This window comes from Vulpes lagopus, chromosome 19, assembly GCF_018345385.1.
Source record: "Vulpes lagopus strain Blue_001 chromosome 19, ASM1834538v1, whole genome shotgun sequence".
In the NCBI taxonomy this organism is placed as follows: Eukaryota; Metazoa; Chordata; class Mammalia; order Carnivora; family Canidae; genus Vulpes; species Vulpes lagopus.
Genome location: NC_054842.1, coordinates 46,225,677 through 46,297,765, shown reverse-complemented (window position 1 = coordinate 46,297,765; position 72,089 = coordinate 46,225,677). Strand labels below are relative to the sequence as shown.

The 72,089-nt window shown below is 44.8% G+C and overlaps 1 protein-coding gene across 1 annotated transcript; it reads left to right on the top strand.

Moving 5' to 3' along the window:
• Positions 1 to 23,409: 23,409 nt before the first annotated feature.
• CLRN1 (clarin 1) lies at positions 23,410 to 59,846 on the top strand. Its single transcript, XM_041734492.1, has 4 exons — positions 23,410 to 23,475; positions 23,593 to 23,860; positions 46,226 to 46,405; positions 59,482 to 59,846. The coding sequence occupies exons 2-4, from the start codon at positions 23,608 to 23,610 to the stop codon at positions 59,745 to 59,747; spliced, it is 699 nt and encodes a 232-aa protein (XP_041590426.1). The 5' UTR covers positions 23,410 to 23,475; positions 23,593 to 23,607; the 3' UTR covers positions 59,748 to 59,846.
• The last annotated feature ends 12,243 nt before the right edge of the window (positions 59,847 to 72,089 follow it).

Sequence of the window (72,089 nt, the reverse complement as noted above, 5' to 3'; positions counted from 1 at the left end):
TGGAGATCTCACCTGCAGCTGTAGGAGGGAGAAGACATAAGAATGTTCTATATCTGCTCATTCCCTGCCCCCCACCTTCTCCTAATAAAGATAAACACGGTGCTGGTGTTTTTCCTGTGTTCCTCCCCACTCTCAGAAACATTTCTAATGTCCAGATTAAGTATTTCCTAAGGGTAGAAAACACTATATTCGCTTTGAAAAACAGCCATCTGTGCAGCCTTGGCGAAACCCTAAAGGACTCATGAATGGAAAGGGATCTCTGGACTGAAAATCAGTTCTCCCTTAATGTCTTCTCTGGCTATTGCTCTGGCAGTCGAACGGGGTCAGGTTTTCATCTTATGTAATATGATGGGACAATTCAACCTCCAATGAGTGCAGCAAATTTCCCTAGAGCTACATAGGACAGAGCTAAGTGGTTACATAAACACATATGGAAACTTTAAAGAGAGGCTAAATACTCCGAGGGACGTGTCACCCCCAGGGGAAATTCACAGCAGGGTCAACAAGCAGAGCTCTTTTGCAAGGGACACAGCAAGCCCATACAGGTTTATGACCGCGCTATGAGCTACGGGAGGAGTGAAGGACTTTAAGTACAGTTTTTGTGACTCACTCTGTGAAGAAAATAAGCAACACCTATGTCAGGGCACCAGGGGGAAAGAGAAAGCAATACAGCCACACACGACCATAGGCCATAGTATTTGGGGTCAGAACAAGGTATCCATCCGTTGGGAATCCAGCAGGAAACAGACACCCAGAAGGACTGGCTCAAAGGATTTTGTGAAAGGCCTGGTTATGGACGTGTGAACAGGTTAAAGAAACCAACAGGGGAGAGTGAGCCTAAAAAGGAGCCAACGGCAGGAGGGAGTTGGTACCTCCTCTGCGGCCTGATGAGAGCAGAGGGTGGAAGTGGCATCATGGTGCCCAGCAAGCTCTGCAGCCTGAGGAAGGAGCTGTAGGTGTATGCAGACAGGGTCAGCACCAGAAGAAAACTGGGGGTGGGGTGGGGTGATAGGAATCCCAGGCTGTCCTTCTTCTTACCAAACTCCTGCCAATGGCTTGTGCTGGCCGAAGCCACCAGGAAGCCAGGGCAAGGAAGTGTGTGTGTAAGGACAGAACACAGGGGTCAGCTTCGTGGGTGTGGAGCAAGTCAGAGAAGGGTGGAGAAGGTGTGGGTGAGTCGGAGAGGGCATGTGGACAGGAGTCAGCACAGGTGTCTCTACCACCTGCCTTGCAACTCAACCGCCAACAGCGGTTATCATTGGTTGGATGGGTGAGGCACGGTCTTTTGTCCTCTGCGGGAAGAACAGCATGCAATACTTGCCATTTACCACGAAAATAATCAGCTCGAAGCTTCAGGGCCTTTTACCTGCACAGACATCTTTCAAGTTCTTTAGCAGGAACCATCCAAAACTCATACTTTTGAAAAAATGTGCAAATGTTAAGATATATTGACCTTTATTTAGATTAGTATCTCTTTCCATTCAAAGTTCCTTACCATCACGTTTCCCCTCTTATCAGGGGGCACTAGTGATCGGTGGGAATTTTCTGGATCTGGCTAATAAGAAGCTGAGTTGGGATCACACTTAATTTGGAGCCAGTGGGATATTTTTGGGTGGCTTACAATCATCCCGGTGTAGGAAAGGCTTCCGGGAACGCCCCTTCTATCCACTGTGCTGATTGATCACGAACAAATCTTCAGGGATGGGGATCAGATCATGATGCGACACTGACCTATAACACATCATACTGGAGATGTGGCCGTTGGGGAGAAGCAAGGGTTGAAAGAAACGGAGCCGAGGCTAGTTTCTGGAAAATTCTTCCAGTCGTCATATGTGTAAGATTGTAAGGGGAGGATTGAATTCTCAGCGATGCCTAGACACAATGGAAGAGGCAAGAATATAGTGTGTAATTCATTGGATTCAATTGTACCATCATTATACTTTCCCCCTCTTTTTTGATGGGAATTGTGTGAAGCGGAATAGTAAAATTTTGTTCCTGTGGGGCATAAAACAGTATCAGCTCTGCTTACACGCAAGTGATTACAAATCCAATATATTTAAATGTATTTTGTAAGCCACCTCGGCAAAAACTAGAGAAAAATATACATGTAAATATATTCCAAAATATGTAATAACATTTCACATTTATGAGCATGTACCATGCATTCTGGTACTGCGCTGAGCATTAATAGATAATTTCTTTAGTCTTTACAGCAACTTTTTGAGGTAGGCATCACTCATCTTTTCTGACCATTATTTGTAAAAGCCTAAACCCTTTGTCGAGACCAAAATTTGAGGTGAGAGAGGACTACTTTCCTGGGAAGCATGATTAAAGAAGGACTTTGCTTAGAATAAAGGCCCCAGGCACTGGAGCAGACCTCAGTGGCGGGGCCCCAACCTTCAGCCATGGTGTGCCAAGGGGCAGCAAGGCCAAAGCACGGTGTGGAAATAGCTGCATGCGTCCCTGGGGGACACACTTGGCCTGGGATGCGAGCACTTCAACAGAAATTAGCAGAATGCCTATCAGGATGGAGGCTTAACATAGGATTAAGTTGATGTATAGAAGTGATCGGACCTCTGAGTTTGAGGACTAAGATTTCTATCTGTATCTAAATGTGACTCTGTGAAAATTGAATCAAAGGAATTATACGCCTTGGCTTCACTGCCTTCAAAACCTGGGTTAACCACCAGAAGGAATATTGGCATTGGAGCCAGAAATAACTGGCTTTTTATCAGCCAAGCGCCCTTGAAAAATGTACAAAAATCATCACGAGTCTCTGTTTCCTCAACTGTAAAATGGGTATTGCCGTGGGAATTAACATAGGATGGTCTATCTGAAACTCTTAGCCTATTATCACATAACAGACAGTTAGTATCAGTCCTCTTTTCAAATGAAAATAAAACCCGAACATTTTAAAACCTAAAACCTGAACATAAAATAAAACCTAAAACATTTTCTGGAAGAAAGTCTTGCAGAAGCACAAATTACAGTCATGTTCCAACGCCGCCGAGCTAATGTGTCCTATGAACAAACCCAACCATAATTTTAAAAATTTACAACTCGTCCAACATTTTGCCCCCGGCTTTCTGAAAACTGGAAAGCAAGCAGGTAATGTGCACCCATCTGTGCACCCACACTCTGCTGAATATGAAACTGATATAAAAGCTTTCTCGGTCTGTTTATACAGGCCTCGTTGGCTTTGAGGCAGATAGAGCTGCTTCAATTATAGAACCTAATCCTGCTCACCTCATACTTGTAATGCTCTCACTAAAACCAGTGAGAAAGAAAAACAATAGTCCATTTAATTAAATTATGCTAAAGTCTGGATTTAATCCATCGGTGAATTAAGAAGTAAGATTTTGAATATTGATTACTGTTGTCTGCACAAAAACTCCATTCCCTGCTCCCTACTCTCATCCCAATAAAAACGGTTTCTTCTTCCCTAACCCTCACCCCAGCAGTTTTTATGCTATTTAAAAACAAATGAAATAGGTCCAGTTTGGGACAAAAAGGAATTACATTGTCTCCCCTTTCCCATCCTGAAGCTTTCTGTTTCTGGCTTCTGGGACTTTCTGTGCCACCCTAACCACCCCATCACAGTGGCCACTTTTCTCCTGCTGCCCACTCTGGCTTCCATTCTAGGGGCAGCACTCTGGGCTACCACCGTCTCTTTCTCTCCTCCTGCTCTCTTCCTTCTGCTAATAACCCCTAAAGGAAAGCCTGCTCTTGCCTGAGATCTCTTTTGAAGCTACAGCAGGCATTTCCTATTTTGGCTCCCCTAGAAGTTACACAAAGGGTTGTGTATGGAAACCGGAGGTGACTAATGCCCCACGTCTCATCTACGGGGATGACTTGGTGGCCCTTCTAGAATTGGCATCCCAGGCCAGCTCTGAATGAAGGTGCTCAGCAAATTTCTGACTCCATACTACTCTGCGTGGAAGGGTGAAGCCTACCCACCGCAGTAACTGGCTAAAGAGGAAGAATTGGGCTGACAGATTAGATTCAAGATTAGAGAATAGGGCAGCTACTTGGCAAACCCGACTGTACCATCAAATCATCCAGGGAGTCCTTACATAATATTGAAGTCCTATCCCCACCCTACCTGATTTAATTAATCCAATATGGGACTCAGGATAGGTACTTTTAAAAACTGTGGTAGAAAACACAATTTACCGTCAAAGCCATTTCTAAATGTACAGTTTCAGTGGTGGTAAGTATATTCACATTGTTGTGAATCAGACCTCCAGAACTTTTTCATCTTGCAAAACCAAAACTCTATACCCATTAAACAACTTCCTTTCCCCCCTCCTCCCAGATTCTGGTAGGTAATCGCTCTACTATTTTCTGTCTCTACGAATTTGACTGCTTCGGAAATATTATGTCCGTGAAATCATGCAATATTTGGTTTTTGTGATTGGCTTATTTCACCTAGCAGAATGTCCTCCAGGTTCACCCATAGGATAGCATGTGACAGGATTTACTTCCTTTTTGACACTGAATAATATTCCATTGTATGCATAGACCACATTTTGCTTATTCATTCATTTTTGGATGGACATTTGGTTTGCTTCCATCTCTTAGCTATCGGGGATCATGCTGCTGCTATAAATTTGGGTGTGCAAACACCTCTTCAGAACTCTGCTTTGGATTTTTTGGGGGGTATATATCCAGAAGTGGGATTGCTGGATCATATATATTATCATATATTTTATTTTTAATTTTTGGAGAAAACTCCGTATCAGTTTCCACAGTGGCTGCACCATTTTACTTTCCCATCAACAGGACCCAAGACTTCCAGTTTCTTCATGTTCTTGACAACGCTTGCTATTTTCTAGATAGTTTTGTTTTTTTGCTTCTGTTTTTGTTGTTGTTGTTTTTAATAGTAGAAATCCTAATGGGTGTGAGGAATTATAGAGATATCTCATTGTGGTTTTGATGTGAATTTCTCTGATGATTAGTGACATTGAGCATCTTTTCATATGCCTGTTGGCCATTATATGTCATCTTTGAAGAACTATCTATTCTAGTCTTTGGCTATTTTTAAATCAGGTTATTTGATTTTGTGATTATTGTTGAGTTGTCAGTTCTTTATATATTCTGAATATTAAATTCTTATCAGATGTATGATTTCCAAATATTTTCTCCCATTCCCTATGTTGCTTTTTTACTCTGTTGATTAAATCCATTTTGAGTTAATTTTGTATAGGGTGTAAAATAAGGGTCCAACTCCATTTTTTAAAACACAGATATCCGATTGTCCTAATACCATTTGTTGAAGAGACTTCCTTTCTCTATTGTGTGGTCTTGGTACCCTTGTCAAAGATCAGCTGACCAAAAGCAAGGGCTTATTTTTGAGCTCTCTGTTCTGTTTCACTGGTCTATATGTCTGCCTTTATGCCAGTTTCACACTATTTGGATGACTATAGCTTCATAATATGTTTTAAGATCAGGAAGTGTAAGTCCTCCAAATATGTTGTTCTTTTTCAAAATTCTTTTGGCTATTCAAGGTCCCTTGAGATTCCACATACATTTTAGGATGAAATTTTTTATTTCTGAAAAAAATGCCTTTGAGATTTTCATAGGAATTACATTAAACCTGTAAATCACTTTGAACAGTGTCAACATCTTAATAATATTAAGTCTTCCACTCCATGAACACAGGATGTCTTTCCATTTATTTGTGGACCACAGAGTTTGTATTTCCCCTGGGCACAGCAATTTCTTCAGAGATGGGCACATTGACTGGTTTGAGCCAATGAGACACAAGGAGAAATTTTTTTGAGATTTCTGAAGCAAATGTGAGCTCCATTCCCATGTCCCTTGAACCTGAGGGGATGTCTGAGAGACTGAAGCGATTGGCATCATGTAGCCATGAAGCCTGAGATGGAGGTCAACACGGTAAAAGGCTGAGACAAGGGATGGAGTGAAACTGAGCCGGGATGAGTTCCTCTGAACCCTGAAGCCATCGCTATTCCTGATCTTTCCACTTATATGAGCCCAAACAATTCCCTTGATGCCTAAGCCAGTGTTTGATTGGCATTTCCGTCACTTGCAACTAAGATCCTTGATGATCTGGAAAATAAGACAGCTGGTCAGAGAGTAGGTGGCTAGGCTGTCACAACCCAGACAAGCAGTCCTGGGCATGAGCCTTCAGCAACCATAATAATGTTGTCCCTGAGCAGAACGCTGGTTGAGGCCAGTCTGCAATTTAAAAAGTTGGCCCAGTTTGCAGCCTTGCAAAAAGTGCTGCATTCTCTGAATTGTCACATCTGACAATTCCTTGCAGGCCACTCTTCTCTTCTGCCTCTGTCCCATAGGCCCCCAGCACCAACATTCTGCCCATCGTCACTGCTTTCAGGAGAAGATGTAGTTAAGTCACTCATTCTAAGGTTTACGTGACTTGTATGTTTCTAGTTGTTAGAACATCTAACATTTCGAAGGGACAAAGTATTCCAATAATGATAACATTTCTAGTGATGGAATTTTTTTAGACATATGAGCATAGTCACTTAACATTTTAATTTGCCTTGGTTCACTGTACTGCTTTTGAAACCTAACTCATTGCAGACGATTGAATTTGTCTATGCTTATAAACCTCTATATTGATCATGTAACACAATGATGCAGTACTTTATTAATCTTTATAGAATATAGCAATTCACAGTAGGCCTCATAATTTACCCTCCTCCTATGCAGAAAAGTGCCAAGTGCACTCAATAATGTCAAGGAAACATCATCACCATCATCAATATTTATTGAACATTTATTACATGTTCCATATGCTAGGCATTGTTCTAAAAAGTCTCATACATTATCTGATCTAAGTCTCACCAAAACTCTATGAGGTAACCACATTATGCATCTCTTATTGCAGCAGCAGAGGAAGTTAAGGTGCAGAGAAGTTAGGCAACCTCTCAAAGTGGAACGATCACGAAGCTGAAGACAATAATGGAGCAAAAAAAGCATTAGTGGTGGCACTGGCCTCTGGGGTTGCTCCTAGGCTCCCCATGATCACAACATGGTGCCTAATGAAATCAGGAGCTGGAAAATAATGTTAGAATCACAGACCTTGGGAGTGTCCAATGTGCCATTAAGGTGAGAGAAAAATAAGACCTAAGCCAGAATATTTGAAATGAAACTAGATCACATATCGAGTATTTTCTAGTCTATGCTGTCTAGATTCATTCCTTTACTCGCTCATTCACTCATTCATTTATTCAGCATCAGCATTCCAAAGAAAGAGTTCATCCCATTGGAAATGTTGGGCATGCCAAAATTAAAAATATAAACATAGAAGCAAAATAAACAAGACACAACAGTGTTGGGGAGAAGGGGTTAAGTCGTTATCATAGAGTATGAGAATACACTAATCAGTCACTTAGAGAAGGAGGAGTCAACTCCATCTCCCAGATGGAGGGAGGAAGACTTCACATGGGAATGAAGAGCAGGAGCTTTCAAAGGAAGCTAAGTCATGGAACAGCCATCAGGAAGACAAGTGAGACAGCGGGTGAAGCGTCTGGGGAACTGCAGGAGCCTGGTTGCGGAAAGTGAGGCTGGGAAGATGGGCACACAGGGTCACAAGAGTTTCTTATGCCAGGCTGAGGAATAATTCATTTTTGGCGGCACAGGTGTTCTTGGTCAGATTTGTCATTGGAAGCAAATCAGAAAAAAATTTTAAGAGAAGAGAGAGTGGGTGGTGCAGAGAGAGAGGGAGAATCTCAAGCAGACTCCCCACTGAGCATGGAGCCTGACTTGGGGCTCAATCCCACAACCCTGAGATGATGACCAGAGCCAAAATCAAGAGTCAAGACACTTAACTCACTGAGCCACCCAGGTGCCCCAACAAATCAAAATTGTAAAAGTGGAGTAGGGGTTAGAGTAGGGTAGGCTTATGAGACAGGGGATTTTGAGCATTAAAGGGACCTGGTCAGATTTGCTCTTGGGGTAGGGCCAGGTCGGGGTGCCTGTGAGGAGCTGAGAGGACACTAGATGGAGTTACAGGGAGTCAGGGTCAGAGTGTGCTGCATTGGAGGAGAGCTCAGGAGCACCTACCTTAAGCAGAACTGTGGTGATGAGGAGCTGAGGTGCATTTGAGAGGGATATAGGAAAGAAATCCATAAGGCTTAATCACTGATCAGATAAGGGGATTGAAAGCAAAAAAAAAAAAAAGGCAAATCTGCCTCTCTGGTTTTGAACTGGCCAACAGAGTGGATGAGAGAGACTATGGTAGAGACTAGCACTTCTTTTCTGGAATAGATGCAGGTCGTAAACAATTCAATAATGCAGCAGAAGAAGAAGTAACAAGTGAAAGTCCTTCTCCTCTCCGCCCCCCCCCCCCCCGCAGTGCCATTCCCCGAGGCAAAGACACTGTTAATATTTTGGTGTGTTCCTTCAGATGGTCCTCCGTGCTCATGCCCAACTCAGTTAATTTTTTAAACACAGAGAGCACTTCTGCTACAAGACATCTTGCCAAATCATTCAAGATTTTAGAGAGAATGTTTGCAATCAACCATGAGTATTGCAGCACTGGGCAAAGTTTCAGGAAGCAGGACAGTTTCAGTGATGACACTTCTTCCAAAAACCACATCTCCGGGAGTTCATTCTGGGCTCTGTCACAGAGCCATGCAGCACAGTCATTCATAGAAACCAAAAAATTGCTGCCCAACATCCAAATATTAATGTACCAGCAATGAAATTGATAAACCTACCCTGTTAACAACTCCCCTATAATACAGGTATGTTCATCCCCAAAGTTAACTATAAAATATATTCTCTTTGGTATTCAATGCCCTGGAAATGCCAACAGGACTGTTCGTATGTGCATCAGCTTTCCCGTGGAGAATTAGCTACAGAAATTTTTCTTTCTCCTGTCACCTGGCTAATGTTATTTCTACAAATTAAAAATAAGACATATGTTACAGGATGTGAAGAGATGATTTTGATGGCATATGCAACTGCAGCTGAATGGGATCACTCACACACACATACACAACTTTATATATATATATTTAAATATATAATATACATATATTATATGATATATGATATATATTATATATAAATATTATATTTATATATAATATAAATATATAAATATATATATTCGAATTTTTAGAGGAAAAACAAAGTGTACCTTGTTTTCAGGGAGGTAAAATACATCGTATTGCACATAGTAAGGTCTTTCAAAAATGTAGGTCTATGTTAAATATGTTTAACTTGATATAAAGATAGAAACTGGGACACCTGGGTGGCTCAGTGGTTGAATGTCTGCCTTTGGCTCAGGGCATGATCCTGGAGTCCCAGGATCGAGTCCCACATCAGGCTTCCTGCATGGAGCCTGCTTCTCCCTCTGCCTGTGTCTCTGCCTGCCTCTCTCTGTGTCTCTCATGAATAAATAAATAAAATCTTAAAAAAAATAGAAACTAAAACGTAGCAAATGTTAATTCTTGGTCTATTGGTTTTTCTTAAAATGTGCTTCATGTTTTAACTGTTTCCAATGAGGCATCTCCCCAGTTCAGAAAGTAATATGAGCAATAATTATTAAATAAGGAATAGCTAACATTCTTGAGCATTTATTATGTGCTAGGCACTTTTTCAAGGTGTTCATGTTACTATCCCATTCCACCTGCACAGTCTATTATTTCCCATGTTAAACATATGACCCTCCCTGACTTCTGGTTACTATTGGGTAGTATAGATTCAAGGACTGCTTAACCAGGGTGTTGCTTTGGAGTGACAGGACACTGAATGATTTCAAAAATATTTAGGCAAGAAAATCCTGTCCAAATCAGATATTTGGAGCTGCTCCATAGCTGAGAGTAAATTGCCCAGATTGGTTATAGCACAAAGTAGATCGTAAACTCTTGGTTCCACCCCCGGTGTTTGGGGAGTCCAAACCTAGAAATTTTAGCCTTTTGTATCTTGGACTGGTGGTTGCCAGGAGAGGGTGTCCAATGAGGAAGCAGAGGAGAATTGCTTGGGAAGGTGCAGTAGGTGGCTGTGGCTACCTATGTGGACAGGGCACTTGCATCGTCAATGAGATTCCACTCCAAACGGAGTTATTAAAAATTGAACTTGTTACTGTCAAACAATCAGATTCAGTCATATGGATGTTTCCATTAGAATGTTCACAAAGACATTTTATTAAGTGAAAAGTCAGACGTAGAAGCCAGACGTAGAAGAGTTTGCATGGCATATACCATTGGTTTATGAAGCAGGTGGTGGAGGAAAGATGTATTTACATCTATGCTAAGATGGCCAGAGGATATAACAGAGAAGTTGTATAAGAAATCACCTTGCAGGGATGCCTGAGTGGATCAGCGGTTGAGCATTTGTCTTTGGCTCAGATCGTGATTCCGGGGTCCTGGGATCGAGTCCCACATCGGGCTTCCTGCAGGGAGCCTGCTTCTCCCTCTGCCTGTGTCTCTGCCTTTCTCTCTGTGTGTGTCTCTCATGAATAAGTAAATAAAATGTTAAAAAAAAAAAAATTACCTTGCAGAAGAGAGCCTGGGAGGCTAAAGGTCAGGGATAGGAGAACAATTGGTTTTCCCTCTTTATACTTTTACCACTTAATTTTATAAACCGTTCATATGCTTTACTATTTCAGGTAGGCTAGATGGTAGGTAGATGGATAGATAGATATTGATAGTCAGCAGGATTTCTTAAATTTGCCCCTTCATATCCATTTTCTACTCTTCTCCAACCTTCTCTGTGCCTTGAGAGGCTAACCCTTGGTTTCCAGTTGGATTTGGCCCATGGGAGCACTAGGAGCAGATCGGAGGACAGGAAAGGAAGAGAGTCAAGGCAAAATAGTTATTGCCCCATCCCTTTTCCTGTGGGATCGTGGCAGATTCCAGAACTCAGCAAAAGAGCACAGTTGCTGTCTGGTGGCCCTCTCCACATGGCTTTCTCTATCTGTAGATTCTAAAAAATGTATCCTCCCCAGTCCCTTTCAGTTCTCGTAGAAGATGGCATCATACCTTGTCATTGCCCTAAACCCTGCCCGTACTTTTGTAAATGGTCTCTTTGTTAAAGTCTCCTGCTCAGATGACTATATTTGGGTGAGCCAAAGATTCCTTCTGAGACCCTAAGGAACAGATGATGATCATGATTAGATAGGATGGATGGATGGATAGATAGAATAGATAGAAGATAGAAAGAAAGAGTGAGGAGGGAAGAAAGTAGAGGGAAAGAGTCATAACTAGAAGAAAATAAATGTGCAAGGCGGTGGTCCAGAGCTGTGATTTACCAAGGCACTATATTCCGGAGTCGGGTCCTCAGCACTACAGATACATTAGCTCAAAGCTCCCTCTCCCAGGAACTGAATGTACGTTGCTAACTTTTTTCTTTCTGACAGTCTCTTCAATTTTTTTTTTTTTTTTGCTGTTTCTTCTGATTGACACATTATTCTCTTTAGACATGTTAATGCCATTTACTCTGCAAAGGCTTTAGACTGACTATTACAGCCGGATTTGCTTGCTCTTCTCACTTCTGATCTGGAGAAACATTTTGTCTTTAGGGGTCAGTTTGCATATATACATTCACTTATTCTGGCAGTTAATGGTATTTATTGATATTGAGGGTCCACCCTGTGTCAGGAGATATCTGTCCCTTGCCCAGAAGGTATAATGGGGAATAACGAAAGTTCTCTGTTGTCATGGAACTCACATTTACATGGAAAGACAGTAGTCACATTGACCAACAAATCAATCATATAATACAATTTTAGGTGGCAACATGAAGAAAATAAAACAGAGCAACGGGATAGAGAGCGGCTGGTCAAGGTGTGCTGTTTAGGTAGGGTGATCCAGGAAGAATCTCTGAGGTCATATTTGAGCTGAATTCTGCAAAGAGAGAAGGAACCAACTACTAGAAGTTCCAGGGGACAATGATTTCTAGCAGAGGGAAGGGCAAGGGCAAAGTCCCTGGGTTGACCTAAACATAGAGTCCCAAAACAGAAAGTAGACTTATGTGCTGAGCCTATAGAGAGAGTGATAAGAGGAGATGTCTTGAGTAGATGGGCTGGACCACAGAGGGATTTGTAGGCCATAGTAGAGTCCAGATTGCATTACCAGTGCAATGGGAAGTCACCAGAATGCATCCATCAGGGGTGGGATATGATTTACATTTACAAAGAGCCACTGTGTCTCCTGAATTAGAATGAATTGCACAAGGGGAAGATGTTAAGAAGCAAATGCAAGAGTCCAGGGCAGAGACAATAGTGATCAACACAAGGGTGATGGCAGGAGACGCAGTAACACATGGTCAGGATCAGGGTACATTTGGAAGTGGCACTGCAAGAAAGTGTTGATCGATTGTGGTGGAGTAGGGGGATGGTGGCAAAAATCAGGAACAACTCTTTAAGTCTTGGCCTGATCTGAACAGTGACAGGGGTGCCATTAACGAGAAGGGAAAGGCTCAGGATTGAGCAGACAAAAGCTCTTCCCAGTGACAGGGTCCCTTATTTGCACCCATACAGGCAGAGGAAAGGTTAAGAAATATGAATCATGTCGGGGCGCCTGGGTGGCTCAGTTGCTTAAGCATCTGCCTTCAGCTCAGGTCATGATCTTAGGGTCCTGGGAGCAAGCCCTGCATTGGGCTCCCTGCTCAGTGGGGAGTCTGCTTCTCTCTTTCCCTCTCCCCTCCCCCCTACTCATGCTCTCTCTCTCTCTCTCAAATAAATAAAATCTTTTAAAAAAGTATGAATCATGTCAAATCTACTTGTGGAAAGTAGGAAAAATAAACACCAGAGAGGAAAGCTACTTGCCCATGGTCACAGGACCTACATAGTCCAACCCAGGTCTCCTGACTGTGCCACGTCTGCCAAACGCATTGGGTATTTATAGCAGAACAAATTTTGAAAGAAATATTTCTTGAATTATAATTCTTTTTGAAGCAGTGATTCCTGTGCATAGTAGTATACACAATAACTCTGTTAAGAAAAATATTAAGTTGACTAGAATATCCTGTTTTTCTATTCTAAGAAAGAGGTTAATTCATGTTTAACTTCTTGCATGAGAAAATATCTGGAGAGCTATATGCTGAGTGTTGGCATTGCCAGATATTCAAATGGTGTTCCCTTTTTTAGGGTTTAATTTACATGTAGTAGAATTCTCTCTTTTTAGGTACACGGTTCCAATTTTAACAAAAGTCAACAGAAGTTTTCAGGCATGTAACCCCGCCACAATCATCACCCCACGAAGTTCCCTCCTGCCCCTTAAGAGTCAACACCTTCCAGTCCCTTTTCCAGCCCCTGATGTTTATTATTTTTTTTAAGATTTTATTTATTTATTTGAGAGAGACTGAGAGAGCACAAGCAGGGTGAGGGGCAAAGGGAGAAGGAGAGGGAGAGGGAGAAGCAGACTCCCTGCTGAGCAGGAAGCACAAGTAGGGCTCCATCCCAGGACTCTGAGATCATAACCTGAGCCGAAGGCAACACTTAACCAACTGAGCCATCCAGGGGTCCCAGTCTCTGATAGTTATTGATATAATTTTTATCCCAATAGTTTTGCTCTTTCCAGGTGTCATAGAAATGAAGTCATACAGTTGAGTCTCTCTTCTTTCACTTGGCAAGACCAATTGAGGTTCATCCATTTTGGTGCTTGTTAGTAGTTTGTTCCTTTTTATTCTTTTTTTTTTTTAAGATTTTATTTATTTATTCATGAGAAACACACAGAGAGAGAGAGGCAGAGACACAGGCAGAGGGAGAAGCAGGCTCCCTGCTGAGCAAGGGGCCCGACTCGGGTCTCTATCCCAGGACCCCGGGATCATGACCTGAGCCGAAGGCAGATGCTCAAGCGCTGAGCCACCCAGGTGCCCCTGTTCCTTTTTATTCCTGAGTAGTATTCCAGATGTGCCACGGTTTGTTTATCTAGTCACAGTTGGTGGGCATTTGGGTTATTTCCATTTGGGGGCAATTACAAATAAAACCACTATAAGCATTTGTGTATATGTTTTTACACGGCCATATGCTTTCAGTTCTCTTTGGTCAATATGTGAAGTCTGATTACGGGTTATATTATAAGTGAGTGTTTACATTTTTAAGGAATTCTAAAACTTTTCCAAAGCAGCTGTGCCATTTTGCCATCCCATCAACATACAACATGAGTTCCAGTTATTTTGCATTCTTGCCAGGACTTGGTATTGTCAGGTTGTTGTTTGTTTGTTTTAATTTAAATCATCTTAATAAGTGGGTTGTGGTATTCTATTGTGGTTTTATTTTGACTAATGATAATGAGCATATTTTCACGGGATTATTTGTCACCCATATATCTTCTTTGATGAAGTGTCTATTAAAATATTTTGTCTGCTTTTTAAAACTTGGGGTGTTTTCTGAGTTTTGAGTTTTTTTGTATATATTCTGTATACAAATCCTTTATCACATATGTATTTTTTAATGTATTTTATCCCAGTTAATGGCTTATTTTTTCATTTTTTATAGTAGCTCTCAAAGAGCAGGAAATTTTATCAATTTTTAAAAAAATTTTACTGTTGATATTCTTTTTGTGTAAGACTCTTTACCTACCTTAAGCTCACAAAGATTTTCTTTTGAGTTAAACTAAAATAAATTTTATTTATATTTTACTTCAGACAAAAATTTTCTCCTGTTTTCATCTAGAAGTTTTATAGTTTAGGCTTTACATTGAGATCTAGAATAAATTTCTAATTTTTTGATACAGTGTGGTTGTTCTTTTTCTTTTCTTTTCTTTTCCTTTTTTTTTTTTTTTTTTGAGATTTATTTATTTATTTGAGAGAGAGAAAGGTGAGTATAAGCCGGGGGAGGGGCAGAGGGAGAAGAAGAGAGAGAATCCTTAAGTAGCCTCCCTACTGAGCCCTCAGCTTGACCCAGGGCTCAATCCCAGGACCCTGAGATCACGACCTGAGCCAAAATCAAGAGTTGGACGCTTAACCCGCTGAGCCACCCAGGTACCCCTGGAAAGAGACTTTAAAGATCAAGCATTCATAGCTCTCTACGTTGTTTTGTCTACAATTTGCCTTTGTTATTTTTCTCAAATAAGGACCATGCACAAAGAATATAGAGAGAGGAGTCAGAAAATTAATAAAGATCTTACATTCATTTCAATCTGAATTTCCTGGAAAGGGATTTTTAATCTTGAAGTTTTGCTCTGCTTTATAAGTACTTAATGAAACGGCCACCAGGTTTAAAATGTTTAGTTTTAACACTTCATGCCTTAATGATCAGCCTATGTTTTACCATCCAAGGGGACAGTAGTGTTTTTTCTAAGGTGCATAAATATCCACTTCATTCAGGATCTTCTCATGCATGGATGAAATATTTATTTTTGCTGATTAAACTAGGGAAGAAAGACCGAAAAAGAGAGTGACAGAGAGAAGGGAAAATATTTGAAGGATTCATTCATGTGTGATCTACCCTGAGTGGGGGCAGAAAGAGTCAGATCTGAGTAGGGCCTGTATACCCCTTGCAGATTTGCCAAGGGACACTGTTGTCTGGGAAGGTGAAGAAGAGGGAGGGACACAATACTCAGGTGTGTTGGGAGCATCAGCTGGAGCTGGGGCCCAGAATGGTAGTCAAGTCCCATAATCACACTGTTATGCAGTCCTTCTCAGGGAGGCCAATGAGGCCCCCACGGGACAGCAGCCAGCACGCTGCCAGCACTGGACACACAGGGGTCTGGCCTATCTGTGCTCCAGGACTTCACTGGGCCCTCCGCCTCCCCTCCATTCCTCTCCTAAAGTCAATCCCAGGAAGTTCAGCAGTCCAGAGCCTTGTGATCCCTCTACGCTGGGAGGGTGAGGCCCTGGGGACCTGTGAGGTAGTGACCTCAAGATAGGGAGTGCCCATGCCTGACGAAGGAGGGCCCAGACAAGACCAGCCTGAGTGGAGGCTCCCCACACAGCTAGGGCAGCGGTGGACACAGAGCCCCCAAGACTGGGGACGGTGGCACCGACATGTGGGTGATTGCACACTACACGTGGTGTCCGAGGCAGCCACCCCGTGTCCTTTGCTCAGATGACTGTCCAGCCAGCCTCACCTGGTGCACTGCACCCACAACCAGGTGGCAGGAAGAACTGAAGTTGATGCTTCCCAGGAGCTTTGTTCAGAAAACAAATAGGTAAGAGAGTAGGAATGCTTCGAAAGCAGAGCCCTACATTTGACTTCTGGGAAGGAGGAGGGTGACAGGGGGTAGAAAACCTGAGGAGGCAGCTTGGGAAGAGGGAGCAACTCAAGGCCTTCTCTCTGGGACTAGACACTGCCTCCTCCTCCTCTCTGCAGACTGGCCTCCAGGTGCTTTGACCTTGCGTCTCTCAGGATCACTTGTCAACCTTCAGGAGATGGATCCCAAATGGCCCAGACATCCATTCCTAACCATAGCAGGCGGGGAAGCATGAGTTAGAGCGCAAAGGTAGCTGCCACACAGCTCTTATCTGGGGGTATTAAAGGAATTTCACCAAGGAAGGACCCAGGGCTGGGCAATCACCCCAAAGGTGGATATCTCCCTGTAGTAACACTTGGCAATTGTCACTTCACACTGTTGGCTCCTGTCGAGCTCATTGTCTAGCTAATTGTCTTCTCACAGGAAGGCCTGCCAAGCCAGATTCCCCCAGGCAATTACATTTTTAAACCTGAAGACATCTTGTTGCTTTGATCCTTAGGAACATGAAGACAATCTTGAATCTCCTTTTGGTCCTCCGTTATTTTTCACTGTCTCTGCCCATCGTCAGGGCTCAAATAAAGGTTTGATAGGAAGCTAAATTTTTGTATGAGATACAGGCTCTGTTTTTATGAGTCACTGATAATAATGCACGGGTGGATCAGTCCAAAGATGGCTCTAGCTAGCATAGCTCTGTAAGTCAACACTCCTCGCTTCCAGAGATTTGATGAGATGTAAATCTGCCTCATTGTGCTATTATTCAGTTCTTCATCATGGGAATATTTTAGGAAATTTTGTAATCTATCTGACTAAAAATTAAGCCATCCTACAGCCTCGTACATCTTAACAGAGGAGGGGCAGGAAACCCAGTAATTGCCCCGGTGTGTCTGAAAAGAAGTGAGTTGATACATGGAGAGCACACAGGATTGAGTAAACCTCGATAGGGTTTATGTTTTTGTTAATATTCCTATTACTTTGATGTAAGTAATTAAAGAAATTATCAGTATTTCAAGTGTCACGCACCCACACAAAAGACAATATTTATACAATAATAGTGAGACAGAAATCAAACTGCTCCAAAGTTTGCCATCGCAACACATCTCCCCCAGGCCGTATCAATGAGGAAAATGATCAATTTTCCTGTACTAGGAATCTGGTCCATTTTTTTTTTTAAGATTTTATCTATTTATTCATGAGAGACACACAGAGAGAGGCAGAGACATAGGCAGAGGGAGAAGCAGGCTCCATGTGGGGAGCCTGATGCAGGACTTGATCCCAGGATCTTGGGATCACAACCTGAGCCCAAGGCAGATGCTCAACCACTGAGCCACCCTGGGCCCCTGGTTTATCTATTTTTGTTAAAGGAGGCGTCTCACATGGTGACTTCCTTCTCTCCTTCTTTAGGTAACTTTTCCCTCTTTCCTGTCAGGATGCTGGTAATTAAAGTTTAAGTATCACCAGAGCCTCCGCATGAGAGACCAACAAGAAACCTAGAAAAATCAGAGGGTGTCACAGATCTTCTTTGATGGGATGACAGCTTTCCTCCACCTCGGCTCTCTCCGTGGCTGCTCTGTTGTGGAAAGCCCAGCTCTTGCACTTACTTTAAAAGTCCTCACAATCATCATCAACTCTGAAAATCCCTGCACTAAATTCACCCTCTCAGTCCAAATCCACAGTGGCTTCATCTGTATTCCAGAAGAACTTTGTTTTCTTTTTCTTCCCTTCTCTCAACCCTTTTAATCCTCTAGTTCAAGCAATTAGCTCTACAAATATTAGCTGCAATCAAGGTCTAGCACATGTGGTAATTTTCCCCCTAATAAATCAATCAATTCTTTCTGTGGAGTGTTTTTTTTTTTTTTTTTACCCCTCACAGTCATTAGAGAATTACAATGCTACTTGAGGATCACCAGCAACTTGAATTAGTCAAGAAACGTCAATCAAATTTGCCAGATTTTGCTTTAAAGATGAGAAAAATGAAAGAGATTCACAAAGGCCTCTTGTCTTCGAATAGGAAGCTTGATAAACCCTTGTGGAATCCCTCTTAGAGAGGCCTTGAAGTATAATGATCCATTTGGAAGAAAATCAAAATCAGTATTACCGGTGACAAATTGGACAAAACCCCAGAAATTCTCATTTAAAAAAATCTAAAAATTAGTAATTGGAATAATCAACCATCTAGTATCTCTAAGCAGTACAATGTTCTATAATAGCAGCCAGGTTAGTGTAGCAAAGAAAAAAAGAGAAATAATCTAGCAAATGGGCAAATTTGAAATCTTATCGCTTGCAAAAAAAAAAAAATTAGTTTAAGGATCATCTGGCCCATGCTTATCATTGTGCAGCTCAGAGTTGACTTTAGGGTTGCAAATGGGGGCTTGTAGGGAAAAAGGAGTTAGGGGAGCCCATAGCACAGCTCCTTGATCCCTGCCCCTTCCAAAAATAGAAGCTCAATTTTTATCTCTTATTCTACCCAAAAGTTCAATTGAGGAAATGGTTTCTCTGGTTAAAAATAATTCAAGAATCGCCTATGTAGCCAAGACCTCTCTTTTCATAAGGGAGTAAAATGAATGCTAGGGCAATTAGGGAATTCCTAACTTAGTGTTGGATCTGGCACCAGACCTTGGGTCAGTCACATCTTTCTCCCCAGTGCTCTTCCTCATGGCACCATGCTGTCTTCTTACTCTTGGGGAGCAAATCAGGTGAGAATTCCCACACCTTTAGATTTGGACCTTTGTTTTTATTTTTATTTATTTATTTATTTATTTGCTTTTGTTTTTGAACAACCATAAGGAAAAAATACCAAGGAAGCCAAATTAGTATGAGAAGAGGCATAAATGTTATGTTGAAAGTAAAAGCATAATCTTCAGTTGCATTCCTTTGTCTATATTGTTTCCAGTCACACCGAAGAATCATATCATCAGCGAGCACCTGAAGGGGGTCATGACGGAGGGTAGAGAGGCCTAGTTTCATTTTCTTATGTCACCAAATGTATTGCTATTAAGATTGAGAGAAGTAAAGATTTCAGTAGGATACTTGGTGAAAACTTGCTGACATTAATGACTCAAATTCTCAGAGAGACTGCAAGGAAAATGGTGTCATCACTGTCATTCAAGACATTTAAGATGAAATTTCAAAAGGAGGCTGTCAAGCATAATGACTGCCAGGTTCTATTATATCATTCTCAGAGGGTGGATCACACACACTACTATTCAGCCTATTCAGCCTGTGGGTGGTTGATATTGAAGTTTGAAAGGAAGATGCAGAGAGGAGGTGGGGTGGGGGCGTAAGACCCAAGAGGGGCTGCTTCACAACCCGGACACATCACCGTTGACATTCTCATGGTGACTTGGGGGTAAATCTATGGTCCAGAGCCTAGTTTTTAGTCTTAGATATGCTGAGACCTGGCCCATCAGGGCATTTTTGGCAAGATCATGCTCTTGGTATGGAACAAAATTCAGGAGATTTGAGTTATAAACAGTAGCACCCATTTATTAATTTATAATAAGAATATTCCTCTCTAGTGCCTGGATGTTCATGTTTGCATGCACTCCAGGATCGAGATGCCTACAAAGCCTAGTGATTAGGAGGCAGCTGTGTGAGAAGAGCCCCAGTTTTCAACATTGACTGTCCATTGCAATCACCTAAGGTATTTTAACACTAGGCCGCACTCTAAAATCAAATAAATCTGAATCTCAAGGAATAGGATGTGGGCATTAGTATTTTTTAAAATCTCCTCAAGTGATTCCAATGAATGCCCAAGTTTGAGAACCACTGGATTAGAGTAGAGGCCATCCATCCAGTTACCAAGAGCCTGAGAACTCATCCTTTCCACACGACAGTCCATGCCTTTGCAACCAGTGGGATGTTGAAACTTGGAACAGATAGGCTTTGCAATTTTTTAATTTGCCAAGTAAGGATATTAAAAATTCAACTATTATTATCTCATTAAAGAAGGGATTTTTTTAAAAATCAGATTTATCAATTCAAAGCACAACCCTGAGCCAGCTGTTCCTCTGCTCAAAAACTGTTTTTTTTTTAAAGATTTTATTTTTTAAAAAAATTTTTTCATGAGAGACACACAGAGGCAGAGGAAGAAGCAGGCTCCATGCAGGGAGCCCGATGCAGGCCTCGATCCCAGGACCACAGCATCATGACCTGAACTAAAGACTCAACCACTGAGCCACCCAGGTGCCCCTCAAAAACTCTCTATAGCTGGGTATTTGTCCCCTGAATGAAGTCCAACTTTTCATAGCCGCATCAATGACCCTCCATGATTTGATTCTGGCTTACCTGTCCTGACTCGTCCCGCATGTCCCTTCATGCCCTAACCTGGGCAACCAGCCTTCATGTCCTCAAGACTGTGGCTCCTTTCATCCCTCTACTGAGAAACCCAACATGCCTGCCTTTCATTCCCCACAGAACCTGCTACGAACCCTTCCCCACTTCAAGAAATATTAAGAACAAAAATTAAGGACACAATTTTATGATAAAAGAACTCACTATGTTATATTTCTTTAGCTCACGTTTCTCCAGATCCCAGGACACGTCACCGACTGATGCACACAGAACTGGTGTGATCGAACTGCTCTCTACACCCAGAGGCAGGGCTTTTTTTCTTGGACCTCTTTACATACACGTGGCTGGGTCTGGTTCATGAATCCACTGTCCTGTGTCAACGACTCCTCTCTTACCATGTCCTTTCTGTAGACGTACTAACAATATCGATTAAGTTGTGATTTCTGCTCCCAGGCTTGGAAGTGTTCGGTCTCTTCCAATTACAGAATATGTTGATTTAATTAGCATAGCTCTTCTCAGACATCTTAAACTAAGATTTCGGGACGGGGTGCAGCATGTGCATCCCCAGATAACTATTTACTGGGGCCATCACTGCTCCCTTGTTTTGCTAGTGGACAATGATGGCAATTATTCTAAATCCAGTGGAGACTTCACTGGGAAAGCAGATAACCTGTGGTGAGTTGCTTATTGTGTGTCTCAAGGGCCATGACATAAAAAACCAAAAACTTACCTATATTGCAAACCTAATTTTGGGTGCCCATCTGGAATCTAGGGTGTGTTCCTCTGTGGTCATGGTTAGTGTTGCCCCCTTTTACCTTTGAAGGGACATTGGTATTTGGGGATCAGTTCTATACTTGGTTGTCTTTTTTTTTTTTTTTTTTTTTAGATTTTATTTATTTCTTCATGAGAGACAGAGAGAGAGAGAGAGAGAGAGAGAGAAAGAGAGAGAGAGAAGCAGGTTCCATGCAGGGAGCCCAACATGGGACTCGATCCCGGGTCTCCAGGATCACGCCCTCGGCTGAAGGCAGGCGCTAAACTGCTGAGCCATCCAGGGATCCCTTGATTGTCTATCTTTAAGAAGACAGACTTTGGCACCTAATTTCTCTTAAGCTGACATGCTTAAGGTGGATCAAGAGAATAGAGACAATATGTGCTTTTGACCAACTGGGAAAGTTCTGTTTGCAGATGTCGATATTCTCTAAGCACCAAGATACACAGTGAATAATGGGCTACTCTGCCCTTATTACTCCCAGGCCAACACAACCCTAAATGAAGAGCTTGTCTTCTCCTCAAGGCCAAGGACTTTGCTTAGAATAGCGCATAAACCTCAAAATTAGAAGACCCAGATTTGAGAGCTGCCTGGATGGCTCAGCCGGTTAAGTGTCTGACCTTTTGTTTCAGCTCAGGTCACGATCTCAACTTCGGGAAATGGAGCCCTGCATCAGGCTCTGTGTTCAGCTCAATGTGGAATCTGCTTGAGATTCTCTCCCCTCCCTCTTCCTCCTCCTTTCCCTTACCCTCTGCTCCTCCCCCTGCTTGTGCTCTCTATAATAAATAAATAAAAACTTAAAAAGAAAAGAAGAAGATCCAGATTTGAATCCCAGCTCCACTACTCTCTTGGGCAAGTTGCTTGGTCTCTCTGAGCCTTAGTTTCCTATCTATAAAATGGAGAGATCATTTCCATTCACCATTCTCATCATCATTTTGTACGGTAATTGTGAGGACTAAATAAGATGATTTAGGTAAAATACTTAACAATGTACTATACATACCAAGTTCTCACTAAAAGTTAACTTTGTATGTCAGAGCCTAGCACAATAATGTGGCATATGATAGATATTCAACATACATCACACACACAACCTGTATCTGCAGAAGGAAAGATCTCATTGAGAATATTGAGTTAAAAAGCTGTTATGGGGCACCTAGTGGGCTCGGTCGGTTGACCATTGACTCTTGATTTCGCTCAGGTCATGATCTCAGGGTCATGAGATAGAGCCATGCGTAGAGCTCTACGCTCAGTGGGGCGTCTGCTGGAGATTCTCTCTCTGCCTCTCTCTGCTTCTGCCCCTCCTCCTGTCTCTCTCTCTCTCTCTCTCTCTCTCTCTCTCTCTCCAAATAAGTGAATAACATCTTTTTTTTAAAAAAAATAAAGAGCTATTACTAAATTCTGGACTTTAGTTTTCAGATCTTGACAATGTAACCGAACTCATTTTGCTATTTAATCTTGCTCATGACTTTGTCTCTTGTCTCCCTAACTCACGATTTCTGCTGGGATCCTTGCTTTTCTGTGATGAACTCTTAGAGCCGGCTATCTGAGCACAATCTCTTCTTTCCATGACAATGCTCTTGTCTTCTTTATAGGTTCTGATACTTCTCAGACCCAGAACCTCATTTCCTTGCAATAGTCCTGAAGCAGCCAAGCGTTGTGAAGGAAAGCTTTTAGAAATCTAGATATTGGCACCTGGGTGCCAGGAAAAATTGGAATCGACTTCTCTATTGACGCACTGATTCTAAATCATGGATCTGGGAGAAAAGAAGTTAGGATGACAAGCCCTGACGGTTGGTCTACGGCACCCACCCCAGTTTGAGATTTTATCCAGCTACAATGAACATTTTTCAAAATCAATTAATTGCCAATAAGTAGACATCGGATCATTCTCTGTCCAAATTCCTCTTCAACCCCCCACCAAAAACAAAAACAAAAACAAAAAAAATGTCAATAAATGAGCTGCTCGAGTGGCTGAAAATTTACCATCAGAGCCAAGCCTGTTTCTGAAAGTCTCAACTCACCCAATCAGACAAAAGGCTGGGGAAAGGGGAGGCATTTATCAAGTTACAGGGAGGATTCCATCTGCTATCTTAGACCTTTGTTACCAAGTGACACAAGAGATACTCGAAGGCAGTGTGAACGCTCTGTTTCACAGATTCTTAGCCCAAAGATTTCAAATTAGAGAGAAGCAGCAGCGGGAAAGGAGAAAAGTCAAGGAAGTGTGATGAAGCAGCCTCCATCCTCCAGGCGTTCTCCTGGCCAGAACCACCGACCACGGTGAGGATGCCTATGGGGCTGGGATCTGTCCTTTCAGCCACTCTAATAAATGCAGCCAAAGGGCCAGTCACTTCTCATCAGTCACCAAGGTCTCGTTTCTGAACCTCACCTTCACAGAAGCCATCTCTCATCATGCCAAACCAACAGAAGAAAGTCGTTTTTTGCACAGCTGGGGTGCTAAGCTTCATGTGCGCCCTCGGAGTGGTGACAGCCCTGGGGACACCGTTGTGGATCAAAGCCACCTTCCTGTGCAAAACGGGGGCTCTGCTGGTCAATGCCTCCGGGCAGGAGCTGGACAAGTTCATGGGTGAAATGCAGTACGGGCTTTTCCACGGAGAGGGCGTCAGGCAGTGCGGGTTGGGAGCCAGGCCCTTTCGGTTCTCACGTAAGTAACAGTTGCATTTGAATTATTTAATACTTTAGGCGTACTCTTTCCACGGTTGCAAGGGATCTTTTTAAGAGCCTGGCCCTGTCTAGTACAGGCCTTCTAAAACAGACACGAACCTTTGGAAATGCCCAGGTCTTTTCCAAGCAATTTCCTCTCCCTGGTTTTTATGATTTTGTTTTTATTAATTACTTCATTCTGTTTTTATCATGACAGCATATGGTTAATGAGCCGCTATGGAATTCAACTTTGAAAGGATAAACAATTTAATTCCGAAACATCAATATTTATGCTAGAAGTTTTGGTGTCATTTTAAAAGGGGAGAAGCAACTTAGAGGAATAGCTATGAGAGACGAGCTTCATTTTTTCCTTAAAAAAAAAAAAAAAAAAAAGAATCAGTGTCAAGGGCTCAGTAGCTGCTTTTCCACCTTGCTCATGACTTTGTACCCTGTCTATCTCTGTATGATCTCTGCTAGGACCTTTCCTGCTGCTAATATTCTTGTTTGTTTGTTTTTTTCCTTTTTTAACCAATTTGAATCACTTGGCCATAGAAATATAAAATGATCTGCTATGCTAACTGGGAAAGAAATAGATGCCTATTTAGTATAGAAAATTTGCAACTGATTGACCTTCAAATCATGTAGGTACTATGAGACAGATTTTCCTGTTCAATTTTTGTGAAATGGAAGTGTTACCCACAGTATTTATAACCTGTTTATCTTAAGAAGGGAATTTTTAAAAATTACCATGTGAATAGGCAACTCATTAAATGAAAATTAATAAGAAGCCATTTGTTATATCTCTCACAACACACATTCAGAAATTATTATTATTTCAAAAGGGCTGGTTTGGAACAATCTTACGAAGAAACAGCCAGTAAATTACTGCATAAATCACTCTTCAGGAAAGGAGGTTACCAATTGAGGCATTTAAAATGAATTATTATTTGCCTGGGTATTTTTTTTTCTCTAGCATAGGTAGAAAGCTAAATTAATTGAATTTATTATTAACCTATGCAGTGTCTAATTAAATTTCAGTGCTGGCCTATTTCTATTTCTGCAACATTCCTTGTATCTTCTTAACAGTCATTGGACACCAGCCTTCACTCACGTTGGTTATTAGGTGATATGAATTGTCACAGGGCTCCACAAAAATCCCCAAGAATTAGTCTTCAGCTTTTCAAAAAATTATCATCCCTAGATTTGATGAAATGAATACCAACTCTTTTCACTGAATGGCTTTAGTTCATTAAGGTAATGGGGCTGTTAGAGTTGCTTCGCTTTCCTTAGGGGGGGAAGAGAACAAAGAAGACTATCACATGATTTGCAACTGTATTAAAAAATAAAAAAGGAAAAAAGATGAGTGAAATGATTTAACCATGAGTCATTGGCAGCAGCTAAAGCGCGAGTAAAGCTTCTCACAAATGAGTTTAGACAAAAGCAGGGAACAGACAGTGAATTTTCAGGAGCTTTTGCATTTGGTACAGTGAAATAGAGATGAACTTTACTCATACCACAGGACAGGTTTTGAAACAATATGTTCTCCGAACACTTACTAGACACTACACATACTTTGTCTTATTTAATCCTCACACAGCTTCGTTCCTCAGCAGTTTGATGCGTGACTTTTTTATTTATGTGTGTGTTCTCTGCTGGCTCGGTCTGGGATGCAGTTGTTCTAATCAGGTGTCCTTCCCTTTGCTTTTGTGAGGACTCAGAGTCAGGTGAAGGTATGGTTTAAACCCCACTATCACAGAATTTCATTCGTCCCTATGACACTCTGAACATTTCCTCCTCCAGCCTTGTGAAGAAGATCTGACATTTGTTTGTTGGTTCTGTAATGACAGCCTCTCTATAGACCCTCTCTATGTGCTGGGCCTGTCAAAGCCTCATTAGTTTCAATGAGACCTAACAAGGTGTACTTACAATATCACTTTTTCTGCCTAAGCGTAGAAGTCTTTCTTTCAGTGGAACAGGAGAGAAAGTGGGGAAAACTGAATACATCCGAATGATTCCCAAAAAGCATAATGTTCATTTAAATAAACAGCTTCCACACCACACCCTCCAAGTTTACACTCGTATTGCAAGATAGCTTCGTGGTCCATATCTTCCCATTCGAAATGCCGTCACCCTTCCAGCAATGTTCTAACAGCATATTCTTGAAGGAAGGGAGCCCTCTGATCATCTCCCCGAGAGAAAAGTAGAACTTCATTAATATAAGAGAAGGAGAGGCCTAACGCCGTTTCTCAATAATAGCACCCTTTGAGCAAAATCCAGGGCCCTTAAATTGCTCAGGGAAGAAGATTTTCTATTTCTCGGGCCCAACTTATTATTAGGGCCCAACTCATTTCCCAGAATGTCCTCCTCTCTCATTTTCCCTTTAGAAGGTTATGAAGCAAACATGTGGATTTTAAGAAACTTTCCAATGTAGGAGGAATGGAAAAGGCAACTCAACAAAGCCTCAATCACTTCGTGGCCAGTTTTCTTCATGTTGTCGTGTTATTGTCAGTTGATATGAATTTACATTTCAGTTCTGTGGAATGGCTAAGTGCTACTTTGCATACCAAAGTTTTCACTTAGATCAGTATTGGTCAACAGAAATACAACGCGAGCCAAAAATTGCAAGCCGCATATGAGAAACTTTAAAAGGTCTAGCAGCTGTATTAGAAGAGTAAAAGGAACCAAATGAAATGAATTTTAATGATCCTTTTTTTTTTTTTAAGATTTTATTTATTTATTTATGAGAGACACACAGAGAAGCAGGCTCCCTGCAGGGAACCTGATGTGGGACTCGATCCTGGGACTCCAGGATCAGGCACTGGGCTGAAGGCAGGCGCTAAACCGCTGAGCCACTTAGGGATCCCCTGACCCATTTCTTTATCCCAAGATATCCAGATGCCATTTTAACACGCAGGCAACATAAGATATGAGATATTTTACCTTTTGTTCTTTTTTCTGATGCTAAGTCTTTGAAATCTAGTGTGTATTTTACACTTACAACCCCTCTCAATCCAAACTAGCCACATTTCAAATGCTCGCTGGCCATTTCGGTGTGGCTAACAGCTCACAACCGGACAGCGCCGATTTAGCTAGAGATTTACTCTGAGTAAATTGGGCATTGACCGTGTCCATATCCATATTCTAAATGAATTTCTGCTTGGTTCTGCCGTACAAGTTTATGTGTTATTTTTATGGGGAATGCATGTGTCACTTCTAAAACCCAGACACATAGTATAACATGAGGATAAAGAATGGACCAGAAAGATAGTTAGGCAATGTTGTCATGTTTGTTCCTATTAAATGTTCCCTGTTGACCACTCCATCTCTTTTAATTATAACAAGAATCTTCTCTGCCAGCATGCACAGTTATGCTGGGAAAACGTTTGCCTCGTTTACTCTGGCTGATTCTCATCCATTTATGGGTCAGCGCTTCATTTTCTAGAGGTCACGCGCATTCATACCTAGCGCACAATTTCATTCGTTATAATGAAGGACTGTTTTCCTTTCAAGGAAACACAACTGGTGGGCTTAATTTTTCCTGATATGTCACCTGTGAAATTTTAATGATGCTGTTTAAACTCTAACTGTAGCCATCAAGACAGAAAACTGCCGGTTTTGAGCTTGGTATGTGTGGGTGGGTTTCCGTCTTGGTGGTTTGAAATACCACAGAACATCAACTATGATACCCAAGAATCATATGGTATCAATCATTCCTAGATATGCTGATCTATTTATTGCCAAGATAGTTCAATGAGATGGTAAAAACATATGGAGTGTGTGTGTGTGTTATTTTTTTTTTTTGAAACATGAAAACTAAAATCTAACCAATCGTGTGTCACAGCTTACAACTTTAGTCATGCTTCTAAAGCATTTTAATTGGGACCTTATGATTGAAAATGTGTTAAAAAAGCTTAACAGAGATTTAGCCTACTTTATATTTTTAAAAAGCAGGCTTTCTTTACCAAATGAGGTACCTCACCCAGATTACACAGGGGATGTTGAAACTACTTGTGTCAGCAAGCAGGTAGCTTCTCAAACATATTTTGGGGTAGAATAGTTGGGACTGGGGTCTTTGCCACCACCACCGAGAGTTGGCATTGTACCTCCACGGTCTCCGGTGAGCATGACCCCGCCACCTGCCCTGTCACCATCCGGCACATCCTCTTCTCTGCTGTCACCCCAGGTCTTTAGGGACCCCTTCTGATAACACCGCCTGCCCTTCCTCCCTTCCTTAATGGGTGGTCTAGTGGGAGGGGAACCTATAGAATTCACCCAGGGAAGACTGATTCCCTGGTGGGAGGAGAGGGGAAAGATGGTCTCGTCATTTCACCTAGCTAATGTGGGCCCTCCTGCCTTTTAGCTCAGGATCCTCTTGTCTAGTCTTACTCACCCATTCAAATAGTCCAGCACATAGAGATTTTGTTTTCCTTCCACTGGGGGGGGGGGGGGGGCAGGAGGAGGTAATTATCGGATAAAAAATAGTAATGGTTGAGGAACACTAACATGAAGAGAAAAATCTTCAACTTCTCTCAGCTAAATAATTGTCTCCTACTTTGTCCTTTGCTGACCTTGATGTTTACTCTGTTATTTCAAGTCACCTTGGATTATAAGTATTTGAGAATGTGTATCTCTCTGCAAGGAGATCCTGAGCCCTCAGAAGACAGGGGCTGGTATTATTCATTCTAGAACTCCCTCAAGCAGGACCAAGCACAGCGCATGTCACAAAGAGGTGCTCAATAAATGTTGGGTCAACAGACACTATGGAGGTCTGTGTTCCTCACTGGGGATTAGACTTGGAACAAATCACATTTCATTGGTTTTCCGTTCTTGCATCTGTAAAATGGGAGGTGAAACTAGGTGATTTTTAACATCTCTTCTAGTTCAAACGCTTTATGATCTATATAACGAGGGGCCAGCTGTCCTAGACAAGGTCCTTCCAGCTTTAAAATCACTTGACCTTCTGCTCCGTTGCTTGAAGCCTCTGCTGACAGATTCCAGCCACTATCATTGAAGTGGTGAGTTTTGTGTGCCTTCACTCTTTGGTCCTCAAAGCTCATGATTTTTAAAGTATTCTGAAATGCCCACCATTCATCAGGACCCAAATGAATTTTATTATCAAAGCGAGTGCTTCTCTTCTTCCCCATCCAAACCTTTTACTATTTGTGTGGGAAACCACAGGTAAAAGGAGGAGAAAATGAAGAATGGAATGTTCTGGAATTCTAGGGACGTGGGTTAGCAGGTTGCAGAGAGCAGGGGCAGCCATAAACCCCCACATAGTCTAGATGGTATTATTCAGAAAGCAAAAGAGAAGGTCAATATATAAGGGAGAGGCTGACCTTCTACTTCCTCCATTTTTTCCTGGAAACTTCTCTTCTATCCTCACTGGAAAAACTCCTCTTTCCTGGATTTGATTTCATAAACCGATAATAGCAAGAAATTAGGAATGACCAGTATGTTTAACACTCAGGGTTTTCTTTACCCAAAGGAGGAACTGAGCAGACATCGTCCTCAAAATCATGAGAAATATTGGGAAAAGGCCACGGAGGAAAGGAACTTCTGGCTCTCCTTGTCTCAGCCAGGAAAAGATCTTTCTCCTTCCTTCCTAGCAACTACTTCCAGTAGCATTACCAGGAAAAATTCCTCACAGAATCGGCTTCGTTCGACAATTATAGTTTTGCAAATGTGGATGCACACATGCACGTGCACACACACACATACACACTCAAGCACACACCTTCCGTACCTCGAAATTACTCTCTACTCTAAAAGCCATTAAGTCACTGACCTGGGCTCACCTGAGACATGAAGCATGGAGCTTCTGGAACTTAAGCCTGGTATGTGTGAACTTCAGCCCTTGGAGGAGGACTCCAAATCATTCTCACGATTTGCTGCTGTGCTTTCTCTTCTAATCTCTGAGAGTAACTTATCTTCCCCAAGGATTTTCAGAAAACTCAGAAGAAAAAAATATTTATTTCAGCTGCCCAATTACTGGGTGCCTCAGAGGTGCCAGGCATGGTGCCTAGATCACCTCCAGCCCTTAAGTGGGAGGCGCAATGATGCTATTCCTCTTGAATAAAAATGGAAACCATAAACTCAGAGAGGTCACAACTGTTTCAAAGTCACCGATCAAGTAGGTAGCCATCCTGAGATTGAAATTCAGACGCATAGGATGTGTATGACATCTGTCTCCTTACAATCTGCAAAAAGGATGCAAAGAAATGAAAAAGCGTAAGAGTAAACTTCAGTTGCACCAGCTATTTAGACAATGATGCCGCTATTTTCTCATCAGCTGGATCTTGTATATCCATGTGCTAGCACTTGGCTTTATGAGTTGAGTTCATTTCCGTGTCCCTGATGTCTATCTAAGCCCTAATCTTTGACCTTTGGAAGGTAAAATCATCAAGTCAAGCCTGTTTAATAATCTAGGTTGAAAAGAAAAAAGTCTAGGTTGAGCGGGTCACATGCTTATGGCTGATCTTTGGCTTATGTGAGCATATTAATGTTGATAATTCATGCTGGAGGTGGAGATATCTGATGACACATGCGGCTAGCTGATGCAAGCTCACTGCCAGTGAAAATCTTCATGGTACGATCTTCAGAGTTAGTTACCTGGACTGCAACCATTATTTTTCCGCAGCAATGACCACAATGGCAGGCTCTTACCAGAGTTGTCATGAGTGGTTTCAAAATAGGCAGGAACAAAAAGAAAAGCAGGTACGCAGCATTTGATTCACTTCAGAATCGGGTGTTTTATTTTGAGCCAATGGATTAGAATTACAGCGTAAATTAAAATCTCATTAAAAAAAATGAAAAAGCTCATTTTTATCTCTGAAGAAGATCAGAGATTTCATAAAGTTAAAGACCTTTTTCTAAAACAGAAGTTATTTAAATTAAACAGTGACAAATTAGCCTTTCATCTAGTCATGCACCTAAACACCCAGGCTGGTTGGGAGATGATACACTTTTATTACAGGTATGATAGAGCTGAGTAATAGCAAACTGTACCTGGCAGTCTAATTTATGCAGGATTCGTATTTCGCTCCCTCTCAGCATGTTATAACTGTAGCAAAGCCATTCTCGGGAGTTATTACCCCAACGTAATCATACCCTGTGGATTTGGAGCAGTTAAACGGGTTCTGTTATCAGAGACACATATGCACCAAAGCAGCTGTCGTCCCGCAGCCACCATGGGTGATTAAGACTCACTGGTGGGGCTGCCTCTGAGTCGGGTTGAGTCAGGTAGATAGACTTTGGCTGAGAGGAATTCAGGCAAGATACTGGGGAAAAAAATGGTATTTTAAACGGTTCTATCTTGCCATCACATCTCCTCCTCTGAAGTGCTGGGGTCACGGATTTCATTCTCCCTGACTATGCAGCCGTCAGAAGGAAGCCTGCCTCAATACCTGGGTGTGAGATTATGGGGGATATTAAAGGAGGTGGATGCATTGAGCTTATGTCAGGGAATGTCTTTTACTGGATTTTCATAATGACTGGCTGCAGATGGGCTGAGGGCAAAGTCAGATCAAGAGCATTTCTGTAAGAAGAAAGAAATCTTCCTTCTTATTCCCTTTCAAGAAAATGAATAGCTGAGCACCAAGGGGCCAAATACAACTTCTCTTCTCCACATCTTTTATGTGGAGGAGGACAAGTTGAGAAGGAAAACAGGACCTCTGAAGCTACCATATGGCTTTAATCTAGGAATAAGTTGCTGCACCATTGCTGACATCATTATCAGAGGCTGGCTTCATTCTGAGAGCTTCCCAGATGGTGTTACCTGCATTTTACATCTGGCCAGCTGAAGGTGAAAAGGGTTGATGAAACCTATACCATTAGGTCAGTGGTCCGTAACCCTGGCTGCGCTTTAGAATCACCTGGAGAGTCTTTATAACTACGATGCCAAGGCTTCATCCCAGGCCAATGGAACCAGGATCTTGGGGCGGGGGTGGAGGGCATGAGAACTGGAACAGTTTAGAAGCTCCTCGGGTGATTCTAATGTGTATCCAAGGCTGAGAACTACTGAGGTGGGTGATGGCCAAGACGGGTGGAAGTCGGTGAGGAGTCAGGAGTCCTCCACATTAGGGAAGGGCAAGATCACCAAAAGGAGGGCAGGAAGGAGCAGAGGTATTTAGCATGGTTTCCACACATGCTAAGGTTTGGGGATCCTTAGCTTTACTCCTTTAGCTGCATATTTCCACTTTCCTTACACCTTCCTGGCCTCAGCGGGAATCAGAGATGTGATCGATGAGTTTGAGTAAGAAACCACATACTTGGCTCTCAGCCCTAGAGGCTTCCCCTCTTTCCGAGTCTGCCCACCAGTTATAGGAGCCTGCTCTCCACCTGGCTCGGGATAGGGGAGGCAGGTTGGCCCTGGACTGGGAGGCTTTCAGCTGTCCAGCCCCTCCTATGCCTGGGTGGATGAGGCTGCCTAATTCAAAAGAACTTGATGGAAGGTCTAAGCCACACTTTCCAGCACTTTAGCAGAAATAAAGCTAACATTTTGACCTTTACCTGCCCGTCTTCTGTGGAAGGGCTCTGGTCCTTCCATAGAGAATATCAGGGGTCCTCTTTAGAGGTGTGCCATCAGCCTAAAAATCATTCAAGATAAGTCATTACAGAGAATGTCCAAGAATTGCACAAGGGAAATAGAAATGAGAATGAGAACGGTATATCAGATGCTGAGGAAAGTGTGTGACAGGTACCAAATAACTAATTAGCTATAAATCTAAAGTTCCTGGATTATGTACAGAAATAGTCACCACCCAGTCAGGGAGAGAAGGAAAAAGTAAAAATTTGAGCTACAAGATAGAAAGTTTGCCTGAATTCCATGTATCTAGGGACTCCTATGGAGGGATCTTTGGCCTCAGTGAATAGATAAGTGCTCTGACCACCTGTGAGCCACAGGAGTCCCTCCTACCCCCAATGACTGATCATGAGATTTGAAAATGCTGACACTCTCACAGCATTGGGCTCTTAGATCTCCTGTTGCCCTCGGTGGAAATACAACGCTCCTGCCATTCTAATCATGTTAGAAAAAATATTTAAGCAATTCCTTACAATTTACATAGAGCATCCATATAAATGACTTCACTTGTGTCTCTTGAAAGTTCTGTGACTTATTTCTGTCGCAACTCACATTTACACATAAGGAAGCTGAGGCATACAGAGGTCCACGTGAGAAGTAAATGGCAAAACCAGACTAATCCCCAACTTTCCTAACTCCAAATGCTATGCTTTTTTTTTTTTAACCTGCCATGTTGCCTTTCAGCTAATGCCTATTTGTCTCTCTTCCCATCAGCATCTCCGTTCTTCTTGCTTTGGCATTGCATGATATTCCAACTACCTAATACTCTTGGTTAATGCCCAAATATGGGTTTAGATGGGACTTACTAAATTCCTATTTAAGAACTTTAAAAATGTGACTGTTAGACTGGAATCAGTAATGGCTAAAAATGAGAACAAAGTTTCAGGATAAAATACAACAGAGAAACCCAGCAGATAGAAATAAATTTTAAGGCCACCGAAATGAAAGCCATACATTTAGAGATATCAAATAAAACATGGATTAATGGCAAGTAATAAAGGAACATACTTAGCAGTTTGTAAAAACAAATGATTTTTTTATCTTATTCTTATTACTCTCCAGTGATCTATTGAAAACAGCATGACTTTATACAAATTCTTTGTAAGTTAGGGTATGTGTGCCCTTACCTCCCCCAAGGCGGGGAAACTTCACTGGGGCCTATTATGTGCCTAAGCATTCCAGACTTTGCAGATATGAAGGGAGTGAAAGAGGGTGCTTGTTTATAGATAATGAAGAATGTAGCAAGAGTGTTTTTAAATAACTGACAATTTGTAAAAGCCACACAGGTACGTCAGTCAAGATGGACTACGTTATGCTTTAATTACAAGTAAGTTCATACGTCATGGGGAAATCAGAGATCGATCTCTTGCTCATAGTACATATGCATCAGAGATCAGCTGCAGGTCCTTTCAAGGATGCAGCCACCATCTGGAATGTCGCCAGTTGTTATATAACAGAGACCGAGGATTGTGGAGGCTCTCACTCTGACAACTAAATCCTCTGACCCAGAACTGACCCATGCCACTTCCACTGATACCTTATTGGGCAAAGTTGTTACACAGCCACATCTAACTGCAAAGGGGCCAGGATGTGCAATCCTATCATGAGCTCCGGATGGGAAAGAACCGGAATTGTAGAAGGTTGAATAGCACTAATTATGATTGCAATTATTGTTTTTATTCAGGAAGCTCCAACAAGGAGAATTACTCTTTGTCAGGGCAAGGTATAGGGAAATTGGAAGAAAGTTCTTCAGAATTAGAAGTAGAGTTCACTTGATGGCATTGAAGAAGCCATTCTGAGCAAAGGAATATCATGAGCAAAGTTACGAAGAGCCTACTGCGGCCGGAGTACAGAGAATACTAGAGAAAGGAGAAGAAAGACAAGGCTGGGGAGAAGGCGGTGACCAGAACAGGAGAGACTTTGCTGTCCCGAGGTGCTTGATTTGACCTTGTAGGCAATGGGAAGCCACTCAAGGGAAGTAAGTGGGTATGTGATGAAGCAGAAGATGGATTCAAAGACCAAAAGAGAAGTGCAGAGGCCAGTCAAGAGGCTCCTCCATCCAATATTTGGTGGCCCAAACCAAAGCATTGCCAGAGGGCTGCAAAGGAGGGGAAATATTTCCAAAATAATCAGATGCAAAAAAAAAAAAAACAAAAAACAAAAACAACAGAACTTAGTGATAGGAGATGGGCCCCACTTTCTGCAGGATAGAGAGCTGTAGCAACTCCCTGAGATAAGGAATACAGAAGGTTTAGAGGGAAGATGAAATTGTGTTCGGTCATATTTAGTGAGATCCACGTATAGGCCAGCAATCCGTGATGTCCATCAGTTGGGCAGATTTGGAGGTCATGGGAGTGGCCTGGAGTAGAGGCGGAGAGGTGGGAACCAGCAGATTAGAGGTGGTAGCGGGAGCTCCAATGCAAGGAGAGGTTCCTAGGGAGGTGAATCAAATAAGAAGGTAAAGGGGTGGGTTCTAGAAAACACAAATACTTAAGGGTTGAGGAGGAAGGACTGGCAAGGCAGGCTGAGGAGCAGAGGATCAGTGAGCTGCAGGGAGGACCAGCAGAGGGGAAGCCAAGGGAAGAGAAACTTTCAGAAGGCAGGAATTGTCAGCAGCCCCAAATGCCACTGAGGTGTCAACTAAGAGACGGTGAAAATAGTCCCTTAAATTTTAACACCGTAAGGTCACAGGGGACCTTTTCTCAAGCAGTCCTGATAGAGGGATGGGAAGAGAGGCCTTTGTAGGAGCTGAGGAGGGAATGGAAGGCAAGGACTCAGAGCAAGGCTGTGGCCAGACTCCTAGAAGAGAGGCCCATGGCTAGGAACATATGCGTGCATGCCCGTGTGTGTGTGTGTGTGTGTGTGTGTGTGTGTGTGTCCACGTGGATTGTGCATAGTAGAAGGGTCTCGAGTGAAAGTCTATCCTGAGGAGATAAAGTAGTAGGGAGGAATATGCTGAGGAGAGACAGGGGAGGTAATGGGCTGAGGAGGGACCCATGAGGTAGAAAAGGAGGAGTCTGACAACACAGGGAGAAGGCCAAACCATGGACAAGAGGAAAAAAATTTTCCTAAAACTGGCAGTGGGGAGCTGCAAGGCGAGGCAGTCCCCCTGATAACCTCACTTTTCTCTTCGAAATGGAGACTTTCCACTCACTGGATGTTTTGGGGCCTTCTGTAAGCCCCAAAGGAGGAAATGGAGGCAGGGAGGCATGAGCGGAGGAGGCCTGGAATATCTGATGGGGGATGGAAGAGCCAAAGACTGGGGAAGACTTTGCAGAACGGCTGGGCTGTGGTAGGCCACAGGTCAGGGGCCCAGGTTGGAATGGGGGTACAGAGGTAAGGGACGGAGCCCAAAGAACAGAAGCCACCCCCAAATGACTGTGGGAGGAGGGTATGTTTCCTACGGAGAGCTCCCCTGGGGCTGCGTTTTCGCTCCAGGCCATTCCCTTGTGACTTAGCTCAGTTTTGTAATTGCAAACTGTAGAACTGAGGGTGTGACAGCCTTGCTCTGTGCACTGGGCTGGTTATGCAATGTGGATTTCCTGCCCCCTCCTCCACCCTTCTGTGACAGGTGCCTTCTATTCTGCTATTAGGAGAGTGACCTCAATGACTAGTTTCTTCTAGGTTTCTGTTTCTGAATAGCTATCTTGTCAGAAATCTCTGCCTGCAGACTGCAGGGAAGAGAAATCGAGCTTTGAACCAGGAGTTTAATGCGGATGTTATAAAATATAACCCACCTTCTTGAGGTTATGTCTTATCAATACATGTACAGCATTCTTTTAGAAAGCACCCTGATCCGAGTGATTCCTTGCCTGGAAGTTCATCCAAAAAAGTTGGTCCTGCTCATCATCTACACTCATGATTAAAAAAAAAAAAAAAAAAAAAAAGGAATGTGCTTGGAGATGTTCGCTACAGCGTTAGCCAGAACACTGAAACAATGGAAAGACAGCCTGACAGCAGCCTACAGTTTGATGGAAAATCCATATTAGTACCTACATGAGTGATGAAGGCAACATGCCTGACATGAAAAAAATGCTTATATTCGACATAGGAAGTACAGAATATAACCTCAAAACTGCATTATTATAATATAGGAAATGAATATGAAGATGGACAAAGATTTGAAGCAAATAAAAATAAAGGAAAATCTTACTTTTCTAGTGGTAGGATTATCTTAACTTCCATTTCATTGTTATAATGTTGCTCATTTATTTTTAAACATTTCTCTACGAATAGTTGGACATTTGAACAGAAACACAGTGAGGAGCATGTCCATCTTCTCCTAATCCTCCTGCCTTGCTAACAAAAAAGGGCTTTGCTACGTTCAGGGTTGAGATGAATTCTTTTACAAATCCCAAACTTTAAACCTTGTTATTAAACAGCCATCAGTTTCCATGTAACAGGTTGACAATCCCCCAAATATGTTGGATTAAAATTTTTCTTTTAATAAAGAGATTTGAAATTCTATTCCAGTTACCAACTAGGTCTTTCAACTTCTTTAAAAAAAAAAAAAGGTTCCTATTATCCCTCTGGTGACTACTGTATTTTATCTCCATTGCCCCAGATTCTCTCCAAAAACTCTCTCAATCCAGTTTCTATTACCATCGGCAGCTTACCTCAAGGTCAACGGTGACTGCTTGACTCTATGGTTAAATTCAAGTTTGTAACCAGAAATTCCCATTACACTTAAAGCAGTCAGCCCCCTTCTCCTCTGGCCCAGGGTCACCAAATGGAGTGTCCTCTCTTCCTCTTCTTGCTTCCCTTTTTTGACTTTGTGGCACTAATTCCCTTAGTAGAAACCACTGACTTCTGCCAAGAAACCCCAGACCTGCTAACCACATCAGACTCCATCCCCACATCCTACTCCAAGCAATATATCCATCCAACATACTTGTGTCCAGCAGTTACATCATGCATTCTCAATGGCTGCCATAATCCCCCTAAGGGGGTGAAAATGGGTTCTTGGGGGTGAGAAAAAAAAGCTCTTACTCTTTAAAAAGTGTGTATGTATATGAAGCCCAGGTATAAATCCAATACAGAAATCAATACACAGTATAACTGCGGTATTAAAATTTCACTGGGAAAGGGTGATTAGGAGAAATGTCTGAAAGGACTCCTGGAATGATGAGCAATAGTGAAATTAAAAAGTTGACAAATACTGATCTACACTGTGCCAGGCATGCTTAGGGGCTAAGAATACAGCAGTGAAGAAAACAGACCAACAAACAAGTCATGAGAGAAATAAGCAAAAATATAGAATTGGTCAGGTGGTTAATAATTGCTAAGGAGAAAGGGAAATGCAAGGAAAGGGGTTGGAGAATTAGAAAGGGGAGACGTCTGGGCAGGAGGTGACAACTTTAAATACGGTGGTTAAGGAAGGCACTCCCGACAGAGTGGCATTTAAGTCAAGGCATGCAGGTGAGGGAGCAAGCCATGAGGATACCTAGGGGAATATCCGCGGGAACAGTATGTGCAAAGGCCCTGAGGTAGAAATGGTCCAGGCGCGATTGAAGTACAGTAAGGAGGCCAGTGGCTAGGGCACACTGCTTAAGGAGATGGGTAGCAGATGAAGTCAGAGGTCTGGCAAGGAGTCCTACCATAGGTCCATTGTCAGGAGTTGGCTTATACTCTGAATGGAGAAGAACCCACTGGAAGGGTCTAGGCAGGGAATTGACATACACCCGTTCAGTTTTTAAAGATCTCTCTGGCTGCTGCACTGATAGGAGATCGTAAGGAGGAGTGGAAGCAGAGAGACCAGTCAGGAAGCCCTTGGGTGGGAGCTGATGGTGGCCTGGACTGGGATGGAGCAGTGGAGATGGAGGGGAGCGGTCAGATTCTGAAGGGAGTGCCAGCAGGTTTTCCTCATGGATTTAACGTGAGGTGCGAGAGTAAGACTCCAGGACGACGCCAAGGCAACTGAGGCGAGGGAGGCTGAGGGAAGCGAGCGCGAGGATGGGAAGACTATGGGTGCGGTTTGGGACACAGTGAGATGCCTCATATCTCCGTCAAGATGTTCAGAAAGACGTTGAGGACCTACAAGTTTGGGATTCAAGGGGAATCCAGGCTGGAGATACCGGTCTGAAAGTGTTTCCAGTAAAAGCCATGCTACTGGATGGAGCTCCAAGGAAGTGAGCCAAGAGGGAGAGGAGAGAAGGTACAAGAACGGAGTCACCCTCTAGAGGGATCCAGAGGCGAGGACAAACCCACAAGGTGGGTCAGGACAGCAGCCAGTGACATAGCAGAGCCCCGAGCGTGTCATGTCTGGGAGGGAAGCATTTCCAGGAGGAGGGAGTGAGCCATTGAGCCAGATATAGATTAGGTGAGAGGGGGACAGAGAGGGGACAGAGAGGGGGACAGAGACTGCCCCTTGGGTCTGGCAGCTTGAAGCTCCTCGGAGCCTTGGGAGATGCAGGGTAGGCGCAGTGGATTCAAGCGGGAAAGTGGAGGGAGGGGAGGAGATGCTCAGAGCAAAGTCCTGGGGAGGTTTTGCCAGAAGGGGAAATAGGGAAAAAAAAAAAAGAGTAATAGCTGGAGGGCTTTAGTGAGATTTGCTTTTATGATTTTATTGATTGAAAGAGAGAGAGAGAGAGAGAGCACGTGCAGGAGAAGGAGCAGAGGGAGAGGCCAAGGCCAATGCAGGGCTGGAGCTCACAACCCCGAGACTGGGCCCTGAGCTGAAATCTAGAGTCCGACGCCCAGCCGACTGAGCCACCCATCTTATTTAAGACGAGAAAAGGACAGTGAGTGCTGCGTGCTGATGGGACTGATCTAAAGAAGGGGCGAGACTATGAGGCGGCGGGGGGGGGGGGCACCTCTGCACAGGTAGGAAGGGAGGGCCGTGAACCCCGCGGAGCCGGCCCCGGAGGGGGCACCCCACCAGACGTCCACCCAGCACCTGCCCTGAGCTAGTACTGCTCGCTCCGAGGCCGTGGAGGCCCCGCACAGTTGAGAGAAAGGTAAAATTTCATTTCCAGACAAGGAAATCAAGGGTTAGGGTGTAAGACTTAGCAAAGGAGCTGCAGTGTGAAGCTCTCCTGCATTCCAAGTGCCCGGTCCCTTCCCCGGTGGCCCCGTGGAACACTCTGTCTTCTAGGAGAAACAGGGACCCTTGCACCTGCTCAAGGTCACACGGTGGACTAGGCCCCGGCGCCTGGCTCTTGGGCCTGTGTTACTTTTCTTCTCTTTTACGGAGCTCGTCCCTCTCTGGGACAAATGGTCACCGTTGCTGAGGCCCCTGTTCACATCTGGAAGAGCCTACTCAGCCCAGGCCTTACCCTCCCATTTTTTTTTGGTTTTACTCCTGTTTATTGAGGTTACATGTATGATTACATACAGTCAAATTCACCCTTCTCAGGTGCACGGGTCCATGAATTTTGACTAATACACAATAAAGGTGAGTAAGTGCCATCACAGTCAAGATATAGAACACTTCAGGTGCCTGGGTGGCTCGGTGGTTGAGCGTCTGCCTTCAGCCCAGGACATGACCCTGGGGTCCCGGGATCAAGTCCTGCATTAGGCTCCCTGCATGGAACCTGCTTCTCCCTCTGCCTGGGTCTCTGCCTCTCTCTCTCTGTCTCTCATGAATAAATAAAAATCTTAAAAAAAAAAAAAAAGATATAGAACACTTCATCACCCTCAAAATTTCCCCTGTGCCCCCTTTGTGGTCAATGTTCTCCTTTATGGCCAACCGTGGGCAAAAGCGGATTCTGTTTTCCATCCTTATTATTTCGTTCTTTCCAGAATGCCATACATATGGAATCATACAACATGCAGCCTTTTGAGTGTAGTTCATTTCAGTTAGCATAATGCATTTCAGATCCCTCCACGTTATCGTATGTGCCAGTAGTCTGTTCCTTTTTATTACTGAGAAGTCTGTTAGCTTACGGACGGGCCAAAGCTTGTTTATCCATTCACCAGTTGATGGATATTTAAGATGTCTCCAATTTGAGGCAAATACAAATAAAGCCGCTGTAAATATTTGCATACAGGTTTTTGCATGGACCTATGGGGTTTTTTTTGTTTGTTTGTTTGTTTTGTTTTGTTTTGAATGCTCTTAGACAAATATCCAGAAATGTGATTGCTGGGTCATATGTTAGTCTATGTTCAGCTTTTTAAACACTGAAACAATTCAATATCCATATGCAAAAAAAAAATTAGCCTTGACCCTGTACAAAAAATAACTCACGATGGATCACAGACTGAAGTGGGAACCTAAAACTAAAAAAATGTCTAGAGGAAAAACACAGGCGAACCTATTTGTGACCTTGCATGAGGCAAAGACTTCTTAGATTTGACATCCATAACATGATACATAAAAGAAAAACAATTGAGAAACTAGATTTCATAAAAATAAGAGCTGCTTTTCAAAAGGCACTGATAAGAGAATGAACAGACAAGCGGCATACTTGGAGAAAATATTTGCGAATTACTTATCTGATAAAGAGCTCATATCCAGCATGTGTAAAGAATTCTCAGAACTCAATAATAACAAGAAACAATCCGATTTAAAAAAATGCACAAAAGATATGAATGCACTTCACCCAAGAAGATATATAGAAGGCAAATAAACTCACAAAGTGACGCTCCGTATCAATAGTCACTTGGAAAACGCGAATTAAAACTCCAAGGAGGTAAACTACACACCTATTTAAAGGGCTACAATTTTAAAAAGCTGCCAAGTGCCAGCGAGGATGCGGAACGACGGGGACTCCTACACGGCTGGTGGGAGGGTGAAACGGCACAGTCACTCGGAAAAAACCAATTGGCAGTTTCTTGCAAAACTACACGTGCAGGAGCTGGTGGGGGAGAGGTGGCAGGTGGACTGCAGGGGGGAAGCTGCAAGTTTGGGGAATGGGGAAATTGTTCTCTGTGTCGATTGAGGTGGTGGTTACAGGGCTGAGCGTCAAAATTCACAGAAATAGACACTAAAAAGGGAGAATTTTTTAAGAAATAGACACTAAAAAGGGAGAATTTTTTTACTGTGTTAATTTTACTCCAATCTTAAAAATGGGGGGGGGGGGTGTGGAGTCAAAAGCAAAGAAAGCAACGCCATGTGTGCCTAGGCAATTTAACTTCTCGATGCTTCAGGCTTGTTGTTGTTGGTTTTGTGTGTTTGTTTTTTTTTGGTTTTTTTAATCTATACTGTAAGAATTAGAAGATTTAAGTCTGTCATTTAGGTTTCACTGTATCTTGCAAGAATGAAAAGATTTGAGTCTCTATGCAATACAGGTAAAGACCCGGAAGAGAGCAAGTGCTGTATCATTGTTGGCTGCTTGAGTCCTATCATCATTACTCATGCATTGTTCTTTGAGGAAGTTGGGCGATGAAAGGACAGAAAAGAAGGGCTCTGGGGGGTGTCTGAAGACGGGGAGAGGGAGGCCCTCTGCCTCCTGCAGAGAGCGGAGGAAATCCGTGATAGGAGAATGAAGGCCGGGGACTGGTTCTGAATGCGCAGGCCAGTCCTGTACTACTACTGTGGCATGGGCTGCCTGCTTCAATAAATAACTCCCTTTCACTTGTCAACAGCTAATTAAGTAATTTCTGGAGGCCAGAAGTGACTTGTTGGATTTAATGACAGCCCCTCCCAGCTCAAAATGTTCAAATCCTTTCTCTGCATTATAGTCTCCCAAACCCAAAAGAACAAGACGAAACCAATCCAGATGCTCCATAGCCCATAGGGTTCAAGTGACACCTGCCCAGGTTTGTTTCAATGGTCTGCTCTCAGCTTCCGCCAAGCAAAGTCACCTGAGCGTTGGTCGGAAAACGGAGGGTTATTACCAGGGTTCTGGGGGGTCAGTATGAAAATCAGGGGATTTTCAGCAGAAATAGAAACCTGAGGGCGCTTGGGAGGCTCGGGTCATGATCCCAGGATTGAGCCCCACATGGGGTGCCCTGCTCAGTGGGGAGTCTGCTTCTCCCTCTCCCTCAGCTGCTCCCCTGCTTGTGCTCTCTTTGTTAAATAAATAAATAAATAAATAAATAAATAAATAAATAAATAAATAAATAAATAAATAACTTTAAAACAAAATAAACAAACCACCCCAAAAACCTGAGAAAATGTAACTCGCAGGGATTAGTGCCCCGCTGGGTCACTTTCTCACCAGAGTGGAAATTGGAAGAGACTTCTTAAGAATGGGAACACTCCATGTGACTATTATTTTACCGCCTAGCTTTTCTATCTAGGAGGCAAATCGGTGCAACTTTTCTTTCTGCCTTTGCTTCGTTTTGGTTAACAAGCCTGCGTTTTGGGACAGGCTTCCCCCAGCTAGCCACCCTATCAGAGACACGGAGGTTGCCGCGGCTTTTAGTAGGTGGGGAGATAGATGGAGGCGGGTTTTTTGATAACTGCTGGTAAGAACCAAAATCAAAGCTGATCTCGAGCCAAGAATAGCAGGTTGGGTCGATGGCGTGGTCTCAGCAGCTGGAAGCTCAGGAGGGCAGGACACCGCAGAACAAGACCAGCTACCTCACTCTGTGCCCCCAGAACACAGAACACCCTGTCCTGTGTTCTGGCGTGGGGGGGGGGGAGACAGAGGCTCAGCACCTGCAAACTCTAAGATCTATATTGCCACTCTGCCATTCCTCCAAACAGCTGAGGAATTTCCTTTTTCACCCATCAACCTACCCATCTACATCATTTAAAATTGATCAGGGCTTCTAAAAGAACAAGCATGAAAAAGAAATAATTAAAAAAAAAATCCAACCACAATACCATGAACGTAACCAACGAAATCAATAATACTTATGTAATATCATCTACTATCCAGTCCATGTTCAATTTTCTCTGGTTTTCTCCAAAAATGACTTTTAGAAAGCATTTGTTCAAAAAAAAATTTTTTTAGCAATGTCTCTGAAGCCGCCTCTAATCTAGAAAAGTCACAGAAGTTTTCAATCATTCATTCACTCATTCATTCATTTTAGGTATTTGTGTTTTCATGGGATAGACAATGTTTCCAAGGTGGTAGAAAAAAAAATACAAAAGCTACATGATGACGTATCCCTCAGTCTCCTTCTGCAGGAGCAATGTTATAAGTTTTGTGTGTAGCCTTCTAGAAATGGTGTCTGCCTGGATAAACATGCCTGTCCCTGGAGCTGCTGTAGCACGGGGGTTAGGGGTACAGACAGGAGTTCAAATCTCTGCTACTTACTAAGCAAGTCAATCTTGGGTGTGTTACCTCACCCCTGAGCCCTGGTTTTCCCTGAGGTAGGTAGGTCATTGAGAGAATTAAATCAGGTAATTACTTAAATTAATTATTTGTCACTAAAAAAAATTATTTGTTATTATATACATTTCCCTTTGGCTTTTTCCCAAATGGTAGACTGGTACGCATTTCTATTTTTTTCCCCCGAACATATTTTGATGATAATTCCATACCTGTTCTCATAGATTCACGTCATCGTGTTTGGAACGTTTTCTTCCGTTGGCTTCTTTGCTCTCCCATCTGTGGATTTGTTCCTAACTCAAAAATCTCTGTTTCTCAGGCTCCTTGGTTGGTTTCTCTTCTGTCCCTGGCGGGTAAATGTAGGCGAGCCATAGGGCCCTTCTCTCCTCTAGTTACAGTTTCTCCACAGGTGGTAGCCATTTCTCTGGCTTTCCATATAAGGAGGAGGCCAAGGGAGCCCTACGTCATAAAATCTAAAGAGATATTCACTCTCAGGGCTCATGCAAGAGGAGGTTAAACCCAGGGAGTGATGGTCCCTTTCAATTGCATGCCCCAGGCACCTTGCTCGCCTCACCCTATTTCCGCCTCCCTAAATACTTCCACCTTCTCCCTGGACCTCTGGACACATAAATCCTATTTGGCACCTCTACTTGCATATCTTAGCTGCAACTCAGACTTTAAATATATAAAACAGAACACCTGCCTCACTTCCACTCCCATGTTCAAATCCACACCTTCTACTTCTCTGTGTCAGTTAATAGCATCACCGTTTACTCAGTTGCTTATCCTTGATTCCCTTCTTTCAACAAGTCCTATCTTCTATCTCCAAGATACATTCCAAATCTGATATCCACTCACCACCTCTACTGCTGCACATTAGGCCAGGCCCCTGTCTCTTGTCACTGGGAATGCTCTTCCCCCCACGCCCAGGTCTCCCTGCTTTCACACCTGCCCTCCTTCCTCTCCCTACCCCCTTCTACCTGCTAATCAGCAACCAGAGCCATCTTTTCACATCATTAAGGAGATTGGCTCCCTCTCTTACTTAAAACTCCCCACTGGCTTCCCAGTGAATTTAGAATTATTTTTTTTTAATTTTTATTTATTTATGATAGTCACAGAGAGATAGAGAGAGGCAGAGACACAGGCAGAGGGAGAAGCAGGCTCCATGCACCGGGAGCCCGACATGGGACTCGATCCCGGGTCTCCAGGATCGCGCCCTGGGCCAAAGGCAGGCGCCAAACCGCTGCGCCACCCAGGGATCCCCGTGAATTTAGAATTAAAAGCCAACTCCTTACCGTGGTCAGGAGACCAGGACCCAGTGGACGCAAGAGTCTGATCTCAGACTTGCAATCACACGTCACCTCCTCTCGCTCACTAGACTCACCAACTCGCTGTCGCCCCACCTTGCGCTCCTAACCCTGGAATGTTCTCCCCCAGATCTTTATACAACCGCTCCCTTCCTGGCATTTAGGTTCCAGCTCAGGTGTAACTCTGCTGACCACCCACATCCATTCACTCAATCACTCAAAATTCCATTACCCTGTTTAGTTTCTCCATTAACAGCAGCATTCTGTGAAAGTGGGCCAACCCAGGTTCAAGAGAATTGGGGAAAATAAATTCCTCTAAAGGGAAGTGACGTACGTAGAAGGAGGGAAGGAATTGACAGTGGCCATCTTTGGAAATAAACTATGGAATTTATTGGTTTACTTGCTGTTAATTCCCATTAGGTTCTAATCTCCACGAGACAACACGGACCTTGTCTAATGGACCTTGTCTAATCTTGTTTTATGGCTCTATTTCCAGGGCCCAGAACAGTGCCTGGCACATACGAGGTGCTCAGTAAATAAGTTAAGATGCACTTGATCAATGTTTGGGAAACTAAAATGGACTGAGCAAAACGTCCCCAGACTGGTCTTGCCAGGTTTGCTGATGCTATGCATACCGATGCCTCACCGGATAAGAGAAACCCTACATTTATAAAATATTTCATTTCTTCTGCAAACAAGAAAAACTTGCCCTGAACACAAAATCTAGAAATAGATTTGGCACGTTTTCTAAATGGAAAATATTTCTTGTATCACCAGAAATTATTTTCCCACAGCTTGTGTGACATCAGAATATTGAAGCTGACCGAAAAATATCCCATTTTTAAATCTTGGTGTGGACTAGAAACATTTTTTTTTTCTTTTTTGGTAGCAAAGGAAATAGAAATATTTCCTGATGTTTGAACTCCCCCGGATAGCTCCAAACTGAAAATCTCATTTCAAGACAGATTAAAAAAAAATAATAATAAAGACAACTAAGAAAGGACAGTAGAAGTTTGGTCATCAACATGTACAGGTTTTGGCTACAAAGCCAGCACTTGTTTATTTAAGTAATTATATGTAACCAAGGGCAGAAAAAATTCCGTCAATCTCCACTTTGTTGGTCTTTACTGGTGAGTTCTATAAAATAATCCTGTGTTTAAACCTTTTTCTAAATCCCTTGTAAATTAGTAAGTGACAATGTATTCATCTGAAGGCTTGTAGTGATTTTTGAAGCTGAAAAGAAGGATTTAATTTTTGAAATTACATTTGCAGACTATCACTAATGAAATTTTTTCTAATCTTTGTTTTATCTTTAGTTTTCCCAGATTTGCTCAAAGTGATCCCCGTGAGCATCCATGTCAACGTCATCCTCTTTTCTACGATCCTGGTTGTTTTAACCATGGTGGGAACAGCCTTCTTCATGTACAATGCTTTTGGCAAGCCCTTTGAAACCCTGCATGGTCCACTAGGGTTGTATCTTTTGAGCTTCATTTCAGGTAAGGACACAATTCAACTTCTATTTCAAAGTACTTCTACTTTGACACAAAGACAAATGTGCTTTCCAAGGTGTCAAAAGACAGGGCTACCTAAATGGAAAATTACAGTACATATACCTGGATGTCCACTGTAGCATTATATATGATCGTGAAAGTAGAGAAAAATGTAATTATCCAACAACAGGGAATTCTAGTTGTACACTGTGATAGTCTATATGAATAAATGACGCTGGCATTAAATCATATCTTTGAAGATGTAATCAAAAGGATGCATGCTTGCATCAAAAGGTTAAGTGAATAAACAGCGTATAAGATTTGCTAAATGTAAGATTTATAATCCTAAGATTTTTAGGAGCCAAATTCGACTACAGATAAATATTTATATTGTACATATATTCCTTTTAACCTCCATATAGATACACACTGTTCGCAGTAGTTACTGCTGAGCAGTGAAATTATGGGTGATTTTCACTTTTTCTTATACTACTTAATGTTTTCAAATGTTCAATAATGTGCAATTATTTATTCATCATCAGGAAAATAAATGAAAATCATCGAAAAAAAAGTAAAGGGCCAGTGTTCTGCCCACATGAGTTGTCACATTCAGGCCTACCGGTAGGCTAATGATAGGCATAGCTGAGAAAAAAATGAACTTTAAAGTCAAAATCAGCTCTTCAATAAACATATCCTACTCAAAAACTGTTACTGATGAAAAAGAATATAAACTCCAGATGGTGCCACAAGGTGCTTAAGGTCTATTTTTTTTTTTTTTTTTTTTTTTTTTTTTTTTTTTGCTTAAGGTCTATTTACGTGGAGAAGAGAAACATGAGAAAAATCAAAACTGTACACATAACTTGCATGTAGCCATTCTTCTATGGGGGGGCTCTGGTTTCACCCCACCTCGAACTTGCAAAAAGACTTCGTGTTTTCTCACATCCCCAGGAGGCATCCATGGTTCTCTTAATGATCCCAGGGGGAGACATGGAGAGATTACAACCCACGCCAGCAAACGGTAGATTCAAGAGCCCTACTAGACTGTTTCCTTCTCCTCCGACGTTGCCCTTTAGCTGCCACCAGACCCCAGACCCCTCCGTGTCTGGACACCAGTCCCCTCCCGCAGCACAAATCAACTCCAGCCACCAACCTGGAGAGCTCCCTCTCTATAAAACAGAGCCTTGGGTTAACAGGGGGTCCCTCACCTCGCAGCATGATACGGCCTTTATCCACTAGTACTTGAGCACACTTCTGGGAGTCTTGCCTCATCCACATCCTGCTAATCAAATAATTCACTTCACTAAAGCAGTCCTCTCTCGAGTGGGGGTTCTGCTAATATTTTCCCCATGTCTTTCACGAGCAGATAACACAGTTTTAAATTGTGCAGAAACGGTGACCCTAGGAGGGCAGAGCATGAGTCTTGCTCAGCCTGGTACCTCCAGCGAGAGCCTCTAGCATGAGGCTCTGCAAACAGCAAACAATTCAATACATGTTTGCGGACTTGAAAAAGCAAACCGAGAAGAAGGTGTTAGCTTGGGCACTTAGAACAGTTGAGAGAAATCAGAATTCCGATGGGATGGGATTAGCAGAGCAAGCCCACCGAGGTAGGAGGACATGAGCCGGAGAGGGGTGGGATGAAGTCTCTACAGGAAGGCTGAGGGTTTCGAGGTGAGGGCAGAGGAACAAGGGCACAGGTACCAGGCATGGACAGACAGAGCGAGACAGTGAGTCAATGTCATGGGTGGGTCTGGGTGAGAAGTGGATATTGACATCACCTCCCGCTCCCCCTCCACCTCCTACCAAACTGGTAGGTCTGGGTGACATCTGTTTTAGTGAAGACCATTAAATCCATCCGAGGCCAGCCAGAAAACAGATACACACTATTTTGACCGAGGCAATCTAACGTTCAGCAGTGGCTTAAATGGGGTCCCCAGACTAGCAGCCTTTGCCTCACCTGGGAACTTGGTAGAAAAAGCAAACTCTCAGCCCCATTCCCCCCTTCCCCCCAGACCTGCTATGCATCAGAAACTCAGAGTTGGCAGGGGGCAGGCGGAAGGAGAGGGGGTGCCCGCAATGTGTCCAATGAGCCCTTCGGGTGATTCCGAGACGCAAGCTGAGCTTTGAGGGCCAGGGTTGTCAGGAACTGATTCAACAGGTGTTAGAGGACGGGCAACACGAAAGCGAGACCCTAAGGTAGCTCAGAGACAGGGATCCCAGGAAGGCAGCTGCTGGTCCCAGGGCTTCAAGGACCGAGGGAAGAGCTTGGAGTGAGCAGAACCTAGATGCTTGAGAGAGGCCGGGGCCCCGGGTCTCAGATCTTGGAGGAGATGACACTGTCACAGCTCCAGGGAGGGGCAGAAAGGGTTGGGGAAGCCGCCCAGGCCTGGATCCCACTCCTCTTCCCCTCTCCGGCGCTGTGCTTTGACAGAGCATAAGGGGAAGCCGCTGACAATGCAGAATTGGAGCCCGGGGAGTCTTGACCCAGCATCACAAAGCAGAGGGAAAAAAAAAAAAAGTGGGTTTGAAGCTGAGATACAACAGCTTATTAACTGGCACAGCCATCTCACACTCCAGCTTCTGAATGAAATTCAGAAGAGCAGCCCATTTGGAAGACAAATTATTTGACAGTTCTAACGGACGACTGAACTAACGGTATTTGAAAAGCAAGATGACTCAGAGAATGCAGAATTTAATCCAAGTCCCAGATCTTATCTCGGCCCTTGGCCAAGTCGAAGGCAAAGAAAACCTGAGCGCAGAAATGTATGCGGGAACGCGCTTACATTATATCTTATTTATCTTTGAACTGTTGCAAGAGCAGGTCCGCAATAAAGGTTTGTGGATGAGGGCAGGAGGAGAAGGGAGAAAGGAAAAGAAGGAGCTGGCTCCCGGTCTGTCTTGCAGAAGAAAAAGGCATAGTATTTGCACATAATCTGCTTTTTAAGCTCTAGATTCTTATTAAAAAAAAAAAAGTCTCAATAACTTTTTAAAAAACTGTGCATGCCAACAAAACATGTGTAGGGGTCAAAGGGACTGATGGTTTGTGACCTTTGGAGATAACAGATCACTCTTGAATCACAGACCACCTTCTTCTGCTTCAATCTATGTACGGTCACCAGAAGGCTCTGGAGGCTTGGAAATGGTTATCTGATGTTGTAATACTCACGGAGACCTCAGCTCTACACCCTCAGTGTGGAGGGATGGAGACATATAGCCTTATCACAAACCCTGTAACTCTGAGCCAACAGATCCACGCACAAAGAGGGAGAGCTTGTATTAGGGAGCCCTTTTGTTCCGGTGTGAGTCACTCCACTGGAGACCCCCTTCCTGGCCCACGGGGCGCAGGGGGCGGTTGTGGGGAGGGGCAGCTCTCTTCCACTGAGTGTCCTCTGCTGTTTCTCTGCTCAGGTGGCCTTCCTCATAGTCAGCACAAAACTCCTTTCTCCTTGGACCTCCTTTCTCTCCTCTCATTCACCCCTGGGCTCCTCAGGATTACCCCTTTCCTTGTGCTGAGATCATTCAGGTTGCCTATCTGCTCCCCTGCTGGATGGGGACCCAAGGCTTGGCATCCTGAGGCATGAAGATAGGGAGAAGAAAAGAGAAGGGGGCTTCCTTTCATACTCCCAGAGTAGCAGTGCTCTGAGCGTCCCCTTCTGTGTTGCAATGTGCACGCCAGACCCTGGAGGCACAGAAGGAAAGGGAACAGACCTTCACCTTAGGCCACCAAAGGTTTCAGGCACTGCAGCTGGCTCATGCGATGACCGGGTAACCTTGTTGCTATCCTGGACCAGATGTTGCTTCTACTTCTCAGGGCTTCCAGTTTGGTTCATCATAGTCCTCAGCCTTCTTCGTGCGGCATTTCTGTCCACTAGCATTGTCCGTGAGACACATGCAACTCAGTTCATTGGCTCTTTCTCATCTTGTCGATTGTAAACTAGATTTGAGAAATCTTTCCCCGAGTTAGGATGTTAGTAATACCTTAATGGTCCCCCTTAGTTCATTTTGGGCTGTGATTCTCTTTCTGGACTCTACACTAGAATCACTTGAAGAACTTTTTAAAAATGCTCACCCCAGGGCCCATGCTACACTAATTAAATTGGAGTCTCTGGGGGTGGAGTCTGAGTGCTGTGTTTTTAAGCTCTCTCAGTAATTCTACTGTGTGACCCGTGTTGAGAACTACTGATGGAGGTGCATACGTTTCCCTGATTCAACAAACCCTGACCGAGAGCCCACTATGTGGCAGCCATTAGAATAGGCACTGGTGATAGACACCACAACCCATCCGGCACACAGTCCTGCCTTCATGGAATCCACAGTTTAGAGGGAGAGTCCAACAAAAGCAAACTTAAGTAATTAAAGATGACAATCACTCCAATAAGGGTGATAAATGTGCTGCTAGACTAGAAAATGAAGGAAAAGGGAGGATGGGTAGCAAGTAGTACAGTGGTCAGCAAGTAGTTCTAAGGATACAAAGGAGCTGAGGACCCCCAGAGACTTTCCCAAGAAGAAGAGAAAGACACATAAACACCCTAAGGGAAGAGATCAGGTCGCCATAGGAACTGGAAGAAGGCCCTTGTACCTTGGGGTGGGTAGTGAAGGAGAAATGGGGAAAAGAAATCATTAGGAAGACTTGTTGATGCCTATTAATGTCAGACCTCAAAAACCATGGTAATTCTTTTAGAATTGACTCTAATTGCATTAAGAAGCTGGTGAAAGATTTTAAGAAGATGTCAGAGGGTTGATTTACCTCTCTGGTGAGAGACTAGGCTATTGCCTTGGACATGGAGAGAGATGGATGGACTCTAAAAACATTTTGAGAGTAAATCCAAAACCTTATGCAGGCAGGCTTAAGCAAGTAGACAGGGGTGGCATTAACCAAGATGAATAAGACAAGGCGAGGAACAGACTTAGAGATTCGGTCAAGGAGAAAGAAGTTGAAGGAGGAGCTTAGCACTCGAAATCAATGTTCTATTTCTGGTACATCAAGTTTAAGGCCCTAGGAGGTACCCGAGTAGAGATGGCAAGTAGCCAGTGGGATATATGAGTCTGGAGCTCAGAGAAGAGGTCTAGACAAAAGACATAAATTTAGGAGTTGTCAGGATATAGATATTATTTAAAGCAATAGAAATGGATGACATCATCTAGAGAGAGAATGTGGATAGAGAAAAATTGGCCTGGGACCAATCTCGGAAGAACACCGTCAGTTCATTTTGGGGGTTGAGGAGTGGCCAGCCAAGGACACCGACTAGGTGTGTCCAGAGAAGAGAGAGCAAAACCAGGAGGCCATGTCGTTCCTGAGACTCTAAGACGGGGATGTTTCAAGAGGATTGCTGAACAGTGAGCTTGGTGAAAACATAAATGGAAGAGAAAATGGGAGGGGAAGGCAGGATGGGGCAAACAGGGTGGGAAACCCTTCCCTCAAGGTGTATAATGCAGCGGGGGAGAGAGAGATGCACACAACTTAAGGAGGTAGAGAAAGAGAGGGACGGAGAGAAGAGGCAGCTGAGCCTAGGAGTAACCGGATCCATAGTCTCACACTGGGGCGCTGATCCATGAGTGTCCATCTTCCTATATTCCATTCTAGAAGTTTCCCAGTTGATGGTGGAGTCCCAGGTCTGCAAGGAAAAGAGAGCAGGCTGGGTGGAAGAGTTGCCATGGATCAATCACAGAACGTCCTAGAGAGTTCAGTGGAGACTGAGCACGATATGAAAGCTATTGACTCGGGCCTTTTAGACGTGATAAGAACCTCCAAAATGTGAACTTACTGCAAATTGTATTTATTGTGTCTTCTCTTCCACGTAGCATCATGTTATGGGTTATACCAAGCAAGGCAAACGGATGCAATGACTGCCTTCCTCTAAAAGGTGGGGGATGTTCCCCGGGCTCCTGGGTGGCTCAGTCCCTTAAGCATCTGACTCTTGATTTGGGCTCAGGTTGTGATCTCAGGGTCGTGAGATCGAGCCCTGCATCGGGCTCCGAGCTCAGCGTGAAGTCTACTTAAGATTCTCTTTCTCCCTCTCCCTCTACACCTCCCCACCCCTCTCCCCTCTCCCTTTCAAATAAATAAATCTTTAAAAAATAAATAAATAAAAGGGGGTTTTTCCTAGGACGGGTCTAATTCATTACGCTAATTACAACTATGGCGTGGAAGATAAATAAGCACAGTCCCACGTGAAACACATGGACAGGAAAATAAAGAGGGGCACAAAAATCGAACACGGCTTGCGTTACACATCAGGTTTAGCACTCCTACTGTCCCAGCCTCTGTCATATGTCCAGGGCATATGATTCGGCAACTGGTGGTCACACACTCTCTGGGCCTTATTTCCACTTCCATCCTTACGAAGAAACTGTTACCTAAAGTCCAAGAAGCAGATGCAGGGATGTCCAGGCATCAACGCCACCAAACCTGAGGGAGGATGGGCAATGAAATATCCTGCTAGTTTCTCAGCCCAGATCTTAGGAGGCCACAGGAGGCAAGAAGTAAGATGAGCCGGCCTGTGATGGCTTGGCCAGGGACCAGGGCTTCTGCTTTGATGGGCAGGTGGCCCGCAGATTGGCCATTGGACTGTACTCCAGGTTACTCACCTTGAGGGTTCCAGAAAAGGACTGGGTGTTTTTTGTTTATTTTTTTTTAAGATTTTATTTATTTATCAATGAGAGACACACAGAGAGAGGCAGAGACACAGGCAGAGGGAGAAGCAGGCTCCCTGCGGGGAGCCCGAGGTAGGACTCAATCCCAGGACCCCAGGATCATGACCTGAGCCAAAGGCAGACACTCAACTGCTGAGCCACCCAGGTGCCCCCAGAAAAGGACTGTCTAACTCACTGGGCCCCGTACCCGGCCACGACCCTGTGCAAGCAGATGCTCAATCTTGTTCAATCACAATTGCAAATAGATTCCCAACATTTTTTTAAAATTTTTATTTATTTATGTATGATAGTCACAGAGAGAGAGAGAGAGGCAGAGACACAGGCAGAGGGAGAAGCAGGCTCCATGCACCGGGAGCCCGATGTGGGATTCGATCCCAGGTCTCCAGGATCGCGCCCTGGGCCAAAGGCAGGCACTAAACCAGCTGCGCCACCCAGGGATCCCCAACATTTTTTTTTAACAGACTCTCATCCTCTTCAAAATGTGCACGTGTGTCCTCCTTTCTGTTTGATCTGGAGTCAAAGCCCAAGTCCTTGCTATGACCTCCAAAGCACCACCCACCCGCCCACCCACCAGCACCCTGCTGTGCCCTCCACCCCAGAGCCCCCATCCCTCACCCCCGACCACACAGATCACCCTCTTACTCCTCTCTCCTGGCTCTCTGCCTCTCTCGGCCCAGACCACCTGGGGCCTCTGCACAGACTGTTCCCTCACCCCCCAAATGCTGTTCCCCTCAGATAATCTACTTTCTCATTCCTCAACTTCCTTTAAGAGGCACTAAAATGTCATTTTCTCCCTGAAGCTTCCCCTGGCCACCCCCTTCCCTGCTTTATTTTATTCTCCTTTAGTGCATGTCACACTCTGCTAAGCGCTGGAATGTTCCTGCTTATCTTGTCATTTATGGCCACATTTCCACCGTCAGCTCCCTGGGGTAGGGATTTCTGGCCGCACACCCGGGGCTGGATCCCAGTGCCCGCAACCGTGCAGCAGGCACCCAACAAATATTTGTTGAATGAGTGAGTAAAGCCGAAGCAGCTCTGTGTATTTCCTGGCAGCAAAGGATATTTTCCTTTTCTGAAAGTCGATTCAAATTAGAGGAAGATTGTGTTTTTAGATCATCTCTTCTTTGCACAAATCCGCGCTCTCACTATTTCTAAGAGTCAAGCCAGACGTAGGCTCCTCCGCTCTCCAGTACAGAAGACAAAGAGAAAAAGCTGAACCACACTGGTGGTGTTCCTTCATCCACACCTGCTCTTTGGAAATGCGTGACTAAATTGCTCCCATCACGCCCCCAAAATCTACTTTTAGGTATTAACTTGCTCTACTCGTCCCTCTGCCCCTCTTCTAGATGGCAGCCCATGCTTGGTCTCCCCAGCATGGTGGAGTCAGAACTGCTATCATTTGCGGAAGAAATTATTGCTGGAGACCTCACCTTTGCTGGCTGGCTCTCTACTGAGATTGCATGATTTCACAGAAAATTAGTACCTACACCTGCAAAGCTGCGGCTTTCCCACCCCCATTTATCATCTTTCAAGACTCCTTAAAGAAGGAAATTATCAATTTATCATTCTGTAGAGGAAATGGAATGCCTCTAATATTTGTCATCTATGAGAGAGTTTAAGGATGACGTGCTAGCTTTCTGGAAATGTTGGCCATTACTTCAAATGGAATTGAAATTCTAATTTATTATTTCCCAAAATACAATCTTAGTGATAATAAGAGAATGTATCAGAGCTTTTTTTTTTTTTTTTTTTTTTTTTTTCCCCACCTGCAAGGATGCATTTTCACTGAAACCCGTGGTACCCTGGACTCCCATGGATCCTGGCAGGATGTTTCCCACCCATAAAGCCGTGGTCACCCTCAGGGTCAGCCAGGGATGAAGAGGCAGCTTTCTTGTTGGCTGTGACCTTTGTTCCCTCTACTGTAAGGGCTGGAGGAGAGAGGCTGTCCCAGACAGCTGCCAGGGGACAGTCATGAGTGTGCAGTGTCTAGCACATTACAAATGTTTGTTAATTGACTGGTAATTCATTGTGTGACAGCCCTATAACTCAGCTATCCTTTTCAGCCAGGGATTAACTCAGTAATCAGTCATTAAAGGGGTAAAAAAATATTACAGTACCAGCCAGATGGCAGGGCAATCAAACACATAAAGGAAAATGGCTGGTCTTTGAGTCAGATGCAAGGCAGCAAAGCCTGGGTCCTGGGCCTGGTTATGTTCCAAATTCTAGCTGGGGCGAGTCTTGGCAGGCTTTCCTACGTCTAGTGTGCTCTAACCTTTCTTATGAGCAGGAGCGGGGTTGGTCAGACAACCATGTGAGGCATCTGTCCAAATGGCCCCAGCCGAGTTTGAAGAAGGAAGAAGGAAGCACGCGGGCCCGATCCTCACGTTTGTGAGGCCTTGAGCAAGAGTATTAATGAAAGCCCACACACCCCATGTCTAAACATTTAAAAGTTACAAGCTAATAAACTAGTCAACGAGATGTGTTTTATCCTTCTGCCTTGATGAAAGTCTCTCCAGAAGGACCTGGAAGGTCAGATTCAGGTTTAGAATTCTGGACTTGACTGGGGTGATGGAGGACAACTGGTCCGTGTCTGTCCACTTCCCTCCTCCTGCCTGGTTCCACTCACACGGTAATGGGCCTCGAGTATCCCTGTGTGGACACTCCCCATGCACATCCAAGCTCTGATCGTGCCCATGCCCTCGAGATAGCTCTTCCTTGGCCATCCTCAGGCCTCAGCGCTGTGCACCACCAGCTGGAAAGTCTGCCCTTGGGAGGACTGACCCAAGGAAGTAGATGCTCATGCAGTCCTGGAAATGTGCTCAGAGCTGTTTGGGGAAGGAATTCCCAGGCCCCAAGAGTATGGTCTAGAAGGTGGGTCAGGGACCAAAGATGGGCTCATCCCATTGACTTGAAGGGTTCCTCTCCTGTGGGAAGGGATCTCTCTAGAAAAGAGAGAGCAGCACCCTCCAAATGGGGGAGCCATAGCAGGAGCCCCCTTGCTGGGGACTAAAGGACATATTGGAAAATTGCTGAGCCCTACTTCCGCCGTCACCCCCATCCCTTACACACCTCTCTCCATGTGCCTCGTAGCCAGGCCACAAGGAGAAGGTACACTCCGTGTGTATCTTTTGGGCCATAACTCATAGTCACCCTTGGTCCCACATCTCCTTTAGAGCCGTGGCCAGAGGGAAGCAAAGATGTCCCAATGTCACCATGAGTTGTTTCCCTTCTCATCTCTTCATAGTCAGGAGGGTGGCAGAGACTCAAGCTCAGCTGCTATGCTCCGTCTCTGCAATGGCAAGGGTGACCTCGTGGTCAGCTCCAGAAGCCAGAGCACAATCCCCAGACCGTCCTCTCAACTACTGGACCGTGCACACTGTTTTGGGAGCCCACACGCTTGGGTGATTAGCTATGGGTAAAAGGCTGTGAGTCTCAACATACCCCAAGCAACCTTTACTTTAAGAATTTGAAATACAGTCTCACTATGACGCTGTCTCCTTAACAAAGTAGTGCCTTTAAAATATTTAACAACTTGAAAAGGAAACCAAGCTTGAATTTTCCTTTCAAGCACGGAGGAAACGCAGTGTTTCGCTCCTGTCTGAAATCCACCATCTCCTCAGACAAAGAAGGCTCTTTTGGTAAAAGCAATGGCATTTTCTCCACAATTTTCAAATAAAAGATAAAGAGAAAACAGCATTGCAGCCTTTTTGTTGGATCTAACAAGAAAGGAATAATACGGTTTTGCCAGCGGAGAGCTCTGGCTTTAAGTTCAGAATACAAAAATAGGCTGACAAATTTTACAAAGGAATATTCTCAACTACGGCTCTGAGACAGGTAAAAAGTGAAGTTTCAAGAAAACTAGATCATTTGGTTATTTGGGGCTATATTATGATGATGATCAAGCTGATGGGCCTGTCCTATATGACGTTCTAAAATGGAAGGAATGTGATTTCTCCTGCCCTGCTCACCCCACCCCTCACCCCTCACCCTCACACGGTCCATTTTCTCCCTTGATCCCAATCTAAACCTGGATTTTGGGAAAAGAATGGGGGGGCCATGATCTGCATTCCAGCTCCTCATGTCCAGCCCGCTCCCCCCACATGGTCCAGCCTCCCTTTGCTCCGCTGACTTTTCCTACCGCTACTTCCAAAGACCCTTCCATGCTGCTGCCTACCCTCTTGGTAACAGCCACCTGTACCTCCCTAGTGGTTACACTCACTGCAATTGGCTTACAATTGTCTTACCCCATCCGGTTATACTCTCTGCTGGTGCAGAAACCATATGCATTTTTTTTTATAAATTTATTTTTTATTGGTGTTCAATTTGCCAACATATAGAATAATACCCAGCGCTCATCCCATCAAGTGCCCCCCTCAGAGGGTCACCCAGTCACCCCCCACCCCTGCCCACCTCCCCTTCCACCACCCCTAGTTCGTTTCCCAGAGTTAGGAGTCTTGTAAGAAACCATATGCATTTTCTTTAAAAATCTCCATCACTGTCCCGGTGCTGGGCATGTAACCAGTGGGATGGAATAAATGAATGAGTGAATTAATGAATGGGAACTTAAGCCACTAGAATGCTGTTCCCAGGGTGTTTGAATTAACTGTAATTGAGGAGCAAACGGCACTTAGCCCTCCTAAAGGAGTCCTAAACTTAATGGGCGAGTATTTGGAGGAACAAAGCACTGTAATGCGGTCCTTGGGTGGTCTATTTGATATAAGGTGTTTGGGTGTGTGGTGGGGGTGGGGTAAGGGATTATGGTAAAGGGCTTGCAAGATTTGAAAGGAATCCATAAAATTCAGAGGACTAGCTACCAATTAGTAAGCATTTATATGTGTCAATTGTACTGACAAATGCTAATCGTGCACCATCCTTATTATCTACATGTTATAGATGAGAAAATTGAGACTTGGAGATGAAAACTGTCTAATTTCACAGAGTCAGTGGAAGAATTAGGGTCTGAAGCCCAGTTGGTTTAACCTAAATCAGAAGACCATCTCAGCAAGCTTCCTACTAACTGGAACCCAGATATGGTGGCTTGGGATGCAACTCTAGCCATGGGAGTCCTTGGTATCCTGGCTACCCACTGCGCTCCTGATCCTCCTGCCTGCCTCTGCCCCCTGTGCCATCCACCCATCGAGGGGTCTCCATTCCCCATCCTCAGTGGGAGAGGGCCTATCATGGTTTCCAGGCGCCACTCAGTCTGTCTGTCCTGCAGAGAGCTCACCCCAGACCCTCAGCTGCACCAGTTAAGATTCGATTAGGCTACCGATGATCAGTCAATGAGGGGGAAATAACAATAGTGGATTAAACAAAATAGAGGTTTATTTCTCTTTCACACAAAAACCTAGTACTTGAAGTCCAGGGTTGGTCTGGTAGCTCCAGGTGTCTGGGATCCAGACTCCTTTCTTATTTTCTATAGTGCCTGGCTTCCATTTCTGAAGCCACCTGCTCCAAAATGCCTGCTGGAGCTCCAGCCATTGCATCCACATTTCAGCTACAGGACGGAGGAAGAGGTGGATGGGGGGAGAAAGGGCAGACTTCAAGGAAACGTTGCTGCGCCTACATCTCACACCCCCCACCCCCAACCACACAATGTAGCCTTTATTCAAGGCGGCCACACGCCCAGGGAAAAATCTTGTTTTGTTAGAAATGCAGAGAACAGATACTGTCTGCCTCAACACCTCATCTATGGCTCCCTTTGCCCAGAGACTCCAGCCGTGGCCAGGTGGGAGCTGGGGACTGACAGCTTTCTTGCATGGCCTGTGAAGGGCAGAGAAATTTCTTCTCCTCAAGCTGCATCATGGCAGCGGCTGCTTTGGGGCCTCATCCCACCTCTGTGCTCTTAAGGAGGCCAGCAATTCAGCCTTCTTGTCAGGCAGAGAGGAGCATCTGCAGTCTTTGTGAGAACAGCCACCCTGGCCCAGCGCCCTCGGTTGGAGAATCAGGCTCATGATTACCACTTTTTTAGAAACAGATTTTATTTTATTTTATTTTATTTTATTTATTTATTTATTTATTTATTTATTTATTTATTTATTTATATTTTATTTTATTTTATTTTATTTATTTTTATTTATTTTATTTATTTTTATTTTATTTTATTTATTTATTTTATTTTATTTTATTTTATTTTATTTTATTTGAGAGCCAGAGGGGGAGCAGCAGAGGAGAGAGAGAAGCAGACTCCCCACTGAGCAGGGAGCCCAACACAGGGCTCGATCCCAGGACCCTGGGATCATGACCTGAGCCGAAGGCAGATGCTTGGCCGACGGAGCCCCCACAATCACCAATTTGAAACGGGGTATTTTCACAGAGGAACGCAAATGAGGATGCTAGGCAAGGCGTTGTTGAGTTTGCACGCTGACCCTCCTCCCTGCCCCTTGCAATCAGGACAGATCGGTGCCAACGCATTTGTTCTTCCGTTGCAGGCTCCTGCGGCTGCCTGGTCATGATACTGTTTGCCTCCGAAGTGAAAATCCACCACCTCTCAGAAAAAATTGCAAATTATAAAGAAGGGACTTACGCCTACAAAACGCAAAGTGAAAAATACACCGCTTCGTTCTGGGTTGTTTTCATCTGCTTTCTTGTTCACCTGTTGAACGGGCTCCTGATACGACTTGCTGGATTTCAGTTTCCTTTTGCGAAATCGAAGGACACGGAGACAACTAATGTGGCTGCGGATCTAATGTACTGAAAGGCAGATATCTCTGTGATCCTCCAAGTAAGGGAGCAGCCCTGCTTTGGTCCTTGGAAAGGGTGCATTTCGTCCGTCCTTTCAGATGCACAAATTAAAGCACCCAAACCCTCTGTGGCGATGCTTAAGAATGATGCTTACGTAGGACACAGGCTGGAAAAGAAGGGGAGCAGAGGAAGGTCTTAGAAGGTTGACTGACCTGGTGGGAACTGGGTTCTTTTTTTTTTTTTTATTTAAGATATTTATTTATTTATTTATTCATTCATTCATTTTATTTGAGAGTGTGAGCACCTGCGTGTGAGGGTGGAGGGGGCAGGTGGGGAGGGGCAGAGGGAAAGAGAATGCCAAACAGACTCCCCTGCTGAGCCAGGAGCCCTGTGTGGGCCTCAGTCTCACCACCCTGAGATCAGGATCCCGAGCCAGTGCGCAACCCACTGAGCCACCCAGGCGCCCCTGGGAACTGAGTTTTAAGGCAGCTGAGTAGAATGGACAAATTGCTCCCCTATCTGCGCAGCAAGTGTAAAGTGTCCGCTCCGTCGGGGAGGAGTCAAAGTCATGAGGAATATATTTTAATACAAATACTATTTATGATATATCCGCACATTTGTTGGCAGAGATACTAGGAAAACAGTGGGAACCACTTTCCTAAAATGACAATGCGTTAAATGAGCACGGAGATAAAGTACCAACATACTTTGTTTTTTAAATGTGCTTAAAGCACCGTCTTATTTTCCATTCCTGTTGGTCAAAACTGCCAAACCCCCGTAAAGGAAGGAAAAAAAAAAAAAGGAAATGCAGTGCTTTCAACAGACGTAATTGCCGGGACCACTGAGGAATCATGAGAAATGATTCTTCCCAGTAAACTTAATGCAAAATGACTCATTGGGGCTGTTGTTCCTAACTTTAGTGTCTTCAAGCGCTAATTCCCAATTATGAAAATGACATTACATTCTGGGATTATGATGGTATCACTCCGTCTTGGGGTTCGGTCTGGCTCTCACAAACCATGACCCAAGTCCCTTTTCTTCTTCTTTTTTTTCCTGAATTATCCATGAAATTCATCTGCAGCTGACCAGAGACTACAACTGGGCCTGGAACAGACCCCCCTGCTTCTCTCCCCCACCTGCTGCCCTCAGGAGAGCGCTCAGTAAGAAGCAGAGGATGAACAAAACGTGCCACCAGGACCCTCATCACAGCCGCCGGGGGTTTAGGGTCCATACAAGAGGTCCTGAAAACGCTCATTTAAAAAAAAAATACCTTTTACCTTTTGGGACAATTTACAAGAAACAAATGACTATTTGTATCTCCAATGAGTACCTTGCCCTGTTGGAGCTCTGTGGCCCACAGGCTGCCATCAGAACACACCATTAGTTTCCAGATGCCTGTCCCTAAGCCCTCATTCAGGAAATACACGTGGAGAATTTCTTTTTTCTTTTTTAAAGATTTATTTATTTATTTTGGCAGGCAGGGTCACAGGGAGAGGGAGAGAGAGAATCTCAAGTGGACTCCCTGCTGAGCCCACGTAGGGCTCAATCTCATGACCCTGAGGTTGCAACCTGAGCCTAACTGGCTGAGCCACACAGGCCCAGCCCCAGACCTGCAGCATTTCTAGAAGACCACAAGTCAGGCTAGCAACGAGGGGGACGTTTATTTTAGCTTGGGCCACTGGAGCCCAGTGCTGGAAGTCTTCACGCAACAGTTAAACCCAGAAGCATTGGCAGCTGGGGGTGGGCAGGAAGGCACAAGGACCTTCCCCGCCGTGGGCAACTGGCATGAGATCCCAGAAGGCCGGGTCCCCGCATTCTCATGTGACCTCTCTCTCTCGGCTCAGAGGTTTGAAAAAAAAAAAAAAAACTTCTAACACCAAGCTTTCTTCTTTAGGAAACAAGTCCCCGGTTGTTCTCTGTTCTGGAAGAAGAGAAAACTCGCAGCAGCGGCTGAAAATCTAATGAGAACCTAACAGGCAGACTAACAATGGTCCCCGGATGGGAAGTAGAGGCAGGGCGGCTGGTCCTTGCAAATTGTGCCACAGACACAGAAATAAAACAGGACACCATCCGGGCCCTCGGAAGAGGGCACTTAACGACGTCTTCCTTTCTGGTCTCAGATGAAACATGTGGGGGCGGTGGCCTGCATAACCTCTATTTATTTTTTTTATATATATATACTATTTTTATTGAGGTTCGATTTGCCAACACATAGGGTGACACCCAGTGCATAACCTTTAGAAGAGGGATCTGGACAGGACGGCTTCTGTGGCTCTAGGAGGATCCAAGGCGCCAGGGAATGTCCCCCGTGATGCCAGGACCTGCCTCCCTCCCCAGGTGGCAGCCAGCAGTTGCACGTTCTCTCGGGGACACGGGGCCCCCTGCTGGCTCCGGGGCTGCAAACACATCTCCCTGGTCGGGTGCAGGCAGCCGCCCTGGGCTCCCAGGATATCAGTGCTCATCACACGGGGGGAGGGAGGGGGAGAAGGGCAAGGAGCTGTGAAAGCGGTCCTGTCCCAGGTCCTCTGGGGACACCTGCCCTGAACCTGCGAGGCACGCCCGCTGCCACAGGAGGAGGCTCCAGCGCTAAGCAGGTGCACCCGGCGCGGGCTGCGGGGCTGGGGGCACCTCACCTGCGTGCACCTTGCGGTCCACCGAACATCTTTTGCTCCCTCCCATGTTCCCATCTGCTCCCAAGTCACTTTGCAAGCCTTCAAGGCTGAGCTGCCTGGCCGGGGGCGGGCACATTACAGGTCTCAGGGCAGCTCCCCACCTCCCCCCATTTCTCAGGAGAGGCTGGTGGAGGGAGGATGGGCCTGCCCTGGCGGCGTTGGGCTCCACCACGTGGAGGTGGGCATGACTTGCCGTCAAGGTGGACACTGCCCCGGGCCATGCAGTGACGGGATCCTGAACCAGAGGTAAGGGAGAGACTGGGGGCTGGGAGCCGGGAGCCCTAACCTCCTTCTCAGCTGTCCTCAGCCTCTCTCCTTCCAGTAAGATCCAGGACAGGTGACAGTGTGGTTGTTACAGAAATGCTCCTTCAAGACCAGTCCCAAGCCGTCTGCCCTGCTTTTCTAACTGCCTCGCTGTCCCCGATCCCTTCTGTTTAGATATTTCGAGCCTGCGCTATCCGGGTGGCAGTGTGTGAGCTGGGGGCATGCCAGCGCTGAACCCCTCCGATGGGGCAGTCGTTCCTGGCTCAGGCTGAGGGCTGGTTCGGCAGTTGAGCGCCCTCCTCCAAGTGACAAGGGACGGAGCAGTGTGGTCCATTTAGAGAAACAGTCACCTGCTCCTTAAAACTAGAGAGAGAAAGACTGGGCAGGCACGGGGCCCTGGCTTCAGGGACGAAAGTCCCCCTCAGGAAACACCCTGAGATAAAATGCTTGTAAAAATGCTCCTGCAAATTTAATTAGTTTATCCTCTGACTTATGGGCATTGTCACACACACACACACACACACACACACACACACACATACACCCACCACCACCCCTCCCCCTGAGATAACCAGCTACACCTGCAGTGTCACACTCAGGGCGGGGACTCACTGGCTCTATTGGGAAAGTCGGGATGAGTCTGAGGCTGAGTGGAGGATGAGCCAAGTCGGGAGTCTCCAGGGAGTGTTTCCTGCAGAGCCTAAAGGACGGTATCAGACAACAGTTGTAGAGAATAGCCTGGTTGTCGGGAAAACCACCCAACAATTAAAAGGCAAGTGTCTTAAAGGATCACGTTGCTTTGCTAGAATCTTGGTGTGAGGGGTTTCCATCCGCTCTCAATGTGAACAGAGTGGTGTAGACGTGTCCTCCCCGGGGGAGGGACATGAATCTAATTCTGGAGGAGAGAGAGACCCAGGGGCCGCTGTCCCCTCCGTCTATCGGTTGGCTTTGTGAAACAGGTGCACTTGGTGGTGGCCTGGGTCCCTCAAGTAATTTGAGCCCGGGCGCTACAGAAACTTGCCATCTCGAGCGCACAGGCGGCTCACCCCGCACCTGCCATGTCCTTGGGTTTGGATCGGCCGTGGACCGTGCCTGTGCAAGAGAAGTGTATTGTATCTAATTCACAGGTATGGGCTCTAGGATGCCCCAGCTCACTGATTTGCACGTAAATTGCTATCCTTCCGTGTAGCCAAGAATAAGGAAGGACGCCGCGTGTTGCCCATGCCAGGCCAGATACCCCGGGAGAAGCTGGCGTGTACGCTGCTTTCCTGCCACGTGGGTGCTCTCTTCGCCCTGCCCCTCTGCTGTCAGCCTTTCCCCCTGACTCTCTGTAGCAGACAAATGCTATGTGTTCTCCACCACATTATCCTTGGGCGCACAGCCAGACCACATTTCCCAGTCTCCCTCGCAGCTGGGGTCATGGAAGAGTGTCTGGAACGATGGGATACAGGCTGACGTGACTCATGCCACCTGGAATCCTGGAAGGAAGAACATACTATCCAATCTCCAGCCCTGTCCTTGCCTGGTCCTGCAGCCTGGGAGCTCATGGGATCCAGACGGCGAGCCTACAAAACAGAGGAGACAGGTTTCCTGACCTACGCTAGAGTATGACGAGTGGTGAAGAGCCTTCCTGGAAAGCCACTGAGTTTGGGTGGTTATTCGTTGCTGCAGGCGTAGCTTAACTTAGCCTGGCCAACAAAGCCCGCCTGTCCAGCAACGCTCTTCTGCGTTACGCCAACGAAACACTTCTCTGGGCCTCTTGAGCGGTAGCTTACAGCCAGGGGCGTCCTCCTCTTCCACCGCCACCACCACCACCACCACCACCACCACCACCACCGAGCTTCTATCTGGACCACTGTCCTTCAGGAAGCTGTGGCCCAGTGGCCACATTACCCCCCAACCCACTGAAATGAAGACCAAATGGTGCATCTTCTGCACAAATATCTAGAGAGGAAATGAACATTTTGCTTATGCTGATATCCTTCAGGATTCTTTCCAAATGACAATTAATGAGCCCTTTTTTCATCCATTCAAAACCAGCTTGTCTTGCATCTACACTGGAGCTAGCTGTGTAGAAGGCGCTGAGGATTGTGGGGAGGAAATGTAAAGAGGATGAAAATAGGGATCCCTGGGTGGCGCAGCGGTTTGGCGCCTGCCTTTGGCCCAGGGCGCGATCCTGGAGACCCGGGATCGAATCCCACGTCAGGCTCCCGGTGCATGGAGCCTGCTTCTCCCTCTACCTATGTCTCTGCCTCTCTCTCTCTCTCTCTCTCTGTATGACTCTCATAAATAAATAATAAAAAAAATTAAAAAAAAAAGAGGATGAAAATAATATGAAAAAATCTTTTGTTGATTTTTTCAACAAAAAAAAAAGAGATGAATATCCTTCAAGACTCTCCATTCTTTTCTTTCTAAGGCTTTAATTTATTATTAAAGACGGAGTTTTTTAAGGTTGCTGGTAAAAACCCCAATCCAATGACATTCCTTAACTACACTGATTACCCGAAAATCAACAATTATCCTAGAGTTTCAATTTTCCTAAAACGGTAAGGAACTGTGTACCTAATTTAAGAGGGCCAAATAAAGTTCTTCGATGTGACTGAAAGAGCAGGGAGGGCGGTTCCAGCACCGTGTGGGTTTTGGAGGTGTCACCTGGGTGGTGCCTGTTCCCCTCCACATCCACCACTTCCCCTCACTCTCTCCTTCCTGAGGGGTCAAGCTGTTTGGAGGAGGAATATTCCACAGTTCTGGGTCAGACAGAGCCTTAGTGAAGTCTTGGGGCCCAGAAGAGCATCCCTCCTACAGGTCAGTTGGTGGGAGACCCACTCCCTGCTGTCATCTTGGGCTCCACCTGGATGGCAGTGAGGATGACAACTGGGCATGAACTCAGTTTCCCCAGTGTTCTCTGGTGCCGGAAGAAGATGGTACTTGCTCCAGCACAGATTCTAGGTTTAATCGAGGAGTACCTCCTCTCCCTCTCCCACCCATTGCCAGCTCTAGGAATTTTCTGGCTAGTTGGGAGACAAAAGCAAACATATTCCACGGAACGTCTGTCTCAGACTCTGTTTCACACCTAAACTAGTGACTATCGAACTTAACATCACTTTCTTTGTTCACCGCAGTCACCTCCTACCCCCAAAGTTTGGATGGGGCAGAAATCTCTGGAGTACAGGTGAAGAAATGAAGTGAGCACAGAAAAACACAGCAGACCAATGGTGAACTGTCCCTCCATACACATCATCACTAAACTGGAAGCTCTTTGCTTCAGATTTTTTTTCATTCTTAGCATTCTTCATAGCTACCCTCCCCCCAACATGCTTGCTATTTCCTTTTTCAAAGGCTTAAGTATAAAACGTAAAATACACTTTTGTCATATCAATTAATCCTCTATTCTTTACAATAATGGGGAGAAAAATCTTCCTATTTTACTTAGTGTCTTGACCAGGGAGCATTTGATACGAGAAACAAAACCCACTTAAAACATCTTAAGCAGAAAAGCAAGAGAGTGAGAGCAAGAGTGGGGATGGTGGAGGCAGGGAGGGAGGGAGGGAGGGAGGGAGAGAGATGTGCAGCCCTGAATCCACTCCCCGGAGCGGATGCCCACGGGGCGCTCCACACACCTGCAGGGAGGGAGGGATGAGTCACAGCTGCAGGGAGGGCAGGATGGAGGGCGTGTCTGAGCACCTGCTTGTGTGCATGCATGTGTGTGTGTGTGTGTGTGTGTGTGTGCATGTGTGTGTCTAGCAGCAGAGCACGTGAGTTTGGCAGGTAGTGCAAAGCTACCCTCCCAGGTCGGCTATGTGATCCTGCATCCTGCGTGTTGATCTCTACTCCCAGGAGTCTTTTAGTGGAGTTCCCTGCTTTAGGACTGACCATCAATCCTGACCCATTTCACTCTTTTCTAAAAATCAGAGAGAGGAGACTCATTGAGACAAAGGAATGGAGACACAGGCTGACTTGTCCCTGTGTACCTCATTCACAGATATCCCTCCCAGTTGACTGAACAATACTTCCTTAAAAAAAAAAAAAAAAAAAAAGCACTCAATTTTTACTGAGTAGGCAAAGCACTTGTGCTTCTAGACTTGTTCACTCTATTCCAACACGACCAAATGTTTTTTATCCTTCCTCTGGTCTGGTCTCACTTCGCAGATGCCTCTGGCCGGAGCTACGCATACAGGAGGCGCTGGGTGAGCAAAACGTCCTGAGCTGAGATTGTTCGGATCATGTTTACAGACACACATTTCTCTGCAAGAAGTGAACGTCAAGCCTTCTTATCTCCCTCCTGCCTTGCTTCCAGCTCCTCTGTGAATCACATGAAAGTGCTTTATCTCATGAAACACACGCAAGATCAATAGCCACACCTTTCTTGTGTATTTAGTATCTGCTGAGTGAAGCTGTGGGGACTGACGTAACGTGGGCCTCCTGGCCCACAGCTCTGGCCTTGGAGATAGATGCAGTAGGAACCGACAAGGACTCAGCCATTCAATTCAAGGTGACAGCTCTCCCGGCCTCATCTGTGTGGCATTTTCCTTGTTAATGTGGTCCCAGAGCTCAGCCACAGAATATCCTGTTTTGGGAAGATTCTTAGAGAAATGTCCTTCTGGCCTTGGGATCAGGATTCGTTGTGCTTCTTCCAAAGAGCTGTGGCTGTTGATTTGTTTCAATGGTACCATCACCCACTGTAGGTTGGTCACTGAAAAGCCTAAAGCCACATCTGTGGCTCACCTGTTGCTGTGTCTGGGATTTCCAGGGCGCATGTTATATCCTTGTAACTAGCCTTAGTCCTGCTGGCTCTGGGGTTCCAGTGTTTTGTAAGTTTTCTAGTGATTTACCTACCTCTTCTACTGCTGTTTTAATCTTGAAAAGTTGATTAACGTACTTTATACGTTGCTTTAAGTGTTTTTAGAACAAGGTGGCACATAAATTTTACAAATCCAAGACTTTGCATCATCCTAGGACTAGAAGGCCATTAAGGAGAGATGTAAATAAAATATCACCCATCTTCGGGGTGCCTGGGTGGCTCGACTGGTTGAGGATTCGACTCTTGATTTTGCCTCGGATGATGATCTTAGGGTTGTGGGATAGAGCCCCTCATTAGGCTCTGCCCTGGGTGTGGAGCCTGCTTAGGATTCTCTGTCTCCTCTCCCTCTGCCTTTCCCCTCACCCCTGTGTATGTGAGCAAGTGTGCTCTCTTTCTAAAAGGATAACATAAAATAAATTTATATTTACCCCATCCTTAACATACTTTCACTTTAAATCAATTTTGTGTTGTCCACTGCTGAATCCCTGGTCCCTAGAACAATCCCTAACATGTATTAAACACTTGATAACTATCTATTGAATGACTATAGCCAATTTTCAACCTTCTTTCTGTTCCAGAAAAGCTGACTCTGGCTTTTTTTTTTTTTTTTTAGGATTTATTTATTTATTTCAGAGAGAGAGTGGCTGGGAGGGGCATAGGGAGAGGAAGAGAGAGTCTCAAGTAGACTCCACACTCACTGCGTGCCCGATGCAAGGCATGCCTGATGACCGCTACCGCGGAGCCCAATGCAAGGCTGGATCTCACAACCCTGAGATCATGACCTGAGCAGAAACCAAGAGTCAGACACTTAATTGGCTGTGCTACCAGAACACCCCAAGCTGACTGCTTCTAAATCTTTGGAGTCCCTAAACTGAGTCCCCTCCCTTCCATCTCGCACATATCCATTCTCAGGTTCCATCTAACCGTAAATCTACCAGGGCCTTCACTTCGAAGGGGGTGATGCTTTGGAGACATAAGGCCTACTGTATGGCCACCCATGCCCAATTCTTTGCCAGCAACTGCCCACAACACACAAGAGAAGATGCACGATGTCCATTCTAAGGAATGAGTCAGACGATTCATGAGGTAATGATTAAGCTTCAGCCACATGGCCTACTGGAAAGAGAAGCACAGGACACAGTCTCTGTTTTTAGAACTTAAATCAGTTTTTCAAAAATCACAGAAACAATGCTGCTGCTAAATTACAGACCATTTTCTCAATAAGAATTCAAGTTAAGCCAGCTTGTTGAAGGTGGGGAGAGCCTTGGTTCAAGCCCAAACTCCTGCTCTCACCAGTTGCACAACGCTGGAGCACATCTAATTTTTCCCGACCTTTGTTTTTTTTTTCTTAGATATTTTATTTATTTATTCATGAGAGACACACACAGAGAGAGGCAGAGACATAGGCAGAGAGAGAAGCAGGCTCCCCGCAGGGAGCCCGATGTGGGACTCCATCCTGGGGCTCCAGTCCAGGATCATGCCCTGGGCCGAAGGCAGACGCTCAACCACTAAGCCACCCAGGAGTTCCTTTTCTTGACCTTTGTGTGCTTATCTGAAACTAATCTAAATGTCTGCAGACTTCCCCAGGACATGAGCATAAATTTAATCATACTAGGTTAAATTTCCAAATTTTGATAGCTCTTAAGAGTCAGCCCCCTGCCAAACAGAGAACCAAGGCATCGCTCTCCACCCTCTCTCCCAGGGCCCTGTCATTTCATTCTGGCAGCGCTGAAGCTCTGTGTCCTCAGGAACAAGTCTGTCTACATCGAGGTAGCTCACAGCCTACCTGCCTCCCAGGCCCCTGTGAGGACGCTGCTTTCCCAGAGCAAAGGGATTGTTCCATGAAGGGTACTCTGCAACCCTAAGGACCCGGAATGCGCTGAAGTCTGTGACAGAAGAGCTCCTCCTCCACTCTGTTACATATTTTGTCATCTGTTTTCCCAACCAGCTTTGTTGGCGTCTGGGATGTCACATATCTTCCGAGAAATCTCAAAACCAGACCCACAGGCTGAACACGACACAAATGCCACCCAAGTGCTTGCATTCTTTCCTATCACAAGACTTTTTTCTCTCCTTTCCGGACACCCAGCCACAACATTTTCTTCTCCAACCCAAAAGGAGAAGCCTCATGCTTATCAGCTCTTGTCAATGGCATATCAGTGCATCCAGGAGGGTCCCCAACCCACGTTCTGTAGAGTCAGGATTCAATCCACAGCTGGATTATTCATACATGAAATATGATGCCCCTGAAAGATGTCTAGGATCCCTCACAGCTAAAAGAGCCAATGACTGGAAGGAATCAGCTCATCCTGAGGGCACAGCACTGCCAGGCCCAGCGACACATCATTGCAAGCATAGACTTCAGTGGCACAAGGGTGAGCAGAGGGTACTAGGGCCTGCTATAACCAGTGGTCCCACATCATGGGCATCCGGGAGCCTCTTCTGTGTAGGGTTCCTCCGTGCAGACCAGAGAGGCAAGACGGTGGACCATCAGTTTTTTAAGCCATCGGTATTCCTGGCACATCTAATCTTTGAGGTTTCTTCTTCCCTCCTTTTTCTTCTTCCTTTATATCAGTACTACTTTCCATTTTTTCTTTAAAAGGCTCTCTTTGGAAATTGGAAGTTTCTGTGTGGGGCACCTCGGGGGCTTTCCATATGTGCCCCTTGCTCAGAAAGTTTCAAGCTATACACTGGTGCCTTGTGAATTGGAAATGTTCTAGATTCAAGTCAAATTCATCACTGACTTTAGCTGAGGTTTCCTGCTAAGGGTAGGGGGGATTGTGTTGGTTTAGCAAGCTGAGGTAGTAGCCTGAGAAGGCATGTGCAAGGCTGATTAGATCTATTCCCTGTCGGCGGTGTGGAGAGCGCTCAGCATCCATAGGAGGCCAGCTACGTAGAGGTAGCATGAAGAGAGCAAGCACAGACCCCAGGGAAGGGCCATGTGGGCTGGTGGTTCCACCAGAGATCACGGAAGACAAATGGCATAGTTGGATTTCCACTGTGGAAGAACCACCTGCGAGGGCCCATTGAGGAGAGACTGAAACAGAGACCGGCCAACCAACAAGAACATTTTGTAGAAACTCACCCAGGAGAAGAGAGGCTGTCTCAGGCAGCAGAGGGACACAGAAATGCCTATGAGGCAAAGTAAGTCGGGGTCCAGTGATTGACCAAATGTGAGGAGTGAGGACCTGGGGTCTTTGCCGTACTCAGAGTTGAGTTCAGCTTCTTCCCCTTGCTTCCGTGGCTTGAATAAAATCCCTCCTGTCATTTTGAACAAGTGTCTGGTGAAAGTGTGTTCTACTGTACCACACACAGGCCACCCAGATATCAGGAGGTGGGTGAGGCCTGAGAGGACAGGACACAGGACTGCAGCCACAGAAGCGGGGCCCATGGGTCAATGAAGCTGATGGGAGAAGCCACACAGGCGGTCTAGAGGCTGGAGGGTAGGCCTCAGAGAAAAGGAGAAATCTCCCGGGAAACATGTGAGGAGCCAGGTCTTCTGTCTTCAAATGCCAGATAGCTAAGCCTGCCTGTGACCCCACAGTGTGGCATGGACGTGGGCCAATGTGGGGATGCGCACATGCGCACAGGCACACAGGCAATCTAGGCAGCCAGGTGGAAAGGGTTGAAAGATCTGCCCTTCCTCCACGAAGTCCACCCTCATCTCTTTCCCGATACATCCAATCCCTTTACTGGAGGGAAAATATGGTTTGGTTTTTTTTTTTTTAATTTTATGTAATTAGAATTAAGGATAACATGGTCACTGTAGGTGAGGCAGAGATCCAAAAACTCATGTGTTTTCACAGCGTCAGTGGTGGCGGTTGGAGCCTCTTCTAATGGCTAATTTTGCTTGGGAAGAAGCATGGCAACAGGAAGAAACTAATTTATCAGTCACTTGGAGAGGGTTAAAGGGCACAGATTTTTAAGACAAGGGCATCAAATGTTAAATTTTGCCAAATTTCCCAATAATCCAGTTGCTTGGTTTAAGGTTCCTGTGAGGAAGAGAAACCAGGCTAACAAATTGCAAGCAAAGAAGCGAAGTGTATTGAAGAAATAAGGTATCTCACAGAATACGAAGACTTGCTGACTTCCAGGACTCGGGGACTCTGGGAAGTCCCTGTAGACCTTGGCCACCAAAAGGACTCTATCATCATCAGCTGACCCTGAGGTCCAAATGCATGTTTCCAAAAGAAACCGGCCAAATGGGATGAGATTCTATGTCTGAATCACCCAGCTGTGACCCTATGAGAAGGGTAGTGTGATCAGATTCAGCGACAGTACAGCGCACCAGTAAGGTGGCTTTCTCCTTATCAAAGCCCAGGCACTTCCCTACGACTGTGCACATCCTCAGTTATCACCTAAGGTAGGCTCCGCAAGGGCTCTTTCCTGGGATGCAGTGATGCTTTCTTCCACGTGAGGAAGATGAGGCTTACAAAGTTTAGTTGACCCAGCCGAGGCTACATACGGGGTAAATGAAGGAGGCGAGACTAAAAACCCATGCCTCCCAAACTACGAAACCAAATGCATGACTGTGGTGTGGGTGTGGGTGTGTGGGGGGTGGGGGGAGAGGCCGGGTGACTGCGTGGATAGGAACGCATGCACAATAGGTGAGTGGGTG

What these genes read in the sequence shown, in the direction of transcription:
- CLRN1 (XM_041734492.1), top strand. Translation starts at nt 23,608, where the DNA reads ATGCCAAACCAACAGAAGAAAGTCGTTTTTTGCACAGCTGGGGTGCTA. An exon ending in CAGGCCCTTTCGGTTCTCAC is followed by an intron (nt 23,861 to 46,225) that starts GTAAGTAACAGT and finishes TTTTATCTTTAG; the next exon opens with TTTTCCCAGATTTGCTCAAA. An exon ending in TCTTTTGAGCTTCATTTCAG is followed by an intron (nt 46,406 to 59,481) that starts GTAAGGACACAA and finishes CTTCCGTTGCAG; the next exon opens with GCTCCTGCGGCTGCCTGGTC.